The sequence below is a fragment of the Helianthus annuus genome, chromosome 3 (assembly GCF_002127325.2).
Source record: "Helianthus annuus cultivar XRQ/B chromosome 3, HanXRQr2.0-SUNRISE, whole genome shotgun sequence".
NCBI lineage: Eukaryota > Viridiplantae > Streptophyta > Magnoliopsida > Asterales > Asteraceae > Helianthus > Helianthus annuus.
The window spans coordinates 17126070-17198158 of NC_035435.2; the positions used below are offsets into that span (position 1 = coordinate 17126070).

Genomic DNA, 72089 nt, shown 5'->3' on the forward strand with positions numbered 1-72089 from the left:
AAAAAATAATGGTGTTGAAAGAAAAATGGGTTAGTCCTAATGCCTCCATCATTTACTTACTTGGATTTAAGTTGATAAGGACCGGGAATGCATCGTTATGGCAAGTTCTAGAGTCGTAAGAAACCAAGCGACTATTCACACAAGAAACGAAAGATGAGCATTTAGTTTAAAGATGTGTATTTATATGCTCAATAAAGGCTCAAAACTCACTTTTTTTGTGGGAATGGGTTTTTAATGTGATCAAGTATATATAATCAAATTTTAACTAGATTTGTAATGTCGTTTCATAATTTTCTTATGTTGGTCCTTTTTATCACGATGCTATCGGTTGTAAATTCATAAAAATATAACCGTTTTAGAACTTGTTATTCCCAACTTAAACCAAGACAAGTAAAAAAAATGAAAAGTTTTTGAAAAAAATTGGGGTGTTTAGCGGTTCCAATAGAGTTTTGTGTAAGGCTTGTAATTAGGACTTTCAAAATTCAAGGTTTTAGCATCCCCCAACACTTAAATTACATATTGTCCTCAATGTGTCCCAAAATTAAGTTTTTAGGTTGATTGAATGTGTAAAGAGGTGTGTTAAAAACAAAATTTATGTTACTGGACATCTGGACACGACCTCGTGTCGGATGAGCACGGCCCCGTGGTCAGATTGCCAGTAACGAGAACTTACAGAAGGTGGACACGGGGGCGTGTCTGGTGAACACGACCCGTGTTGGGCAAAAGTCTGCATAAATTAGATAAACAGCTGGTCTGGGCGGTGGGCACGGGGGCGTGTCGGCGGGGCACGACCCCGTGTGGACAATCTGCAAACAATTAAAATTGGTTTCTGCTTTCGGTTCTGCTGTCCCGGCTTTAGTAGCACTAATGTTTAGTGCTTTAAGCCTCGTAGGTACCAAAGTTAACTCTAATAAATACCACACCAAACAATAACAAACATCCTAATTTACCAAAGTTTCATCATCCACGTCACAAAAATAAAAAGAAAAGAAATGCAGAAAATTAATAAGTGTTAAGAGAAGTAAAGTGTTCAACAAGTAGCACGCATGCCACGCAATTGTTCATGAGAGACAAGGGTTAACCTGTTAGACCTTCAACCGTGTGATGCTACCTCCAACTCCTCCGCTCAATCCATGTCCTCGTCTTCATCATCATCATCCCCTCCGTGGCCCGCCATATACTCCCGGATGTTTCCAATATCATCCTGCATGTCGGAGATATTTCTTTCTATCACTCGGACCCGGGCGTATGTGTTGTTGGCCATGTTGTAGGTGCTCCTGATGCACATAAGATATTCCTGCAATAAATCATGTAAGCTCTGAAAGTGAGGAAAACCACCTCCTTGAGAGGAGGATTGACCCGTATCACTGTGGGGCTGATAGTGGTACTGGGGAGGAGGACGGATGTGTGGAGCATGTAGGACGAGAGCTTCTTGAGGGTTCCATGCATGCCCTTGAACTGTTTGAAATCTGATTGTCCCGTCATCCGCTTCATTGATTAAGTTCATGGAGCGGCAAATGACATGTCCACTTTTCCCGACCACGGTCCTTTTTTAAAGGACCTCGGCATCCTCGGCACAAAGTGTTTGAAAAGGCGGTAAATCCACCCTCCAAACAGGATAGGAGTCGGGGGAGTAGCAAGTTCGTTCAGGTGCATGTTACGGAGTAGCAGGTATGGAATATCGAGATTGACACGGTTGTGAATGCAATGGAGGACTAGAAGATCATGCAACCCTACAACACCACCACTGTCGTGTTTCTGGCAGAGAGAATAGCTGAGGACCCTGTAGATGTAGCAGTAGAGAGGGTCTCTCAACATTGTGCTCTTAGTTCAGCTCGGGTTATAGTTGCCCTCCCCGATCTGAGCCCAAGTAGCTTGGCGTTGATTTTCTGGAATCTCGCGGAGACCGCCGGTGTTCTCTTCATCTCCAGCATCCTCTTCCGAGTACAACCCGACAATTGCCCCAAATTGTGCAATTGAGATCGAGTACATGGTCCCTACACAACGGAACTCTACCCCCTCATTGTCAAACGGATCCGCTCTTGTCTTGAAGACAAACTTGTTGTAAAATTCCATGTTGTATTCATGCACGGAGTGAAGCCGAGTGCAAAGAGCAGCTCGTAGTGGGCCGGTGACAATGTTGTTGAAGCGGTCTATTTGGTTCACTGCTTCAAGAGTGTCCATGCACACCTGTCGGGGATTTTCCTCGGGCCTAGTTCTTAGCACCTCATACCACGCCTGAGCAGCCAACTCACTTGCGTTGAATCTGGTAAATTTCTTGGCCATCTAAAAGAAAACACCAAATAATTAGCACGAAACAGTGAAATTTTCAAAGAAAACTGAGAACCAGTGGCGGATTTACAATGTTAGTAGGGGTAGCACGGGATACCCCTCAACCCCATCTCCGTAGTGTAAAAATACCCCTTAACTCCGTTTCCGTAGTGTAAAAATACCTCGTAACTTCGTCTCCGTTATACAAAGGATACCCCTGGTCTAAAAAATAAAAAATTGGGATACCCCTAAATTTTTGGGCTAGTTCTGCCGCTGCTAAAAACAGTCGGCTGAACACGACCCCGTGTTCAGCGGACACACCTCATGTTCACCTAAAATCGGCTGGACACGCCCCCGTGCTCGCTGAGCACAACCCCGTGTCCAGACGTCTGTTTCCCAAAAATTCCATTTTTCGACCCGGTCCCGAAAACTTGAAAATTTTTGGTCCCGTAGGGGCGGTTTTCCCCAAAAATGAAACCCAAGTGCCGTTTTTCCCAAAACAAACCGTTTACCCCTTCAATTTCATCTTTTTCGGTTCAAAAACAAGGGTTTGGGGTTTTTGTGAGAAATCGGACAAATCTACAAACAATACAAGTTGATTTACTTCCTATAACATTTATCTATACTAATACTAACTTATCTAAGCAAAAATTTAGGGTTTGATCCGGTTCAAGCTGAAGAACCTAGATTTTCCCCAAATTTTGATGTTAAACTACATGCAAGAACTTAAACTAACTAATTATAAGGATGGAATCATACCTTGACGTTGTTAGAAGAAGGGGAAACGTTGAAATCTGCAGAAAATTTTGCCGGAACCAGAGAGTTCTTGGGGAAACGGGGCGTGTGGAATGAAGAACTGACTTAGAAAAGGGGTTTTATACCCGTCAATTGCGCGTACACGGCCCCGTATCCACTGGACACAGCCCCGTGGGCGGGAAAAAATTAAATATATTTTTTTTAGTGCTCGTGTGAGTGCCCTGTTTCCCGAAACTTGGTTTTAGAAATCTTACCGATTTAGATGTTTTCCCGATGTTCGTAACTTACAAGGTATGATGATGATGCTTGAACCTTTGTTTCATTCTTCGACCGTTTGAAGCGAGATTTCTTCCTCTTCATCCTCAATAAATCCTTGATAAAGCATTAGCCGTTGGCTATTGACTTTGAATGGAATTCCATTCCGAGATTTAATTTCGACTGCACCGTGTGGGAAAATATGGGTGATGGAAAAAGGTCCTAACCACCTAGACTTTAATTTACCAGGAAATAATCGAAGTCGTGAATTAAACAATAGAACTTGATCTCCTACCCAAAATTCATTAGGTTTAATGTGTTTATCATGCAAATTTTTCATTCTTTCCTTATAAATTTCAGAGTTAGAGTATGCATAATTCTTTAATTCGTCTAATTCATTTAATTGGCAAAATCGATTTTTACCGGCAATTTCTAAGTCTAAGTTTACGTTTTTAATTGCCCAGTAGGCCTTGTGTGCTATTTCTACCGGCAAGTGACAACTTTTTCCATAGACAAGCTTATATGGGGTTGTACCTATTGTTGTTTTGTACGCTGTTCGAAAAGCCCATAAAGCATCGTCTAATTTATCGGCCCATTCCTTTTTATTTAACCCTACGGTTTTTTCAAGTATTCTTTTTAAACCTCTATTATTCACTTCGGCTTGTCCGTTTGTCCGAGGGTGATATGCCGTTGAGACCCGGTGATAGACCCCATACCTTGTTAAAAAAATTTCAAGTTGATGGTTACAAAAATGGGTACCTCTATCACTAATTAGTGCTTTTGGTGTTCCAAAATGAGAGAATAATCTTTTCAAAAATCTTACCACGACTCTTCCATCGTTTGTTGGAAGTGTCTCGGCCTTGGCCCATTTAGACAAGTAATCTACCGCCACAAGTATATATTTGTTTCCTTTTGACGGTGGGAAAGGTCCCATAAAGTCGAGTCCCCACACATCAAAAATTTCACAAACAAGAATGCCATTTTGTAGCATTTCGTTTTTGGAAGAAATATTACCTGATCTTTGGCAAGCGTCACATGTCTTTATAAGACTCTGGGCGTCTTTGTAAATGGTTGGCCAATAAAATCCTGAATCAAATACCTTTCGTGCGGTACTAGCGGCACCATGATGTCCTCCGTATGGACCTTTATGACAATGGCGTAGAATTCTTCTTGCTTCACTACCATGTACGCATCGACGGATGAGTTGATCGGCACACATTTTGAAAAGATAAGGATCTTCCCAAAAATAATGCTTTACATCGGCAAAGAATTTCTTTCTTTGATGATGTGGCCACCCTTTTGCGACTATACCGCTAGTTAGGTAGTTAGCATAGTCGGCGTACCATGGCTCTTCTCGGTATTCCACCATTTCCAGGAACTCCGTTGGGAATTTTTCATTGATTTGCTCGTCCCTGGTTGCCTCCAAAGTTGGGTCTTCCAAGCGGGAAAGATGATCTGCTGCGGTGTTTTCTGCTCCTCTTTTGTCTTTTATTTCAATGTCAAATTCTTGGAGGAGTAGAATCCACCGAATCAAACGTGGTTTAGCATCCTGTTTCTTAAAGAGATATCGAATGGCTGCATGGTGTGTATAAACTATCGTTTTAGAAAGAACAAGATAAGAACGAAATTTATCAAAAGCAAATACCACGGCTAGTAATTCCTTTTCTGTTGTTGTGTAATTTTCTTGTGCGTCATTAAGTGTTTTACTAGCATAATAAATTGGGTGAAAATACTTATCTTTTCTTTTTCCCAATACGGCTCCAACTGCAAAGTCACCTGCATCACACATGATTCCGAAAGGTAGTTTCCAATCAGGCGCTATCATGATAGGTGCATTGACTAGCATTTCCTTTAGTGTTAGGAATGCTTGGTTGTAATCCTTGTCAAAGATGAAAGAAGCATCTTTTTCAAGTAATTTTGTTAGAGGCCTTGAGATTTTAGAAAAGTCTTTGATAAATCATCTATAAAATTTGACATGCCCTAGGAAACTTCTTCTAGCTCTAACAGAGGATGGGGGTGGTAATCGAGAAATAGTGTCTATTTTTGCTCGATCGACCTCCATTCCTTCGCTTGAGATTTTGTGACCGAGTACTATTCCCTCTGTTACCATGAAATGGCATTTTTCCCAGTTAAGGGCGAGGTTAGTTTCCTCACATCGGGATAGCATTCGTTCAAGGTTATCGAGGCATTGGGCGTATGAATCTCCAAAGATAGAAAAGTCGTCCATGAAGACTTCCATTGTCTTTTTCTATCATATCATATCATGGAAGATGGCCACCATGCAACGTTGAAAGGTTGCGGGGGCATTACATAGACCAAAAGTCATGCGTCGATAAGTAAAAGTTCCATAGGGACATGTGAATGTTGTCTTTTCTTGGTCTTCGGGTGCTATCGGTATTTGAAAGTAACCTGAAAAACCATCTAAGAAACAATAAAATTTGTGACCGGATAATCTTTCTAACATTTGATCAATAAAAGGCAAAGGAAAGTGATATTTCCTTGTTGCCTCATTTAATCGACGATAATCTATACATATTCTCCATCCTGTGATGGTTCTTGTTGGTATTAATTCATTTTTCTCATTACGGGACTTACCCAAGGACTATCAGAAATTGGGTAGATGAGTCCGGCGTCAAGTAATTGGATGACTTCGTTTTTAACCACTTCTTTGACATTTGGATTTACTCTACGTTGCGGTTGTATTACCGATTTATAGTCATCATTCATTAAAATTTTGTGCGTGCACATGGAAGGACTTATTCCTTTAATATCTACAAGCTTCCAAGCGATCGCGTTTTTGTGTTTTTTCAAAAGCGTAATTAATTTTTCCTTTTCTAAACTAGTTAATTTTGACGAAATAATTACAGGTGATTTACCATCTTTGTCTAGAAGAGCATATTCCAAACCTTTTGGAAGTTCTTTGAGCTCAAGAGGTGGGTCTTTATGAGACTCCTTATTTGGTTGCTCATTTTGATCAAGAACCACCAAGGTTTGTTCTATGGCGACATCTTCTTCAACAAAGTGGTCAATTTCTTCTCTTGTATCGGGTGGTTCATCTTCATCTTCAATTAGGGGGTCATTGTTGCCGAATGGATATTTCATCGAACGCTCAAGATCGACACTCTTTTTAAATGCCCCTAATTGAATAGATAGATTGTTGTACTTTCGATTTTTCAAAGCTTCGTGGGTCTTTACAAAAGGTCGTCCCAACACTAGAGGAGCGTCATCAAGGATGACAAAGTCGGTTGGGATTACCATTTGATTGGTTTGGACCAAGACATCCTCAACTACCTCTATTGATTTTATTATTTTCTGATTAGATAGAAAAATGGGTATTTGAAGTGGAGAAAAATCACCAATACTTAATTTTTCGAAAATGTAGTTTGGCATTATATTAACACAAAGATCTTTATCAATTGTAATATTACTAATAAAGGAATTTTGAAAAAAAAAAACATGGAACCGGTGTAATGTTAATTTCAATTGAATCTTCTTTTATTAGCGAAGTTTGATCATTTGTTAACTTAATGCTTACCGTTTCGTCAATTTTAGTGTTAGTGTTTAACTCTTTTAAAAACTTAGGTGCTGTTTGTTTTTTCATCGGGAAAAGGTCTGCAGTCTGCGGACCACATCTGCAGGCATCTGCAAGAGAAGAGGTGGACCAAATGTCTACAGTCTGCAAGGAGAAGGGGGTTTGTTTTTTTATATATAAAACCTCTTCTAAGGTTTAAAACACACACACACAACACACAGTCACACACTGATCTCTCTCTACTCTCTCTCTACAATCTGTAGACCACCACCGCCGCACCACCACCACCGCACCACCTCCGCCTTCACACCACCGCCATCATCTCTGATCTGGGTTCAACCACCACCACCACCGATCTCCGCCATCTCACCAGCTTGTTTGGTTCGATTTGGGGGTTTTCTGGGTTCAACCACCACCAGCGATCTCCGATCTGGGTTCGATTTGGGGGTTTTCCTCGTTCAACCACCACCACCGGTCTCTAATCTCTCTCTCTCTCTCTCTACGGTATCTCTCTCACTCTCTCTCTCTCTCTGGGTTCGATTTGGGGGTTTTGGCAGGGAAGAAGGTGGAGGTGGTGGCGGAGACGTGGTGGAGGTGGTGACGGAGACGTGGTGGTTTCGATTTGGGGGTTTTGGGTGGTGTTTATTTTGTGGGGGTGCATGTGGTGGTGGAGGTGATGGCGGAGACGTGGTGGTGGAGGTGGTGGCGGTGATGGTGGCGGAGATGTGTGGTGGTGGAGGTGATGCAGGTCTGTGGGCAGGAGAAGAGGTGAGAAGTGGTCCGCAGACTTAAGGCCATGTCTGCGTGGGGAAGAGGTGAGGCAGACGTTTTTGGTCTGCAGATCTTCCGGAAAACAAACAAGCTGCAGCGTTCAAACATCTGCGCGCGTCTGCACGGTGCAGACATAAGTGGCCGGAAGTACTTCTGGCCAAAAAACAAACACCACCTTAGCATGAGTGGGTACTAAACAATGATTTTTGAAAGAAGGAGACAAGAGATTAATTTCTTTAAAATTAGACTCTTTTTGAATTTTAACGTTGTCGGTCCCACCTTTTTCGTTGTTTAACTCATGTGTCGGCTTTTCACTTACTTGTTCTTCCATTTTTACTTTTTCAACTATCTCTTCTTTATTACAAGTTAATTCTTCCCTTGCGCGGGACTCCTCTTCCCTTGCACGGGATTCTTTTATGCAGCGCTCGATAGTTTTAATGTGTTCTATTATCTTATCGGCTATGTGGGTGATAGAGTAAGGATCTGGATCCTCAAAGCTTGAATCCGGAAGTTCGATCCTTGGTTCCTCATAATACTCATATGAAGTAGATGGTTCACACCATTGTTCCTCATTGTAAGTATATGATGGATAAGGTCAGTAACTTTGTTCTTCATAATACTCATATGAGGTGGGTTGTTCACGCCATGGCTCCTCATAGTAAGTATATGAAGGTGAAGGCTCATATCTTGTTTCCTCAAAGTATGAGTATGAAGGCTCATACCTTGGTTCATCAAAATATGAGTATGAGGGAGAAGGTTCATACCTTGGGTCTTCATAGGATGTATATGAAGTGGACGACTCGTACCTGGGCTCCTCATAATAGGTGTATGAAATGGATGGTTCAAAGAGATCACAATATTGTACCGAGTGAGGGTCACCACAAATGGTGCAATAGTCTTCCCTATAATCATCCTCCTCATAGTGGTAGTTGTATTCTCCTGAGTATTGATCCATAAGGATCACTCAGCAGACCACAACAGAGTCTCAGGACCAGAAAATAAAAATAAAAACGGAAACAGAGGCTGGACACGGCCCCGTGTTCAGTGAGCACGGCCCGTGTTAAGGTTCTGTATCTGGGCGTTTTAATAAAAGTGACTGGTTTTGTGCAGCACGGGGGCATGTTTAGTGAGCACGGCCCTGTGTTCAAACTCTGTATCTGGGAGTTTTGAAAAACATGTGCAGCACGGCCCCGTGTTCAGTGAACACGGCCCCGTGTTCAATCTACTGTAAATCCAAAAACTAACTAAAATGCAGAAAATGTGCACACGTTTCTAAAATGGTTTTGAAAAACTGATTAGGCTGTCGATTTTAAGCTTTCTTAAAATCCTTGTGTCCCCGGCAACGACGCCAAAAACTTGATGTGCGTAGTGCGTGATAGGTTTTTATGTATAGCCCTTTTTAACACTTTAGTCAAGTTTTAAATTTATAAAACATGATATTCTACTAACACTAAACACATATGGGCAAGTGCACCCATCGTGAGCGTAGTATAGCGTTGATAAGATACCGAGGTCATCTAAGGACACAAGAGCTTTTAATACCGGTTTATCCTCAACGTCTAATCAAATCAAAATTTTGGAAAAAGGTTTAAAGATGAAAATAAAAACCAAAAATGCTGAAAATAAAAATAAAATAAAACAGATAGACAACATGAATCACTTGGATCCGACTCGCCTTTAGTGTAACCTTTGATGTTTTCCGCACTTTAGCACTTTTTAAGAGATTATCTTAGTTATAGTAGCAGGCCCCTCTTTTGAAGGTGACGTTACCCTCAACCCAGTAGTTTGAGTCAGCAAGGATACAATCCTAAAGGGTTGGATTATTGAAAGATAATTAATTACGTTATTAATGCGTAATGTGGTAGGCCCCTCTTTTGAAGGTGACGTTACCCTAGGCTAAGTGGTTTAAGTCAGCAGGGATACAATCCCAAGTAGCCGGGTTAATGTATTAATAGTAGTTTACATATCAGGGGATCAAGCCATTCGCACCCCCGCCATCCAATACCAGTGGGTATTGAAGGAGGTCCTAGTAAGTTTGACCCAGGTCCTTGCAGGATCTATACACTGAACATGGCAAGAACCTTACCAAACCATTCCCTTAACCCCCGACCAGGTAGCAAACATATCTCTATAGAGACTGTAGAGTTATGAATGGTGTAAATCATTTATTTTATATAGATAGTAAAATAACGCCAAGACACCACAGACAAATGATAAGGAAGTTTCGCCTTCAACATAAGAAACTAGTTATTAAAGTCATTAATACAAAACCAAATAAAAAGTGCGAAAAGATTAAAAAAAAACAAAAGTATTACACTAATTGCTTGTCTTCACCAAGTGATGTAAGAGACTTAGGCAAACATGGCCTTTGATTGTCAAGAACTCTTACTATCAATCTTGGATCCCGAGACTACTACACACACTCTATGATGAATGATGGTGGTGGATGAGGGTGTTGTGATGGTGGTGGAGTGTGGGTGAAGTGGGAGAGAGGTGGTTTGCCAAGGGATGCTTTTGAAGTGAACCAAGCACCTCTATTTATAGCCTGGACAGAAGCCCGGACACGGCCCCGTATCCATCAACTTTCTCTTTCTTCATTAATTGCAGTTTGTCTACATTAGTTGACCACGCCCTCGTGTTCGCTGGGCACGACCCCGTGTGTAGAAGCGTATCTGTACTATCAAGATTTGCTTGGATTCTGCGAATCTTAGCGTTGACCACGACCGTGTTGAGCTGGGCACGCCCCCGTGTTGGGAAATAGAAGCTTCTACAACTTTGTCTTTTCTGCAGACACTTGTGCACGCCCCCGTGTCCGCTGGGCACGGGGCGTGTTCAGCCTTCTGATCTCTTGTTTTTTTCTTGGGAAGATGCTGTCGGGGGGTCGGACATGCCACGTTTATTCCTCTTCTTGTATTTATGTTAGATTTAGCTGTATTTTTGCTTCTTTTGTTCATTTGCGCTCATTTAATCCTGAAAATACAAAAGGAAGACAAAAGCACACTTTTTCCAACATTAGTACTAAAAAGGTTAGTTTTATGCCTCATTTGATGTAATTTATATGTTGCATTTTACACACATCAGGATGACTATCCAATTATGTACAGGATGGCAGCAAACAAATGGGCTTGGGTGGTGGACAACTACAAAAAAAATAGGGGAGGTGACTATGTGGGATTGACAATGGAATAACAATCCGACAACCGGGGATGCATGGGTGGAGTTTATGTAGCTTTTGGCGCTGCTGAGAGACACCAGAATGAAGACGGGTCAATATGGGTGGGGTTGGCACTCGGAAAAATAAGTCGACTTTCAATGTTAAAACCGTTAGAGAGGATTTGAGTGTCCATAAGTGACATACTCAGTTGATACAGTTATTGCATCTTCTTCCATTTTTTGTTTCTGCAACTGTCATATGGCTTCTGTTTGAGAGGATAGGCTACCATCTTCTTCCATTTTTTGTGCCACTTTCTAATACTTACTCTGGCCATATTGTTCTTGTAATCCAATTTGTCTTCTTTTGTTAACAAGTGAGTTGATCACCTTAGTATCTATAGCTCCATATCCAGGCTGACCAATTATTTAATGACAAATTAAAATTTCAATATTCTTGCTTGATTTACCTTTAATTTTGGTAGGTCTCCTCCAAAGTTTCGTGATATTACATTGTCCCAATAAATTTGTGATGTTATTGCTCTCCTTGTGATGGACCAGATCAATTAGGCCTGCTTATAGTTAATGGAAATGACTACTGGGAGAGACTTGAAAAGATTTATGAGTTTGGTGTTTGAGCACGTCGGGAGACTTTTCTGTTCGGAGTTTGAAGTCTAGGCTACAAACATATAATAAGGAGGTTCCCGAGCAGGTATTTGTTTGGAATAATTGGACACCTAAAAAAGTAGGTTTTGTCGAGTGGATAGCCTTAGTCAACAAACTCCCAGCAAAGGTGGCACTTAACGCAATAGTCATCCAAACACAGTTAAACTGCTACGTTTTCTGCAGCGATTCCCCAGAACATGTGAACATATTTTCGTTTCATGTCAGTTCGCTCAAACAGTTTGGTCCGTAATTACTCAATGGTGCAAAGGCCCGGCTGCATTTATTTTCAGTCTCAAAGATTTGCTGGAATATCATAATATTGTCCAAGGGTCTGCAAAAAAGAAAAAGGTGATTTATGCGGTGTCCCTTATCTACCTCTGGAGCGTTTGGCGAATGAGGAAAAATATGGTTTTTAATCAAAGTCAATTATCGGTGCAGAAGGTAGTCGAGGAGATCAAGAACATGAGTTAGTTATGGGTAAAAACTAGATCGAAGGAGGTGAGTTTAACTTGGGCGGCCTGGAACAATTTTGATGTATTTCCAGTATAGTATTCTGTTTGTTTTTTGTTGTATGAGTTTTCCTTCTGTTGGTGGATGTAATTGTGGTGTAGCACCTTGCTAAATGTTATGAATAATTTTATATAAGTAACATCTACAAATTTAGATCAACAAGAGTTGCAATTCATACATTTTGAGATTAAAGGCATTATACATTTATATGTGTTTCGAAGTTTACACTCACATGATTCATTTTTATATCCTTAAAGTGTTTTTTCATAGTTTACTCTTACATGCTTCATTATTCTCTCATCAAGTAAATCACATTTATTTACAATCATACCATAATAATGCACATGTGCATTATTTTGCCAATACACCATAATCCATGTTTAATTATTAACCATTTTCTTTTTTATCATTAAACATTAAACAAACAATTGGTTTATTATTACATAAGTTACTTATATTTTCATACATCATGTAATCCTGCACATGTGCATCATGTTGCCAACCATCTTCCTGCACATGTGCATTATGTTGCCAACCATCACAAATAAACTGTTAACCATCAGTACATAATGTTATGCACATGTGCATCACATTACCAATGCCCCGTAATCATCACCAAATAAATGTTGAACAAGTGCGTAAGCATGCCATGTACCTTATTAATTAGAATGTTATATGTTTTACTTTTTTATGAATACATGAACAATTACAAGTGTTGTACATTCTACACTACAGGAACAATTACAACTATTGTACATTCTACACCTGATGGCACACTATATTGGATACCCTGTGTTGAATCTGAATCCAACCATATGGTCATCAGTATCAACCGTCGCCATTACCGTTGATCTTGCCAACTTCTTGTTCTTTACCGCACGCACTTCATCACCTCCTTTTTTATGTTTCATCACGTAACCTCCTTTTTTGAGGTTTCATCACGAGTTCGCTTAATTGCCCGCCTTTTTTGTGTTAATTTCTTCTTGCGCACCTGTGTGCATTATGTTGCCAACCATCTGTAATCATAAAAAAAAAATAAACTGTTAACCAACAGTACATAATTATGCACATGTGCATCACATTATTAACACCCAATAATCATCAATAATAAACATTAAACAAATAACTGTTATTTTTTACATTCATTACTTTTATTTTCATATATTACATAATCATGCACATGTGCATTATGTTGATACCAATCCATGATCATCACAAATAAACTGTTAACCATCAGCACATAATGTTACGCACATGTGCATCACATTACCAACGCCCCGTAATCATCACCAGATAAATGTTGAACACGTGCGTAAACACGCCATATACCTTATTAATTAGAATGTTATATGTTTTACTTTTTATATATACATGAACAATTACAAGTGTTGTAGATTCTACACTACAGGAACAATTACAACTATTGTACATTCTACACCTAATGGCACGCTATATTTGGATACCTTATGTTGAATCTAAATACAACTATATGGTCATCAGTATCAACCGTCGTCGTTACCGTTGATCTTGCCAACTTCTTGTTCTTTACCGCACGCACTCCGTCACCTCCATTTTTTGTGTTTCATCACGTAACCTCCTTTTTTTGAGGTTTCATCACGAGTTTGCTTAATTGCCTGCCTTTTTTTTGTGTTTATTTCTTCTTGCACACCTGCACAATATATTTAATGTGTTTACATAAATGATATCATTTAACATGAATTTAATAAAGGGATACACATGTGCATAAACTCCCATCTGGATCATCAAACATTAATCAACCTTTTTTACCTTTTTGTTTAACCGTCGCGTAATCATATTCCATTCCATCCGACATTTTAATTGGCCTTTCATCCCTTGGTTTAAAAAAAAAGAAATAAACATAACTTATCAATGAATATGTGCATTAACATTAACTTTATCATCGCCATATACAATATGCACATGTGCATTAACATAAACGACCTTATTAATATATTCTAGCAAATTATGCACATGTGCATAGTGCATAATTATGCACATGTACATCAGCATGAATGACCTTAATAACCCATTCTGTCAAAGTACGCAGATGTACATAACTATGCACATTTGCATCCATATGCCTACCCTTATTAACTTAATCTAGCAAACCATACATATGTGCATAACTATGCACATGTGCATTAACATGACTCACCTTATCAGCAAGCTTGCTTCAATAATAAACCTTAACCTGTACCAAATCAAAATTCGTAAGCTTGCTTCAATATTAAACCTTAACATGTACCAAATCAAAATTCGTATTATCACTAACCATATATAACATTAATCATTAACAAATCTATTATGGTAAGATATGCACATGTGCATAACTATACATACGTACACCTAATTCCAACGGTGATTGATTCTCGGCGATACCATCGTAGTGACACACTCATTGAACCATCTATTCTTATAATCACGTTGGCACGTTGCCCTAATTACGAACAAATTAAAAATCCACAATGTTGCCCTAATTATTATGTTCCTAATATAGATTATACGACTAATTTTGTATGAATTTGGGGAACTAACCTCGATTATATGACGAAACATGAAATATCTGCTGGTAAAATCTCAAATCTGAGATAAAATCTCAATCCAGATGCTTCGATATGGTGAACTGATGATGGCGAACTGATGATGTATTCGAGACGATTATGTAATCGATTGTAATCGACGAATTGTTGAGATAATCAGGTTGAGAAATGTGGAAAGATTTGGATGTAATCGAGTTCTGAGTGTGGATGTGAAAGTGTTTATTAAGTGTAATTTAATTTATGTTTGAAGTCTGATAGTGGAGGCAAATATTTTAAAAGTTTTTTGGTATTTACAAAATTACCCCCTGTTCACATTGGTTCTCGCGGTTGTCGCAATAAGGGTGGTTCTCGCATGAACCCTACCCTATATATAGGGTAGGGTCCTAGAGTGAACACTAGGTTGAGAGTGAACTTTGTGAACTAATCTTGGCCATTGGATTACATCATCTAAAGATTTTTAAATAATGGCAAGATTGTAATTATAATGTTGTAACCTCCCTTTAAATTAATTGACGTAAGGGTATTTGCGTCTTTTGTAAATTGCATTTATCAAACAATATAATCAAAATCCCTAAAATCCCGCTAGTTTCCGTATAGACAAGATACACAGTTGTTAGTGTATACACATGTGTACAGTCTCGCTAGTATTAGTTTATACAAGATATACATATTTTAGTTTATACACATGTGTACAGTCTCGCTAACTATCAGTTGATACAAGATACACAACTGTTAGTTTATACACATGTGTACGTCTCGCTAACTATCTGGTTATATAAGATACACAGCTGTTAATTTATACATGTGTACAGTCTTTTATACATCTGTGTATTATATTCAAGAATGGTTACATATGTGTATATTAAAAATATATAGTATATATTATGCATGCGCACGAGTAGATTCATATAAAAACTATGAAATTTGTGACATCTGTGCTTGTGTAATCATTGTACAAACTCTGAACAATCCAATATTAATAAAACAACGTGTTTTGATCCCAATGTTTGTTATTTATGTTTGACATTTTGCACGTTTTGATTTTTGATCGATTTTAAACTCTATATCGCTTTCTAGAGAGTTATACGCAAACTGATGCGTAAACGTAATCAGTTTAATGCGACAAACACTCCAGACCAGCAATATAAGCATAACATACCTTAAATAACCTTTCAATAACTTAGAAATAAGTTTTAAAGGGTTTGGTATGGCAAAAACAAGTTTGTTCGCTTACAGGGACTATTTGCGTCAAACTGCAAAAGTCTGCCATTTCGTATGGCAACGTACCTTCCGGAATATTATCATAAGCTAAACATACCATAAATAACCTAAACATAGCTTAGAAATAAGTTTTGAGTGGTTCGGTGTGCGAAAATATGCTTATTCGATCATACAGGGACTAAAAGTGTAAAAAACGGCGTACGTTTGCATTTACGCGCATATCTTACGTTCTGACCACATTCGGACATCCAAATTTTTTGTAGACACTAAAATATTTTTATTTTAGTGATCGGAATGCAAAAATACCATTCGTCGCTTAATTTGGATCGTTTTCGCGTCCGTTCGAGTTTCGTCGTAATTAACCGAACAACGTGACCGTACGACCAAACGAACCGACATCCGAGATTTTTCTGATCATATTTTGAGTCCCCTATACTTTGATTACCTTGTAGAGCCTTGAAAATGGCTTAAGGGGGTTAAAAGTGCCAAAAATAAGCTTAAACATGTGCAGGGAGCAAACCTGTCAAAAATGAAACTGTTGCTGATTCGACCTGAGGTCGCGGGCCGCGTAAGCCCAGTCCCATTTCTTACGCAGGGTGCGAGAGCATGCCCAGTAACTGAAAGTTCATTTTCAGCAGCTGTTTGCAAATCCAGGGGCTGTTCTTGCAATTTCTTTGTGCAATGGCCAAGTTAAGCCTTCTCCAAGAAAAGGATAGCTGTCATTTACACATGTATGGCTGAGATTTATTACTTGGAGGCTACACAAACTCATGGAATGATCCTACAAGTCCTTAACAAGTATAAATAGCATGGCCATCTTCTTGTTTCTTTGCTCATTCTAATTTTGGAACTCTAAGTGGAGGAATCCCTGCAAAGGAGCCACCTACCTGAGTTCTAAGATCATCCTTCTAGCCTTTGAACACCAAGTGAGTGTTCTTTCATGGCTTAGTAGTGATTTTCAGCTTTTTAGAGCTGAAAGTCAAACTGTTTGACCAACAGTTTGACTTTCAGTTTTGACCGTCAATTGGTTAAGTCAAAGTTCAATTGAACTTTGCAACGTGATTGTAATCATGATGGTTATAATCCTTAGCGATTATACCTACTGATTACCACGTTGACTAGGTGTAGTGACGAGTCAAAGTTTCGGTCAAAATGCGTTTTAGCGCGCATTTTGCAACGGAACTACTTTTAGGTATCAAAACACTTTGTTTTGATCCCAAATCAGTTTTCTAAGTTAGTTAAACATGTTTAACTCGTCACTACTAGTTTAGTGCTTGTTTAGGGTCGTAAGTTAAGCGGTCTAAACAACTGCTTAGACTTTCGAACCCGACCCGTTTGGTCGATCATTAGGATCCAACCAAGCTTATTTAGTGATCATAGTTGCGTAGGGAATAACCTCCGAGGTTATACCTTATGATCACTTAGGTTGGCTAGTTATTTGTTAAGTAGCTTATCTGCCTATAGAAAATGACCAAAATGACCTTTTGAAGCATAAATCTGTATTTCGCATATGTGAACATGTTTTTGAAGTATAATCTGATTTAGTAACATATTTAGGTACAATTGGGCAGGTAAGACTTGACATAGCTAATAGATAACCATCCGACCTTAGTTTTACGCAAACGACGCATTATAGTAGCTTATACTACTATAATGGGTTGAAACTGGTCAAAAGCACTTAGGTAGACTTCCAAATCAGAATGTTAGCTCTATTAAATCATACCAAATGAGTTCAAATACTCATTTGATTTATACAACAGGATCTCCCGATTTAGGATCCGAATACTAACATAGTTACCTATATTAGGTGTCGTTTAAATTCGTGATCCTTGAAGCTTTAGTTGGTCTTATTCTCAAGACTAATAAGCAATCCCAAGTGAGTACATAGTTCCCCTCTTTTACCGCTTTCAAATACTTAGGGGTGATACACATGTGCATACATTGTTACTTTCGTGCTTTTTCATGCTTTTATGACATAAACATGCTAGTTTCACCTAGTACACATATAGTACATGATTTCAACTATGTTTTGCTATGTATGTTAAGAATGCTAGCACATTGATTTCTTAGACATTTTGTTGCATATGTTTACTCAGAATATGGACACATTGTTTTACATTACATTTCTGCTATGTATGTTTACTGAGCATGCTAGCACAATTGATTTCATTAACATTTCTACTAGGTGTGTTTACTTAGCATACTTAGTACATGGTTTTCATTTAGCATGCTTACATTGGTATGACATTTGGTATGTTTAACGGGACAATAATACATTCATTAACACTGATCATGCCGCTCGGTAGTATGTAATGGTACCATAGGACTTGACAAATCTCATTTCCGACTTCCTAGGTTTGTTTGGAAGTTGGAATGACAGAATCCGATATACATAATTTAGATAAACCTTTAATTTGTTTAAGGGTTTGTCGCCACAGTCGCAAGGCTTGAATGTATGCGTTTTAACAATACTGCATAAATGTTCGTATCCATAAAGCATGGTTTTCTGCAAAACATATCATTTGATTTAAACTTAGGTTTATTCAAAACGTTGTTTTGTACATTTTCCTATGGGGTTGAGTAAATGCTATTTATTCACCATACATGACATTGTTTTCACATTGACATTATCATATAGTTTGAGTAGATACTTTCTACTTGCTATACATTACATTTGGGTTTACATGATACAGTTTACACATGACATTGAACATGGTTTACACATAAACATTTTGACATTGAACAAGACATTTTGGTTGATTATTAATAAGTGACTTATATAATGAGGCTATGTGTTATATGATAAAAGCATGGTGGATATGCCGCGGGTACTTCCTATATATAAGTGTTTTTACTGTATTACACATTGTAGCGTTATCTAAACCACTTTGACAAAGAAATGAAACATTTTATACAAGGACACGACATTGTTTTCAAATTACATATTTTATACAAATTCATTTATACTTGGTTATTCATTTAACCACGTATATCCTTTTATATCATCTGATTTTCACATCGATTTTCAAATGATTTTATAAAGGAAAACATTTTACAAGGTTCATGACTACATTTTTGTTAAACACTTCTTTTAATTACAAGTCATGAATCCTGCATAAACAAAACCTATGTATCTCACAGGCATTTTTATGCTGACGTACCTATTTTCACATGTGTTTCAGGTGCTAATGCATGATGATGTTTGTGCTTCACTTAGGCGGACTTGGGCAATAGTGACTTAAAAGACAGTTATTTATGTTATATTTTGTTTGAATTCCAAGACAATGTAAACTCTTAAATTAATAATACAAAACTTTAATTACCATGGTTGTTGAAATAATAATTCCGTCGCTCCACTCCCCGACGTTTCCGCCGCGGTTTGTTGTTTTACGCGGTCGGGGTGTGACAGAAGAGTTGGTATCAGAGCTAATGGTTATAGGGAATTAGGTTATTAGTAATGCTTTGACCTAGACTATAACTTTCTAGGACCCTAACACAAGTTATCTTGTGTTTAGATCTTAAAACAATACATGTCACCTATCCTTAGGTGATTACCAAAACATGAACACAAATTCCCAATATGATTTTAAGAACAATCATCCAAGGATTGGATGATTTCTTTTGGTCTTTTACCTTCCAAATTTTCAAAATCTCGTCAAAGTTTGGGTCTAAATAATGTGAACACATGCAAACTGGAAGGGTGGATGCCTGTACCCTGAGTTTTCTGTCTAAGGCTAGAGTGTTCATACAAATCCGCTATATCGGACCAGTCACTCTTACATGGGAACTCTTGGGGTGAGTGTCCACTTATAGGCAAGCATGTCTTCGCGATACATTGTTATGACCCATTTACTTTGATTTGTCACTGTGTGTCGACTGTTTGTTACGAGGTAATGAACAAATGACCACCATCCTTTCATTTTGTTGATATTTATGACATCTCATTTTTTTTCATCACATTATCTCACTCGTTTTCTCTCATGTTTCCTCTTTCAGAATGCCTCCTCGACGTAACGTCCAATAACCTGATGCCGAACTGGCAGCTATTATAGCACAGCGGATGGCTGCTATGCTACCTAATCTCATCACTCAAATAAACCAAGCCAACAATAACAATAATGCACCTGCTCCGTGCAACTTCAAAAGTTTTAACTCGGCTAAACCGCTCAATTTTAGTGGTTCTAAAGGAGCAACTGGGCTCCTACAGTGGTTTGAGAGTCTTGAGAGCACCTTTCGCCATGTTCAGTGTCCTAACAATCGTAAGCTCGAGTTTGCTTCGAGTGTATTCCAAAAGAGGGCTCTCACCTGGTGGAATGGGGTAATGAGAGATAGAGGTGCTGATGTTGCTTTAGGTCAAACATGGGAGGAACTCAGAGCTCTTATGATGAGAGAGTTCTGACCTCGTCACGAGCAGAGGGCACTTGAAAATGAGTTCCATTACCTGAAACAAGACAGTGGTGAACTCCGGGCTTATACTGACAGATACGAGGAGTTAAGCTTGCTATGTCCTACAATGGTTACGCCTTTAGATAAGGCTATTGAGAAGTACATAGACGGATTTCCAGATCCTGTTCAGGATATTGTCACTGGCAGCAACCCTACTACCGTCCGACAGGCCATTGAGCTAGCTGCAACCCTAACAGACTCTCAAGTCAAGAAGGGTAAACTCCACAGAAAGGGAGACAAGAAACAGAAACAGTCTAATAGCACCAAGGAGAACAAGGGCAAGAAGTCTGAGTCTTCTAAGAAATCAAGGAAGCGTAAGGCTTCCAAGAATTTCACTGTTACTGCTCAGGCAAATCAGGCTGCTCCTAATCAGCCTGCACAACCTGCTGCCAAGAGGCATTATGCTGGGAATGCACCTCTGTGCAACAAGTGTAATATCCACCACCAGCCACGGGTGCAATGCTGCATCTGCACAAACTGTGGCAAGTCTGGTCATCTTGCAAATACCTGCCGATTTGCTCCGAACCAAAATCAGGCAGCTCAAAACCAAACAGCACAAAACCCTGCCCAAAATCCTGCACAGCCTCACTACCCGCCTGGTTCGTGTTTCAATTGTGGGGACCTAACCCACTACAGGAAAAACTGCCCGAGGTTGGCAAATACGAATCAAGAACAGGCTCGTGGACGAGCTTTTAATCTGAATGCAAATGAGGAGCGCGCAGATAACGAAGTGGTGAACGGTATGTTCTTTGTTAACAACCAACCTGCTTCTGTTCTATTTGATTCGGGTGCCGATAAGAGTTTTGTGTCCTTAGCATTTGAGCCTTTGCTTTCGATGACTAGAACAAAACTAGGAAAGCCCTTGACAGTAGAAGTAGCTAGTGGTGAACCCGTTGTACTCAATTCCATTCTTTGAAATTGCCAGTTAAACCTTAATAACCATCTTTTTCCTATTGACCTTACACCGATGCAACTTGGGAGCTTCGATGTTATAGTAGGAATGGATTGGATAGCCAAGTACCATGCTGAGGTGGTTTGTTTTGATAAGATTGTCCGTATACCGCTTTCGACTGGTGAGATCTTAGAATTTCGTGGGGAGAAACCCGTTAGTAGCCTTAAACTCATGTCTTATACCCAAGCCCAAAAATACCTACGAAAGAATTATGTCGCCTTCTTGGCACGAGTCGTAGAGGAGAAAGGAAAAGGTAAGACTATTCAAGATATCCATGTTGTTCGGGATTATTCTGAGGTATTTCCTAAAGAATTACCTGGTTTACCCCCTGTACGTCAAGTTGAGTTTCGCATTGATCTTGTGCCTGGCGTAAATCCTATTGCTAAATCACCTTACCGTCTTGCACCGTCTGAGATGCAAGAGTTGTCTAAGCAGCTTCAGGAGCTATCTGACAAAGGATTCATTTGTCCGAGCTTTTCACCTTGGGGCGCTCCTGTCCTATTTGTGAAAAAGAAAGATGGATCTTTCAGGATGTGTATCGATTATCGTGAGCTTAACAAGCTTACCATCAAGAATCGATATCCCCTACCTCGCATTGATGATCTCTTTGATCAGCTACAGGGTGCTACTTGCTTTTCAAAGATTGATCTACGTTCTGGGTATCATCAACTTCGAGTGATCGAAGAAGATATTCCCAAGACAACTTTTCGTACACGATATGGGCATTATAAGTTCACTGTTATGCCCTTTGGTCTAACAAATGCTCCTGCTGTTTTCATGGACTTGATGAATAGGGTTTGTAAGCCTTATTTGGACAAGTTCATCATTATATTCATTGATGACATTCTGATCTATTCTAAGACACCAGCTGATCATGAGCAACATCTCCGTCTTACAATGGAGCTCCTAAAGAAAAAACAGCTTTTCGCCAAATTCTCCAAGTGCGAATTCTGGCTTAAGGAAGTTCAATTTTTGGGGCACATCGTTAACGAACAAGGCATACATGTAGATCCCACCAAAATCAGTGCGATTAAGGATTGGGATACACCTATTACTCCTACCGAGGTTCGTTCATTTCTTGGTCTAGCGGGTTATTACCGCCGTTTCATTGAAAACTTCTCCAAGATTGCGGTTCCTCTCACTGCTTTAACTCAGAAGAACAAACCATTTGAGTGGGGATCCAAGCAGGAAGAAGCTTTTCAGACCTTGAAACAGAAACTTTGTGATGCACCTATTCTATCCTTACCTGAGGGTAACGACGACTTTGTCATATACTGTGATGCATCCAATCTAGGCCTTGGCTGCGTTCTTATGCAAAGAAACAAAGTCATAGCTTACGCATCAAGACAGCTGAAGGTGCATGAGACGAACTACACCACTCATGATCTTGAGCTAGGTGCAATAGTTTTTGCTCTCAAAATCTGGAGACATTACCTGTATGGTACATTGTGTGTAGTGTTTACTGACCACAAAAGTCTCTAGCATATTTTCAATCAGAAAGAACAAAACATGAGGCAACGACGTTGGGTTGAACTTCTAAACGACTACGATTGCGAAATTCGCTACCATCCTGGTAAGGCGAATGTCGTGGCTGATGCATTGAGTCGTAAGGAACGTGTCAAGCTTCACTGTGTTCAAGTTCGATCTGATATTCAAACCCGCATTTCTCAGGCTCAACATACTTGTGTTACACAAGGCTTGATGGGTAAGGAATTACCATATCATCTTAAACCTGAGCTTAAACTGAAAGACTTTGGGTTATTTTATTTCATGGGACGTTTGTGGGTCCCAAGTCTAAACAATCTTCGCACCTTGTTAATGGATGAAGCTCACAAGTCTCGTTATTCTATTCATCCTGGTGCAGATAAAATGTATAAGGATCTTCGAACCAGTATTGGTGGTCGGGTATGAAGAAAGACATTGCCTTATATGTTTCCAAATGCCTTACCTGTCTTAAGGTTAAGGTTGAACATCAACATCCCTCTGGATTATTGGAGCAACCAGAGATAGCGGTTTGGAAATGGGAAAACATTGCTATGGATCTCATTACCAAGCTGCCACGCACTAAAAGAGGTCATGATGCCATTTGGGTAGTTGTTGATCGTCTTACAAAGTCAGCACATTTCTTGCCGATCCGTGAGGATCTATCTGCTGACAAACTTGCCAAGATCTATGTGGATGAGATTGTATCCCGACATGGTGTTCCTTTGAACATTATATCTGACAGAGATGCTCGATTGTCGTCTCACTTTTGGAGAACCATGCAATCAGCCATGGGGACCCAACTTAATTTGAGCACAACATATCATCCGTAAACGGATGGTCAATCTGAGAGAACAATCCAAACACTGGAGGATATGCTTAGAGCTTGTGTGATCGATTTTGGTGGTAGTTGGGATTCGCATCTACCACTGATCGAATTCTCCTACAACAATAGTTATCACTCTAGCATCAACATGGCTCCTTTCGAAGCTTTATATGGTCGAAAATGTCGTTCACTGGTCTGCTGGAATGAGATAGGTGAAGCTCAGCTTACTGGACCTGAACTCATTCTAGAGACTATAGATAAGGTCAAGAAGATTCGTGATAACCTTCAGACAGCTAGAAGCCGTCAAAAGAGTTACGCGGATCGACGACGCAAGCCCTTATAATTTCAAGTCGGTGATCACGTCCTACTCAAGGTATCCCCTTGGAAAGGTGTGATTAGATTTGGAAAGAAAGGAAAACTTGCACCACGCTATGTTGGACCATTCAAGATCGTTGAAAGAATCGGAAAAGCAGCCTACCGACTAGAGCTACCTCCTGAACTTGGAAATGTTCATCCAACTTTCCACGTGTCCAATCTCAAAAAGTGTTTAGCTGATAAGAACCTCCACATACCACTTGATGAAATTCGTGTTGATGACACGATGCACTTCGTTGAGAAACCTGTGGAAATCATGGACCGTGAAGTCAAAAAGCTCAAACACAAGCACATACCTATTGTCAAAGTTCGCTGGGAATCTAAACGTGGCCCAAAATTTACTTGGGAATGTGAAGATCAGATGAAAGCGAAATATCCTCATCTATTCTCACAAGTTTCCTCTAAATAAATTTTGGGACGAAATTTCCTAAAGTAGGGGAGACTGTGACAGCTGTGCTTGTGTAATCATTGTATAAACTCTGAACAATCCAATATTAATAAAACAATGTTTTTGGTCCCAATGTTTGTTATTTATGTTTGACATTTTGCACGTTTTGATTTTTGATCGATTTTAAACTCTATATCGCTTTCTAGAGAGTTATACAGAAACTGATGCGTAAACGTAATCAGTTTAACGCGACAAACACTCCGGAACAACAACATAAGCTTAACATACCTTAAATAACCTTTACATAACTTAGAAATAAGTTTTAAAGGGTTTGGTATGGCAAAAACAAGTTTGTTCGCTTACAGAGACTATTTGCGTCAAACTGCAAAAGTCTGCCGTTTCGTATGGCAAGGTACCTTCCAGAATATGACCATAAGCTAAACATACCATAAATAACCTAAACATAGCTTAGAAATAAGTTTTGAGTGGTTCGGTGTGCGAAAATATGCTTATTCGATCATACAGGGACTAAAAGTGTCAAAAACGGCGTAAGTTTGCATTTACGCGCATATCTTACGTTCTGACCACATTCGGACATCCAAAATTTTTGTAGACACTAAAATATTTTTATTTTAGTGATCGGAATGCAAAAATACCATTCGTCGCTTAATTTGAATCGTTTTCGCGTCCGTTCGAGTTTCGTCGTAATTAACCGAACAACGTGACCGTACGACCAAACGAACCGAAACTTTTAAATTATTTTAAAATTATAAAACTTTATGTTAAAATTTATGTTAAAACTTTATGTTAAAATTATAAATTATTAATAAACGGGAGTTTACTAACTAGAAACTTTTAACCTAGTTAGTTAGTAGACTAGAAATAACTCATGAAAGGTTAAAGTCTACTAAATAATGTGTAGAACAAAGTTGAGGGGCTGGAATTGTCAAAAGTTAAAACTACATCACAACTAGTAACCAAACACTCCAAAATTTGGAGTGTTGGTCAATCAGAAAGCAGAAGGGGGCGACACCCCCATTCCAAAACCCTAAACTCACAAAAACATCAAATTGAAGGCTCAAATCTGATCAAAAACAAAATCTAAACATAGATTAGTGATCCTCATCACGAGAGGATTCCAAGGTATGTAAAAACTTGTGTTAATTCTTTGCTTGAATTTCTCATGATGTTGTGAAATCTGGAAAATTGATGTTGCATGAGTGTTATTTGGTTAGTTTAGAATCTATTTGGTGTTTAGAGGTTAGACTCAACCAATTACATGTGAAATCATGACCAAATTCAGAAAACTCCATGAACACCTTGAAGGTGGGTTGTGGGTTTTACAAGATGATAATGAATTCTAGGGTTCTTAGTGGTTATTCTAGTAAAATTTGACCTTAGAAGATAGTTCCAGAAAAGATGTGATGTTTACATGATATATGATGGCTTAATTGAAGTTAAGTCAACTACTAAGCCATCCATAAACATGAATATGAATAATATAGAAATTCTGCCCTCTTGATGTTTGTGGAAATGCCTCAAAGAAGGGTGACAAATAGAAATTTGAAGCTTTAACGCTTAATTAAGATGTTTCGGTATATTATGCGAAATGATGTCTAAGTGGGTTCTAAACATGTCTTGTAAATGAACTCTATAGGACAAGATACCGGGACGTCGAGCGGACAAGCCGGTGGTGATTCTCGTTTGAAGGGTGTGCGCCAAGGTACGTAACATGACTCGTTACATTATGTGAATTTAGATCATTGTAATTGTTTATCAAAGTTTCTAGTTAAGTTGGATTGAAGCGAAGGCGTTGTTGTATTGAATACTTGGGTGAATAATAAACTAAACTCGTTGGTAGTTGTCATAAAGGAAGGGATTTCCATAGACAAGCCAAACGGGTCAAATAATCACGTAAAATATGGTCTACATCCCGAAACATGATAGATTGTTATATGTAAATGGTTATATTATGACGTGCTAGAAATATTAGACTTTTATTTCAATCGATAATGCAGAATACTGAAATCCGGGAGTTGAAATTTTGGTTGAAATGCTTGAACCAAACAAAAACATAAATTCCCAGGTGCTACCGTAAATTACGGTGCCACCGTAATTTACGGTAGAGGGTTTTGATTTACGGTGGTTTTCTACTGTGTTACGGTGTAACCAAGAATTTCCAGCACTCACCGTAATTTACGGTGGTACCGTAAATTACGGTGGAGCCTGGAAAATTTTTATATTTTTGTTATTTCAATGTGGTGTTAAATCTTGAAATTTTATCATTCATAAACATCAAGAACTAACGATTTAATTGCTGATTCATAGGTAATTAGGTGGTCATGGATGGCGATCAAGCGTTAAGATGATGAACCGAACACTCCACTTCGAAGCTTCCGCTATGTTTGAACTTGATAATCAGTGTTTCTTTTGTTGTAAACAATTTCTTAAACAACTATACTACATTCTACCTTTGTCTTAGTAGGCTAAGGGTGTAATAGTTTTTGAAACTTATGTTATTCTAACGTCCTTTGGTATAAAATGGTTATTAAATTCTAGTATAAATATAAGGGTGTAATAAGTTGGTAATCAGAGCCTCAGGTTGTCAATAAGTGTTCGGTTCAAGCTTGATCGACCATCCGGTAAGAACTAATTTCAGTTAATAAATCTTATATTACATAAAGAATGAGAAATGAACAAATATGCATAAAAAGAGCAAGTAAGCTTAATCAACAGCAAGAACGATCAAATCAAGTTGTGAACTTGATTGAATCAACAGCAAGAACGATCAAATCAAGTTGTGAACTTGATTGAATCAACAGCAAGAACGATCAAATCAAGTTGTGAACTTGATTGAACCAACTGCAAGAACGAACAAATCAAGTTGTGAACTTGATTGAATCAACAGCAAGAACGACTAAATCAAGTTATGAACTTGATAAAATCAAACAAGAACAGCATGTGTTATAAATGGAATGTTTTAACAACTTGTGTAAACATTTCAGAAACGAAGATGGCTGATAAAGGTAATGATGATGCGGTGCCAAGAGTCACCGAACAAGTCAGGGAGGCGATTGCCGAAGAGGTTGGAAAGGCAATCGAAAACAGTCTGACAGGCTTCATTGATAGAATTCAAAACACAGTTCTATCAATGGTAGAAGATAGAATCAAGAAATTAGAAGACGACTTAAAACTTGAAAAGGAAAAACATGGAGGACGGAAACCTTGTTCATACAAGGAATTCATGGCTTGTAAACCACCGATATACAATGGGGAGGTTGACCCAATAGTGTGCCAAAGATGTCTAAGTGATATCGAAGGGGTATTCGAGAGAACCCATTGTGATGTAAACGACTATGTAGCCTATGGTACGGGTCAACTAAGAAATCAAGCAAAAGATTGGTGGGATAACAAGAAGAGAGAGATCGGTATTGAAGCTGTTAAGGTCATGACTTGGGATGAATTCAAGACGCCATTTCTGAAGCATCATAGCCCCAAAGCGGTTATGAATAAAATCAAGCAAGAATTCATGCAGCTCAGGCACAAAAACGAGACCATAGACAAGATCACGGCAACGTTTATGGATAAAATGAAGTTTTGTGATGATCTTGTGACAAACGAAGAACAAAGGATATACTACTATCATAACATGTTGAGTGCTGAGTATAGGGAGTTTATCACCCCTTCCAAATACGAGACCCTTACCGAGATTATAAATGCTGCTCAGGAGAGGGAAATAGAGCTGAAAAAGAGTATCGAAAGGGGTGAACGGAGAGCACCTGATGTAAATCCCAGCCCTACTAAAAAGGCACGAACAAGTGAGAGCTCAAGGAAATCTGACACAAAAGGCGGGTCACCGAGTTGCAAAATTTGCGGGAAGGGCCATAGAGGCGAATGTCATTACAAGGATAAGCCTTGTCCTATATGCAAGAAAACGGGACATATAGCCTTATCATGCCCGGAGAAGGTAACGGTTTGTTACAATTGTTACCGAACGGGACATAAGAAATCTGAATGCCCGGAATTGGTTGAAAAGAAAGGTGGGCAGGAACAAAAGGGTGAAGCCCCTAAAGCAAAGGCAAGATCTTTTCAACTAACCGCCGCAGAAGCAAAGATTGAACCTGACGTGGTCTCAGGTATATTTACTGTAAACTCGATTCCTGCACGTGTGTTGTTTGATACGGGTGCGAATAAATCCTTTGTTTCATATGGATTTATTCGACATCCTTCATTTATTCTAACTAAATTACCTGTGCCCTTAGAAGTAGAGATAGGTAATAATAAAAGTTTTATTGTTTGCGATGTATGTGAAAATTGCAAACTGAGCATTGACGATGAAGAATATTTGATAAATCTAATCCCGATGTCGATGGGAGAATTTCAAGTCGTCGTTGGGATGGATTGGCTATCTCGACACCATGCAAAGGTCGTGTGTTTCCGTAAAGAGATAAAACTGACATCTCCGAGCGGGAAACACGTCACCATTTATGGCGAGAAAGGAGGCAATCCCATTGTATGCTCAATGTTGAAAGCACACAAGCTAATGAAGCAAGGATGCAAAGCATTTATGATATACGCAAATGAACCCGAAAAAGAATCACGAAAGATTGGAGAAGTACCGGTAGTACGAGATTATGAGGATGTTTTTCCGGAAGATTTGCCGGGGATACCGCCCGAACGGGAAGTAGAGTTCGGGATCGAATTGATTCCGGGCGCGAAACCCGTAGCAAAAGCCCCGTACCGACTTGCGCCGTCAGAATTGCAAGAATTGATGTCCCAAATCCAAGACCTGCTCGACAAGGGATTTATAAGGCCGAGTGTGTCTCCTTGGGGCGCACCGGTATTATTCGTAAGAAAAAAAGACGGGAGTATGCGCATGTGTATCGATTACCGGGAGTTGAACAAACTCACGGTAAAGAATCGATACCCGCTCCCGAGGATAGACGATTTATTCGACCAGCTACAAGGTGCGAACTGGTTTTCCAAAATTGACCTTAGATCGGGGTATCACCAATTAAGGGTCAAAGAAGAAGATGTGCTGAAGACGGCTTTCCGCACGAGATACGGACATTACGAATTCCTTGTGATGTCATTCGGGCTAACAAACGCACCCGCGGCTTTCATGGACCTCATGAACCGGGTTTGCAAACCAATGCTGGATAAGTCGGTCATCGTGTTTATCGATGATAAGTGAAGCTGAACACGCACATCACCTACAAAAAGTGTTAGAAGCCCTTAGACGAGAGAAGCTATACGCAAAATTCTCTAAATGTGCCTTTTGGTTACGAGAGGTACAATTTCTTGGCCACACTATAAGTGCCGACGGAGTACTGGTGGATCCGTCAAAGATTGAGGCGGTGGCAAAGTGGAATTCCCCAAAGAACCCTTCTGAAATTAGAAGCTTTTTGGGACTTGCGGGATATTATAGGAGATTTATTCAAGATTTCTCCAAGATTGCGTCACCACTAACCAAGCTGACCCGAAAGACAGAAAGATTCATCTGGGGCGTTGAACAAGAGAAAGCGTTTCAAACGCTAAAAGAAAAATTAACTCAAGCTCCGGTACTAACACTACCGGACGGAGTTGAAGACATGGAGGTTTATTCGGATGCTTCACTATCGGGACTCGGATGTGTATTGATGCAACGGGGCAAGGTGATAGCCTATGCCTCGAGGCAATTAAAGATACACGAACGGAAATATCCTACGCACGATCTCGAGTTGGCGGCGGTAGTGTTTGCATTAAAAATATGGAGGCACTACTTGTACGGAGTAAAGTGCACCATATTCACCGACCACAAGAGTTTGAAATACTTCTTCGATCAGAAGGAGTTAAATATGGGACAAAGGCGGTGGCTGGAAACGGTGAAGGATTACGATTGTGAAATACATTATCACCCAGGGAAGGCTAATGTAGTGGCCGATGCGCTGAGCCGCAAATCGGATTATACCCCAATACGGGTACGATCAATGCAACTGGTTGTGACTTCAAGCTTGCTAGAACGAATTCGAGAAGCACAAGATGAAGCTGTAAAGGCAGAAAACTGGAAAAAGGAAAGAATTATCGGCCAAGTTAAGGACCTAGAGGTAGGCAGTCACGGCTTGAAGACTCGCTTTAATAGAATCTGGGTCCCTAACACATGTGGGGTTAAAAAGCTTCTACTTGATGAAGCTCATAAATCCCGTTATTCCATTCATCCGGGGGCGACCAAGATGTATCATGACTTGAAGCAAAACTATTGGTGGCCCGGAATGAAGCGGGACACAGTGAAATACGTGGAAAAGTGTTTGACGTGCTTACAAGTCAAGGCGGAACATCAAAAACCATATGGTAAACTTCAACCGTTAGAAATTCCGGTTTGGAAATGGGAGCAAATTACGATGGACCTATTGACCAAACTGCCTAAAACAAGTCGTGGTTTTGATGCTATTTGGGTAGTAGTGGATAGGTTAACCAAAAGCGCTCACTTTATTCCCATTCGTGAGACTTATACTTCGGAGAAAATGTCGGAGGTTTACACCAACGAAATCATAGCAAGACATGGGGTACCGATATCCATTGTGTCAGACAGAGATACCCGGTTTACTTCAAAATTCTGGCGTGAATTCCAAGAACAGATGGGAACTAAATTGTTTCTTAGCACTGCTTACCATCCACAAACGGATGGGCAGAGCGAAAGAACAATACAGACATTGGGCGATATGCTACGGGCTTGCATTATCGACTTTGGGGGTAGTTGGGATGTTCATTTACCCTTGGTCGAATTTGCATATAACAATAGCTATCACGCGAGCATTAAAATGGCCCCGTATGAGCTATTATATGGTAGAAAGTGTCGGACTCCAGTATGTTGGGGAGAAGTGGGTCCGTGAGGGCTAGCACCAACTGATATAATCCGAGCTACAAACGCGAAAATCGACATAGTTCGGACACACTTGAAAGCGGCTCAAGACCGGCAAAAGGCATACGCAGATAAAAGAAATAGGCCGATTGAATTTCAGGTTGGCGATATAGTTATGTTAAAGGTTTCCCCATGGAAGGGTATTATTAGATTCAGAAAAAGGGGAAAGTTAAGCCCGAGATTTATTGGGCCATTTAGAATCACTGAACGGGTTGGTAAAGTGGCTTATCGACTTGAATTACCCGAAGAATTGAGTGGAATTCATAGCACATTCCACGTATCACATCTTCGAAAATGTTTGGCCGATGAAACTGCTCATATCCACTACGATGACATCGAGGTGGATAACAGCCTCAACTATGCGGTAAAACCAATTGCGATTTTAGATCGTAAAGAGAAAAGTTTGAGGAACAAGATAATAAGTCAAGTCAAAGTCAAATGGGAGCACAGAAAAGGGTCAGACACTACATGGGAGTCCGAGGAAGAAATGCGGCGACTCCACCCTACATTATTTGGTATGTAATTCGGTTTCGGGGACGAAACCCTTTTTAAGGGGGGTGGACTTGTAACACCCCGAAAATATAAAACTTTATGTTAAAATTATAAATTATTAATAAACGGGAGTTTACTAACTAGAAACTTTTAACCTAGTTAGTTAGTAGACTAGAAATAACTCATGAAAGGTTAAAGCCTACTAAATAATGTGTAGAACAAAGTTGAGGGGCTGGAATTGTTAAAAGTTAAAACTACATCACAACTAGTAACCAAACACTCCAAAATTTGGAGTGTTGGTCGATCAGAAAGCAGAAGGGGGCGACACCCCCATTCCAAAACCCTAAACTCACAAAAACATCAAATTGAAGGCTCAAATCTGATCAAAAACAAAATCTAAACATAGATTAGTGATCCTCATCACGAGAGGATTCCAAGGTATGTAAAAACTTGTGTTAATTCTTTGCTTGAATTTCTCATGATGTTGTGAAATCTGGAAAATTGATGTTGCATGAGTGTTATTTGGTTAGTTTAGAATCTATTTGGTGTTTAGAGGTTAGACTCAACCAATTACATGTGAAATCATGACCAAATTCAGAAAACTCCATGAACACCTTGAAGGTGGGTTGTGGGTTTTACAAGATGATAATGAATTCTAGGGTTCTTAGTGGTTATTCTAGTAAAATTTGACCTTAGAAGATAGTTCCAGAAAAGATGTGATGTTTACATGATATATGATGGCTTAATTGAAGTTAAGTCAACTACTAAGCCATCCATAAACATGAATATGAATAATATAGAAATTCTGCCCTCTTGATGTTTGTGGAAATGCCTCAAAGAAGGGTGACAAATAGAAATTTGAAGCTTTAACGCTTAATTAAGATGTTTCGGTATATTATGCGAAATGATGTCTAAGTGGGTTCTAAACATGTCTTGTAAATGAACTCTATAGGACAAGATACCGGGACGTCGAGCGGACAAGCCGGTGGTGATTCTCGTTTGAAGGGTGTGCGCCAAGGTACGTAACATGACTCGTTACATTATGTGAATTTAGATCATTGTAATTGTTTATCAAAGTTTCTAGTTAAGTTGGATTGAAGCGAAGGCGTTGTTGTATTGAATACTTGGGTGAATAATAAACTAAACTCGTTGGTAGTTGTCATAAAGGAAGGGATTTCCATAGACAAGCCAAACGGGTCAAATAATCACGTAAAATATGGTCTACATTCCGAAACATGATAGATTGTTATATGTAAATGGTTATATTATGACGTGCTAGAAATATTAGACTTTTATTTCAATCGATAATGCAGAATACTGAAATCCGGGAGTTGAAATTTTGGTTGAAATGCTTGAACCAAACAAAAACATAAATTCCCAGGTGCTACCGTAAATTACGGTGCCACCGTAATTTACGGTAGAGGGTTTTGATTTACGGTGGTTTTCTACTGTGTTACGGTGTAACCAAGAATTTCCAGCACTCACCGTAATTTACGGTGGTACCGTAAATTACGGTGGAGCCTGGAAAATTTTTATATTTTTGTTATTTCAATGTGGTGTTAAATCTTGAAATTTTATCATTCATAAACATCAAGAACTAACGATTTAATTGCTGATTCATAGGTAATTAGGTGGTCATGGATGGCGATCAAGCGTTAAGATGATGAACCGAACACTCCACTTCGAAGCTTCCGCTATGTTTGAACTTGATAATCAGTGTTTCTTTTGTTGTAAACAATTTCTTAAACAACTATACTACGTTCTACCTTTGTCTTAGTAGGCTAAGGGTGTAATAGTTTTTGAAACTTATGTTATTCTAACGTCTTTTGGTATAAAATGGTTATTAAATTCTAGTATAAATATAAGGGTGTAATATCTTGCAATTTCTTTGGGTAATGACCAAGTTAAGCCTTCTCTAAACAATGGATAGCTGTCATTTACACATGTATGGCTGAGATTTATTACTTGGAGGCTACACAAACACATGGAATGATCCTATAAGTCCTCAACAAGTATAAATAGCATGGCCATCTTCGTGTTTCTTTGCTCATTCAAATTTTGGAACTCTAAGTGGAGGAATCCCTGCAAAGGAGCCACCTACATGAGTTCTAAGATCATCCTTCTAGCCTTTGAACACCAAGTGATTGTTCTTTCATGGCTTAGTAGTGATTTTCATCTTTTTAGAGCTGAAAGTCAAACTGTTTGACCAATAGTTTGACTTTCGGTTTTGACCATCAATTGGTCAAGTCAAAGTTCAATTGAACTTTGCAACGTGATTGTAATCACGATGGTTATAATCCTTAGCGATTATACCTACTGATTACCACGTTGACTAGGTGTAGAACGAGTCAAAGTTTCGGTCAAAATGCGTTTTAGCGCGCATTTTGCAACGGAACTACTTTTAGGTATCAAAACACTTTGTTTTGATACAAAACCAGTTTTCTAAGTTAGTTAAACATGTTTAACTCGTCACTACTAGTTTAGTGCTTGTTTAGGGTCGTAAGTTAAGCGGTCTAAACAACCGCTTAGACTTTCGAACCCGACCCGTTTAGTCGATCATTAGGATCCAACCAAGCTTATTTAATGATCATAGTTGCATAGGGAATAACCTCTGAGGTTATACCTTATGATCACTTAGGTTGGCTAGTTATTTGTTAAGTAGCTTATGTGCCCATAGAAAATGACCAAAATGCCCTTTTGAAGCATAAATCCGTATTTTGCATATGTGAACATGTTTTTGACATATAATCTGATTTAGTAACATATTTAGGTACAATTGGGCAGGTAAGACTTGACATAGCTCATAGATAACCATCCGACCTTAGTTTTATGCAAACGACGCATTATAGTAGCTTATACTACCATAATGGATCGAAACGGGTCAAAAGCACTTAGGTAGACTTCCAAATCAGAATGTTAGCTCTATTAAATCATACCATATGAGTTCAAATACTCATTTGATTTATAGAACATCATTCTATCCTATCTCCCGATTTAGGATCCGAATATTAACATAGTTACCTATATTAGGTGCCGTTTAAATTCGTGATCCTTGAAGCTTTAGTTGGTCTTATTCTCAAGACTAATAAGCAATCCCAAGTGAGTACATAGATCCCCTCTTTTACCGCTTTCAAATACTTTGGGGTGATACACATGTGCATACATTGTTACTTTCGTGCTTTTCATGCTTTTATGACATAAACATGCTAGTTTCACCTAGTACACATATAGTACATGATTTCAACTATGTTTTTCTATGTATGTTAAGCATGCTAGCACATTGATTTCTTAGACATTTTGTTGCATATGTTTACTCAGAATATGGACACATTGTTTTACATTACATTTCTGCTATGTATGTTTACTGAGCATGCTAGCACAATTGATTTCATGAACATTTCTACTAGGTGTGTTACTTAGCATACTTAGTACATGGTTTTCATTTAGCATGCTTACATTGGTATGACATTTGGTATGTTTAACGGGACAATAATACATTCATTAACACTGTTTATGCCGCTCGGTAGTATGTAATGGTACCATAGGACTTGACAAATCTCGTTTCCGACTTCCTAGGTTTGTTTGGAAGTTGGGAATGACAGAATCCGATATACATAATTTAGATAAACCTTTAATTTGTTTAAGGGTTTGTCGCCACAGTCGCAAGGCTTGAATGTATGCGTTCTAACAATACTGCATAAATGTTCGTATCCATAAAGCATGGTTTTCTGCAAAACATATCATTTGATTTAAACTTAGGTTTATTCAAAAACGTTGTTTTGTACATTTTCCTATGGGGTTGAGTAAATGCTATTTATTCACCATACATGACATTGTTTTCACATTGACATTATCATATAGTTTGAGTAGATACTTTCTACTTGCTATACATTACATTTGGGTTTACATGATACAGTTTACACATGACATTGAACATGGTTTACACATAAACATTTTGACATTGAACAAGACATTTTGGTTGATTATTGATAAGTGACTTATATAACGAGGCTATGTGTTATATGATAAAAGCATAGTGGATACGCCGCTGGTACTTCCTATATATAAGTGCTTTTACTGTATTACATATTGTAGCGTTATCTAAACCACTTTGACAAAGACATGAAACATTTTATACAAGGACACGACATTGTTTTACAAATTACATATTTTATACAAATTCATTTATACTTGGTTATTCATTTAACCACGTATATCCTTTTATATCATATGATTTTCACATCGATTTTCAAATGATTTTATAAAGGAAAACATTTTACAAGGTTCATGACTACATTTTTGTTAAACACTTCTTTTAATTACAAGTCATGAATCCTGCATAAACAAAACCTATGTATCTCACAGGCATTTTTATGCTGATGTACCTATTTTCACATGTGTTTCAGGTGCTAATGCATGATGATGTTTGTGCTTCACTTATGTGGACTTGGGCCTTAGTGACTTAAAAGACAGTTATTTGTGTTATGTTTTGTTTGAATTCCAAGACAATGTAAACTCTTTAATTAATAATATAAAACTTTAATTACCATGGTTGTTGAAACAATAATTATGTCGCTTCACTCCCCGACGTTTCCGCCGTGGCTTGTTGTTTTACGCGGTCGGGGTGTGACAAAATTAATGAATACGATACATATCACATGTATGCAAAAATAAATAACTTCATCACATATTCAAAAAAAGAGTTAATGCCCAAAAATAATTAAAATTTCAATCTCAGAGAAAATTTTCAATATTTATTGAAAATTATAAAAATTTAAAAAACAATATATTATGATATATATATATATATATATATATATATAGATAGATAGATAGATAAATAGATAGATAGATAGATAGATAGATAATAAAAGAAAAACAATGTTAAAGCTAAAATTAAAACAAAATATATGGATAAAGAAATGATAGAGAAATAATTAGAAATGAGAGATAGGGAGAGAGAGAGAGTTAAGAGAGAAGAAAATTAAGGGATTTTAATTAAACATACTTGGTTAATGTCAGTTTTACCCTTTTAATCTAAAAAATGATCAAGGGTCAAGATTAGTTCACACAGTTCACTCTTAATAAGTTGTTCACTCTTGAACCTAATCCTTTATATATATAGGATTATCGTACAATAGGGCTTATCGTACGATACGTACGCGATCATCCCAGTCGTACGATCTGGTGCGAATTCAATCTTCCACATGCGATTTTGTCCATCTACACACCCCATGCTATTTTTCACATTACCCCATGCTAGCCATTTTTTCACGTGCGATATTCAATCTCCCACATGCGATTTTGTCCATCTACAGACCTCATGCCATTTTTCACATTACCCCATGCTAGCCATTTTTTCACATGCGATTTCATTTGCATGAGATTTCAAAACATGCGATTTCATTACATTTTCAAGCCATGCGATTTCATTTGCATTTTTCTAACATGCGAAGATTGAATTCGCATCAGATCGTACGGCTGGGATGATCGGGTACGTATCGTACGATAAGCCCTATTGTACGTTACACTTTTTCTATATATATAATTGATAAAATTACACCCGATATTAAATACATAAAATTTTTATAATATTACATTTTTGCTCCCTTAATATAGTACTAGTTTATAAACCCGTGTATTACACGGATTAAATATAAAAAAAAACTTAGATTGAATAATATTTTAATTTATAAGTGTTACAAACCCGTGTATTAAAATAAAAAAAAAATTGTAAATCATACTTCTATTTAATCCTAATCACATAGTTAAAAAATGTAATAATATTATAATCTAATTATTACGTGTTTCCGATTAGTATTAATATAAGGATAGTTTAGTAAAAAAGATCTAATTATTGTATTTTTTATTTTACGATAATATTTAACAAAATAAATTGTATTTATCTATAAAATCAATTAAATAGTGCATCCTAATATGGTTATTAACATATTTAATTAAATTTATTACATTAGTAAGCATAAGGATTAAAAAGTTATTTTTAAATAAAATGTAAGTCCAAATTGTAAAGTTGAAGGAGAGAGTGACCCGTGATAATAATTGGAATCTTATATTAAAAGTTAAGTAAGATTTGATGTTTATTAAAAGCTAAATTAGAGTGACGTGTGGCATTAAGAAGACTTTTTTATTAGTAGATTTGTTACTTTATCATATTTATCAATACTTAGTATTTTAAATCATTTGGTTTTAGAAATATACGTGGATAATCTATATATGTGGTTAATCTTAATGAGGTGTTATATTATCAAATTGGGGATATTAATAATAATAGTTTTGTTATATATAATAACTAGGTTAGAACCCCGTGTATTACACGGGTTGAATAAATATAACTTTATATGCTAAGTAATAAAATAGTTACATCGTTTAAAAACTCGTGTATTGCACAATTTGAATAAACACATGTCTTACACAAATAATGTAATCCGTTAACACATTTAGTCATCAACATGTGTCTTCTAACAAAATGAACTTTGAGGTACTATTTACTTATTGTAACATCTCACTTTATTTTTTATTAGGTTAGAGAATTGTGTATTACATGGTTTATAACATTTTACTTTGTTTTTTTATTTATTATTAGGTTAGAAACTTACGTATTACTTGATGTTGGATAATCAGCAAAAAAAAAGAAAAGAAATATTTTAGTAAAAAATATTAAATATATAAGAGATAAGTTGGATATTATGATGTAATATTATTATTTCATTGGAGTGTAAAACGGTATAATGGGATCCTTTATTAAAAGTAGGATTCTAATTATACCACATGTATAAAAAATATATATGTCCTACATGTATTGAATAAATCCTTTTTAACGAAACAATTGATTAAAATAAATATTTTTTTAATATGTGATTATCAGTTATCCTTGTCCTTATCATCAAATATAAAAACAATTAAAACTGCAAATTAAATAAAATCTTTATCTTTATAAATATTTTAGTTAATTACATAGTTAGTCCCTGTGGTTTGCACAAATTAACATACTTATGTACTAATAGATTAAAATCACATTCTAGGGTATTAACTTTTCATCTTGTAACGTTTGGAGGTATTAACGTTATTTGTAGGTTTAAAATCACATTCTATTAGTACCTAAGTATGTTATTTTGTGCAAACCATAGGGGCTAACTATGTTAATACCCTAGAAGTTAATACATTCAAACGTTACAAAATGAAAAGTTAATACCCTATAAGGTGATTTTAAATTATTAGTACCTAAAGATGTTATTTTATGCAAACCACATGGACTAACTATGTAATTAACTTTAAATATTTAAAATGCTAATATATTTTTTAGATTTTAATAGTTAATATATGATTATAATAATTAATATATTATTATCAGTTATCTTTGTCTTTATCATTAAATCTCTTCTATAAATTTTAAATTTTAAATTTAATATTATCAATAATTAACTTTCCATAATAAATATTTAAAAAATAATTAAAAATGTCTCATAGAGCGCCATGTGTCCCTAACATGGTTTCTTTTATTATATAGTATAGATAAACCTACAATTAAAAGGCTTTTGATTTTAAAGGATATTCATATTAAACATAGACATATTAAAAAAAATATAATGACCCTTTTATCGTATGTCATAAGGGTGAAGATAATCTTGATCTTTAATATGTAAAATCGGTATATTCAAGAGATAAAGTAATTCTTATATTTTTATATAGATATCATATAGTATAATTTTGTAACTCAAGTATCATGGTATATCAATTTCTTTTGAGTGAGATAATGCATAAAAAATTATTTATTAAGGTGGAGAATGGTCTTTATAAAAATTAGTTATTATTATTATTATTATTATTATTATTATTATTATTATTATTATTATTATTATTTATTATGGTTGATTTAGTATAATAAATTACCACATAGTATTTTGATAAAATCCCTTATTATGAGAGAATGTCATCTGACATCAAGAGGACTTTTTTATTAGTATTAGATTAGATTTATTTAGGTTTTACTCTTATCATACAAACAAAAGTATTTGGTACTTTTTTTTTTTTTTGAATTATTGGGCTTTGAGTGGAGCAAGAACATGATTGAGATAATAATAATAATATATTATTGAATCTCCTACATTATTATAAAAATAATTTTAACGCAGTTCTTACAGTTCTTAATTGTAAACTTCTATTATAATTCTATAAATATAATATATATTATCTGTCTTTATACAAATATGTTTTTTTTGAACAACAACTATATATATATATATATATATATATATATATATATATATATGGGAAGGTTCAAATGAAAACCACTAGTTATTGTGAAAACTCGAAAACTAATTAAAAAAAGCCAAAAAAAAACATACAAAAAATTTTTTTTTTTTAATTTTTTTTTTTGCAATCAAAATTTCGCAGGTTTTTTAATATAAAAAAAAAATTTCAAAAAAAAAAAAAAAAAATTTGTGTAGTGTACATGTGTAATACTGCACATATGTATGTGTACTACACATGTGTATTATTACACGTGTGCACTACACAAAAATTTTTTTTTTTTGTTTTTTTGAAAAAAAAAATTTTATATATAAAAACTAGCGATTTTTATAAAAAAAAAATTGAAAAAAAAAAATTTTTTGTGTGTTTTTTAGGCTTTTTTTAGTTAGTTTTCGAGTTTTCACAATAAAAGTGGTTTTCATTTGAACCTTCCCCTATATATGTATATATATATAGAGGAAGGTTCAAATGAAAACCACTTTTATTGTGAAAACTCGAAAACTAACTAAAAAAAGCCTAAAAAACACACAAATTTTTTTTTTCAATTTTTTTTATAAAAATCGCTAGTTTTTATATATAAAAAAAACTTTTTTTCAAAAAAAAAAAATATTTTTGTGTAGTGCACATGTGTATAATAATACACATGTGTAGTATACATACATATATGCAGTATTATTACACATGTGCACTACACAAAAAAATTTTTTTTTTTGAATTTTTTTTTTATATTAAAAAACCTGCGAAATTTTGATTGCAAAAAAAAATTTTTAAAAAAAATTTTTTGTATGTTTTTTTGGCTTTTTTTAATTAGTTTTCGAGTTTTCACAATAACTAGTGGTTTTCATTTGAAACTTCCCCTTTATATATATATATATATAGGGGAAGGTTCAAAAAACTTTCTCCTTTATCTGCTCCAGCATCTTTTTGACCGGAAGGAAGGTGCTTTCAAAAAACTTTAATATTCCTCGCTTGCCAAATCCTCCACGTTGTAGCCGTAGCAACCGTGTACACGATCCTCTTCCAAATATGTGTATGTGTATGTGAAGAGGTAAACTTCTATTATAATTGTTACCTGAATTCAAGCAATAATAAGCATTGATATAGACTGTATTGAGAGCAAAGGTGTTTGAGAAATTTGATAACCTTTTCAACGTAATAGCATAAAAAATAGTCACATCTGATGCAACCAAACAATGTGTAACAACATAAAAAATAGTCACATCTGATGCAACCAAACAATAACAATAATTATTTTTTATTTAATTTATCTTAAAAAAAAACAAGTAAAGATTCATATGATTAAAGCCAATGGAAATGGAATCATATTAAATGCATCATTATATGTACGAATAAAGTTACAACACAAATTAAAGTAATAATAACATCTGGTGTTAGTTATAGTATAGAATAATTGTGTATCTGTCTTATTGTATTGTATTATTCCCACTTATGTTTACGTGTCCTAAAAGAATCATATGTTATTAGTTGATGTAATATATTTATTCTCCCTTACCAAAAGGATATATTTTGTATAATAATAAATAAATGGGTCAACAGTTAAAAGTGAAATAAAGCTGTATCAAAGTATAAAAGAACTATGAATAAAAGTGTTTTATACAATTATTAAAACTAGGGGTGTGCAAAAAACTAAATTAACTGAACCATAACCGATTTAACTGATAAAACCGAACAAAAAAGAACCGAATCAAATCAAAAACCAGTGGATCGGTCAATAGTTTTTTTTGAAAACCGAATGTAGTATGTTGGTTATGGTTATCAATGTTTCATACCCACCATAACCGAACCAACATGTAATAATTTTTTTAGAATTTAGGACTTTTCACCAGTTTTCTTTAATATTTGATGTTTTTGATTAAAGATTCTTAGTATTTATGGGTTATTTTATATTGTTTTGCGGTTTTAGTTAAATGTTTATTTAAATTTATGAAATATATCACATCACTTTATTTGAGTATTCAGTGTTAATATTATAGATTATATGTATTTTTAATACTATGTAATATACTAACATGTACAAATATGCAATAACAATTTATTCCATGTTAAAAAATTAACATATTTTAAGCTAGGCTAAATAATGGTTAACCACCCACAACCGACCTGCTATAATCATCAAAACCGATTAACCATAACCGCTATAACCGATCGGTTATGGTTATCCATTAACAGACATAGCGGCTATGGTTATGGTTTTAGATCAAAACCGACCCAAACCGACTCATACACACCCCTAATCAAAACTATTGTGAATAGGAATTTTATTTATTTACTTATTTATTTTTATCATTTTATCTTTTTGTATGTTTGTATATATTTACCTCTTAAATTTCAGCACCGGCACATACAAACTCTTAACTTTTTAAAGACTTTGTAATCAAGTTTTACGTATTTATTTTTATGTACGTGTGGGTATAAATTCAAGTTTGTTTACGTTTTGACGTATATTTTTCTGGAAATGAGTCGAATCATATATAATACGTTTTCATGCTTATTTTTATGTACGTTTTCGGTTGATCTGCGTTTTAATATAAAAATTTTGCGAAACGCCGCGACAACACGCGAAGCAATTTAGTAGTTAAACTATAAAAATGAAAACGTCACTTTCCGTAAACTCATCTAAAAAATACGTCACGTTATTTTAAAAAAATAAACAAATTTCAAACTTACAAATAAACACTCATGCATTATCTTCATTTTCACAATTGAGCCACAAAAATATTTCTGAAATACTCTCAAAAGTTATCGATCAATCAACAAAAATATGTCGTCAGAAAATGACTAGTCTCCGACAACAAATTGGTGATTCCCATTTTACCTCTTATACATAAACTAGGAAAATCATTAAAAAATAAAATAAAAAGTTTAGTTCTAGTTTATAAGTTGTATGGTACTCATTGTATTATGTAATACTTGGCATATAATAAGTAAATGTAGGCAATGGGTTTTATCATACTGGGTCTTTGGACAGTGAATTTCTCCTAGAATGATGGCAGGTCTAGTCATCGGCGCTGTCTGTGACATAGAGCGTGAGTGGTCTTTTATCAATGAATTTGCCCATATGACCGTACTTATATAGTATTTGTTAGCTGTTAAAAAAATAGAGTTAAATGTCATTTTAGTCTCTCTGGTTTTGGCTATTTTGCTAGTTTAGTCCAAATGTTTCATTTTTCGCCCGTGGATCCAAAAAAGTTTCACTGTTGCCATTTTAGTCCACAGAGTTAACTTCATCCATTATTTCTGTTAACGGGAAGGGTGATTCGGTCATTTTATATGGCCGAATTGCCTTTATAGTTAACATAATTACATATAAAATGACCGAATTTCCCTTCTGGTTCACAAAAAAAAATAGATGAAGTTAATCCAGTTGACTAAAATGGTAACGGTAAAACCTTTTTAAACTCATATGAGAAAAATAAAACATTTTTACTAAACTCTTAAAATAATCCAAACCACACATTCACTAAAATAAATTTAACTCAAAAAAAATAAGTAGTTGCAATAAGTCGCCATAAATATCTTGACTTAACTATGATATGAAACATTCGCAGTAGAAGCAATAAGTCGCCATAAATATCTTGACTTTTTCCCATAAATATCTCAACTATGACTTTTTTTTTTTTGAACGGCTAATTTTCACTATGATATTGAATCAACATTCGGAAAACAAAAAGAGAAATTATCTTTCTTTATCATTTTTAACAAATATATTAAACAATAAAAGAATTGTTAAAATCCGCATAGATAAGCATTGTTAAAATCCGCATAGATCCCTTAAATAACACGTATAAAACCCTCTAAATGTAGGCCAGGGTAAAAAAAACTAAAGTTTCTATTGGTTGTTAGTGTATTCCTAGATAGAGGATCATGTACATTAATTCAGAAGTGTGAGAAGTGTATTATAACATTATGTATAACACTATATAACACCATAGAAACACCGGGTAACACCATATAACACTATGTAACACTATATAACAAATATAACACTATATTTTGTCTGATAGCATGTTTATGATAGATGTATAGTGTTATATATTGTTATATAGTGTTATATAGTATTACATAGTTTTATATGATGTTACATAATATTATACAGTGTTTATATGGTGTTATAATACACTTCTCACATTTCTCACACTTTTGGATTAATGTACAGGATCCCTACCATGTATTTCTATATATTTAAAAAAAGTTTGGGAATTTTCTAAAAAGTGATGTTTTTACACAAGGGTTTTTTTTTTTAAACATGTAACATTTTATACATAGCGTTTTTTATCTAGTTGTCAACGTTGTGTCTTAAGTTTGAACGCCATTTTACATTGGGTTATTAGATTTTATCACCCTTAACTATTGGCTATTGGCTATTGGCCGCTGTCACCCCTAACTATCACTTTGACGCCTGTCAACCCCAACTTAACACTTAGTGTGTTCTGTCACCACGTCGTTAACTGATCACTAACTTTTGATCATGTTACTACACTTTTTGAGGTGTCATAGGGATCTGGGAAGGTTTTAGGGATCTTAAGACACCCCCAAAAGTATAGTAACAGGATCAAAAGTTAGTGATCTGGTGACAGAACACACTAAGTGTTAAGTTGAGGGTGGTGGGCGTCAAAGTGATAATTAGGGATGGCAGCTGCCAATGGCCAATAGTTAAAGGTGATAAAATCCAATAACCCTTTTACATTTGATGTTTTATATAGATTTCAATTTGCACAGGGTATTTTACACCTAATGTCAAATCACACATAGTGTTATACACACATAAGTGTTCATTTTTTTATATAACAATACTTAGGGGCTGTTTGGCAACATCTTAATGGTTAAGTGCTGAATTAGTAAGAGGTTTGAACCATTAAGCGCTGAACCAATAAGTGGTTTGAACCATTAAGAGCATGTATAATGCTTAACCGTTCAGAGGCAAATGTCTGACCAATTCAGATTAGAGGTCTTAACCATTCAGACTATGTATCAATCTTAACCATTCAGAGGCAAATGTTTGAACCATTCAGACATCTGCTCATGAAACAAACAATATAAATCATTAAGTGCTGAACCAGTAAAAGGTCTGAACCATTAAGAGCATCATTAAGAGGTAAACAAACAACCCTTTAATATCTATTAAAATTTAAAGATCAAAGAATACTCAATTTTATCTTCACATCAAAGTCATCAAACTTCTTGTGATGCATTTATTCTAGAAATATAGGAATCATTCTTAAGAAAACATTAGTAATGGTTATATTTTTAGCCTTTTAGGATTTGACTATGGTATTTACTTATAATACTTTTTTATTGTAGGAATTACATATATTTGATATTATAAATATTTAAATGTCCATTTAAACATCTATATGTGGTTGGGTCATGAGTATATGAGAGTGACCTCACCTTACAAACAAAAGGTCTTATCGGGCTACGTTTGGAATTTCAATTATGCTCAAAGGAATATTCCCCTTCTATTATTTCATATATAAATAAACAACTTATTTGTGCAATAATCACTTGTAACTTGTGTTTTAGGAATATAAAAAAAAATCTTGATTTTTTACTTTTAACCCAAAAGCTTTTACCTTTTGCAATTTTAACCCTACATAATTTGTTTTTTAACTTTAACCCAAAACTTTTCATTATTTGCAATTTAACTTCACAACTTTTGTCACTTATACTTTTCATTTTTGTCAAATTTTCGTTTTACGTATAATTCTAAATTTTTCGAGTTAATACAACGCAACATTTTACGTATAGTTCTAAATTTTCGTTTTACGTATAGTTCTTTGTGCATAACCACTTGTAACTTGTGCTTTAGGATTTTTTCAAAAAGAAATTGATTTTTTTACTTTTAACCCAAAGGTTTTTACCTTTTGCAATTTTAACCCTACATAATTTGTTTTTTTAACTTTAACCCAATACTTTTCATTATTTGCAATTTAACTTCACAACTTTTGTCACTTATACTTTTCATCTTTGTCAAATTTTCGTTTTACGTATAGTTCTAAATTTTTCGAGTTAATACAATGCAACGTACGAGTGTGGTTCAACTTTATGTTTTGTTTCAAAATTTTCAAGTTAACACTATAGTTCAACGTTTTTACCTCAATTTTTTCATGTTTGACAGATTCGTCGCAACACGCAGATCCTAGGTCGAGTCAGTGTTGGTGGTCGATGACGGTTATGTGACATTAGTACTATTTGACACTGTTTTACGCCCCGGCGCAACGCGGGTGTGCTTTGGGGGTTTTCCAAAAAAAATGGTTATGCATATGGTTGTCGTAACCTTGGCTTTGGGGGTTTTCCAAAACAAAAATTGATTTTTTTACTTTTCACCAAAATGTATTTCATAAATTACTTTTAACCCAAAACTATTTGTTTTTTTACTTTTAACACAAAACTTTTTTATCTTTTGCAATCTATCCTCACAACTTTTTTAACTTTCAACTTTGGTCCTTTATAATTTTGATTTTCCGCAAATTTTTCGTTTTATGCTTGGTTCTAAATTTTGTGACTTAACACGTCGCAACTTGCGTCTTTGGTTTAACGTTTTTACGTTTCATTTTAAATTTTACGAGTTAACACGACGCAACGTGCGTGTGTGGGTGAACGTTTTTACATCGTCTATTTTTTCCCGTTTGACAGGTTTAACATAACGTGTGTGTCCTAGATCGACTTAGTTATAACTAAAGAATACTCGCCGCATTACGGCGGGTCTCAATTCTAATTTCTATTATAAAGTAATGTTATATTATTAATTAAAAAATAATATTTTTTGAACGACAAATGTTGTTTTACACAAAAATCCTAATTTACATTCTTTGCCCAGGTTTAAACTAACGACTAACCTTCTAATAGCATGTGCCTCTACCAAATGAGCTATCCTCACATCGACAATCACTCTAACAACGGAAGGCAATATATATATATATATATATAATGGAAGGAAAATAGAGTTTAGTGATTGGGTTAATAAACTAACCGTCGTAACCATTTACTCACATAGCCACGTGAGAAATTGTTCGTAATCACTAAAAGTGGTATCTCGTTCTTCTAGTGGGTGCTAAACACTCCTCTAAAAGAACACGAAAAATGGAATCGCAATATTACAACATGTCGCAATTGGGTGCCCAATTTCACTACATGGACGAAAAAAACAAGTGACCATCTTTAAAGATCCACGCCAACATGTAGAGAGAAAGTAAGGATGCAACAACATTGTCATCCTACAAGTGTTTACTAGAAAGGGTTACCCAATTTACCACTTTCTCAGAGAATCCGTGGCCAATGACCGAAACGCAACTGGAGCTGAAAAGTTACCCCTCCAAAGGAGGAAGAAGAAGTTCTGTGACTTTGATGCCATGAAAACATCAATTGTTGGATGAAGAATCAAAGAAGGTAGATTTAAAGCTTCTTTCTGAAGTCATAAGATGGTTATACTAGTGCAAAGTTGAACGTGGTCCTAGCAAGAAAAAATGAAATAACAAAACGTTACAATTGGAATGATTGATCATTCGTTGTTTTTTAATGGAGTGTTAGTATCCTATTTTTGCTTTTTATTCTTAATTAAAATGTTTGCTTGAATTAATGAATTGTCAATTTATTTTTTATTTTCAATTTTTAAATTAATTTAATAGTTATAAGTTACAATAAAAATTGTGTTAAATAAACTATGTTTTTAATAAATTTATATGATGTGGCATTTTGATACCCTTCAAAGTTTGGTAGTTTTGAGAAGTTAGAGGAAAGTTGATATGACAGTGAGAAAACTATTGGGAAGAACCATCAAATTTTGGTAGATACCTTATGCCCTTACTAAGACCATGTGTAGTGGGGCGTGATTTTTAAAAAAAATTGAAAAATAACGCCCTAAAACGCCCCCACTACCACTACATGGGGCGTTTTATTGCAAAAATTTTGAAAAAAAATGGTTTCGGCGTTTTCTTCAAAACGCCCACACTACAAATTGGATGCATATGAGAACAAAGGGTGGACCAATGGAAAGGGAACAAGTGGGCTGACACACTCTAACTTTTGCATGTGATTGTGTAGCCACTTTTGATTACTTTTTTTTTTTTATGATTGAATGGGCATTATGGGGCATTATACCCACTACACCACTTTTGCTATAATGCCCCCTTGCTGACTAGGACGCCACGTGTCGTATAATGCCCCATGGTGGGGGCATTATAAGGTTCTACCACTACACATGGTCTAATAGTCAATAACACTTGAACAATAGGTAAATCATTCGTTTGATGCCACTTCTAGCTAAACCAGCTCATATGCGCATATGGCCAGATGAGAGGTGCATAATTTGAATCGCGTGTATGCCTAGCATCTTCGAGTGCTTGTAAGGTTATTTCCAAGCTAGAAGGGGGGGTGGGGGGATGTTGTTTAAGCTTGGTGTCGATTGAAACGATTCAAAGTAAAGTTTAAACTTAACGCTTGTGATTTCGTGAACCTTTATGCATGACACTGTATCAGAAATGTATTTTGAAGCATATGAATTCATAACATTGTAATCTTGATGAGTTTCAATTCTACGTCGTGAAGTCGACATCAACAACAAATTCAAATTATAGGGTTTATGCGAGAAGAAAGTAAGTTTTCACAACCCAAATATTGTGAATAGTTATAGTTTTGACATAGCTTGACTATATTCATATGGATAGTATTCTCATAGCTTGATAGTAATCGTATAAATAATTGTTGGACCTACAAAAGAACAGATGATATTCAAAATCCAAAACATTACTTGTTGATCAAGAAATAAACACTTAATGAAGCATTCTCCTTCCAAAGATAGTGAATCTTGAACACTAATCGAAACATCTATTGAAGACATTCAAAGATTTGTTTGAAGCCTTGGAACCACTGTTGAAGAAGAAGAAACCACTGATCAAGGGCAAAGCTCTGTTTAAGCAAAATACTAATCATGAAGACCAAACATTTGTTATGGCCAAACAAGTTTGATACAAGGCAACAACAGTTTGAAGAACAAAGGTTTATCCAATGTAACAGTATTTAGCTTAGAACATATGTTTAATGTAATAGATCCGATGTTAGATGCCCACAAATATTTGCCAACATTTGAGGAATCTTTTCTGTTAGGATTGTTAGATGTCACTATCAAGGTGACGTCAGGTGATTGCAAACAGAGCTTTCGTACTTGTATAAATAGATCTCATGTGTTAGAGATCTATTTGATCACATTCATTCCTTTTGTACAAACAATAAAGTGTATGATCAGGCTGAGTGGGAGTTTGTATAATCATTGTACTGTAATTGAAATAATTGAATTCAATATAAAAAAATCTTGATATAACTTCCAGCTTGTGTGTTTATCTTGTTTACTTTACAATTTATAAATTGTTTGTTCTCCATTGTTTAAACTCACAAGTATAACAAACTTAGATCCTACAATAATATTCATATAGTTTAATAATTTTGCATGGCTTGATAGTATTTGCATGGCTTAGTAGTATTCGTAAGGCTCATAAAGTATTTGTAGATAGTTTTGTCACACCCCAACCGATGGTAGAAACATCGGAGTGAGACGAACGAGATTGCTCGAGACTTCATAACATTAAATGTGACAAGTATTTAATAAATGATTTCATTTCATAGCTAAGATCAAGTACATTGTTTGAAATAGAATACAACAAGTTGAAACAAATTGAATTACAATACAACAAGTATTAATGTTTAAAGTGCGTTTCTAGCCATCCTACTAAGTTCCGTGCATCATCATCATCATCATCATCATCATCATCATCATCATCATCATCGTCAAAATCCTGCAACATGTTCTAAAGTATAGTTCAATACGAAAGTATTGGCGAGTATACAAGTTTTGAGTACTAGCATATAGGTATAAAAGTTGAACAATCCACATGACAAACTTAGTTATCAAGATTAACGTATAAACTGGCATGTGAATAAACAAGTCAACCCTAAGATTACCGAAAGTATGAATGAATGACTTAACATGACCTCACGAACACGAGCGGCGCGTTACTATTATAGTGCTATACATGTTAAGGGTAGTGATCGGAGTGTCGCGCTCCGGTCAAAGATAATATTTATAAGCCCAAATTACCCTTAACTATGTGTTAGTGGTAGTAAGGGGTCGAACCACAAAGAGTGTGTGGTTTGCGAATGGATTCGATTGAATTAAAATGAAAGTCACAAATTATGAAGCTTGCTATAATGTTTTTGTATTTTTATTTAGTTGAAAAAGATGTGAATTGGTTTAATTGATTAAAAACTAATGATTAACGGTTGCAAGAAAACTTGACTACTAAACAATAATGATAAAAAGGATTCACGCCCAGTTTCGGTAATTGCCAACCTAGGGTTTCTACAAGTTTTAGATTCAACTCAATTGTATACGATTAGCGGATTTAGTGTACCGTTACTTAGGTGCCAATAACTATCAACGTTTCGAAAAACGGATAAGAATGCACTTTGTAATCAACACAAGTAAAACCTAACCAAGACAATGCATAACTACACATAACTATTTCGCAAAGTCGTAACTTTATAATCGTTCGACAATTTAAGAATACGAAACAAATGTAAACTATTGTCAATGGTTTCAAAAATCAATACAAGTTGTCACAAAGTTGAATCAAGAACAATTCAAAACCCTAAATTAAACAACTACCTACACCGGAGTGAAACCAAGGTGATTAGCCGCTCATGGTTGAAGAAACTTGATCACCGGATGATTGGAACTTGACTTGGACCATCTTGAAGCTTGAACAATAGAGAAATGGTGGATGTTGAGGGTTTTGGTGAAGGATGATGGTAAAAGGAATGATGTATCGGTGATTAGGGTTTATAGATGGATTGATGATTGTGAATGATGATTATGTTCTTGATGATTCAGATGATGATTGGTGATTAGAGATGAATTGGTAGTGAATGGTAGTTGAATTAGGCTCCCAAGAACTTGATTTCAAACTCCCAAGATGTGTAACTCCCGTATTCATGGCCTCCCTTCCAATAGAAATCGTTTTTTTACATAAGAAACATCAATTTCGCGTTTTCAAGATTTAAAGCCCGTCGCTGATGGCCTTGACCCCGTCGGCGACGCCCTCTCAAAAGGTGAAAATCAGCCGACGCCTTGTTTGACTGGATACGACCAATGTTACCAGACGGGTGTTTCTAGAGCCCGTCCCGGACGGCCTATAGCCCGTCGGCGACGGCCTCTCCAACTCCAATTCTTCATTTTCTTCACTTTGCATTCCCGGTTGATCCGTAACGCGTCCCGGTTGTCCGGTTTTCTTCCCGGTGACTCGTAAAGCTCCCAAAAAGCTCCTTAAACTCCATCAAACCTGCAAAACACATTTTTAATTAAGAGTAGGCTATTCAGAATTAAAACTTATGTAAAAACATCAAGTTACACGATTATGAACACCGGTTTTCAACCACGTATCACATCCCCACACTTGTCTTTTGCTTGCCCTCAAGCAAATCTGTTTTTCACTTTCACGTGGGTCGAACAGAGAATACACTCCCCATTCCCGAGACGAAGGTTAAGGTCAATTGTCATACTAAATTTCAAACTCTTTACAATTTTCAACATATTTAACGGTAAAGTGCATTCACATAATGTATATCCAAGATTAACCCGCCCGTGAAACCAACAATTCATGCACATCCCTCACAATGTTCTCTCCACTCGGTTTATAAATTGGCTAATTTTCATAATGTATTAGCACTTCAAAGAATAATCGCTCAAAACCGATTAGAACACGTACTCGCATAAGCTTGCAACTCAATCGTTCTCCACCGCCGATCACGAATACTAAGCACAAGTCATAAGGTCTTTATAAGGGTTGTAACAGGGCTAGACTAAGGGTAGGAAATAAGGTATTTTAAAGTGGCTAAGGTGATGAAAATTCGATTTTTTATTACAAAACAACTATTCTAAATACGACGAACTACCAAAATCAAACTAGAAGGCAACAATTTTTCGCCTTTTATTTCTCAAGCTAAAAACACATATTTTTATTCTTTTCTCGACAATTTTCTATTCTTTTTCGTAACATTTTTCTGATTTTTCTCTTTTTTTATATATATGCACACAAACAATTCACGACTATACAAACTTGATTCCTATAATCAAATTTCCATCACATGGGTTTAAAAGAAAAAAGGTTTAATGTTATGGGCTATAGGGTGGTCAAACGAAAGGATTAGGCTCAAAATTGGCTACCAAAGGATGAATTTTTGGGTAAGGATATAAAAATGGTGTAAAATGGAAAAGGTTTACCTAATGCCTTAATCATTCTCGTGCTTGTATTCGGTCTATGGTCTCAAACGTATCAAAAGTTTCAAGTTCTACAATACATGACTAATGGTCTACTCAAACAAAGAAACATACATATGTAATTCTATGATATAAAATGGCTCAAAACCTCACATATATAAAGGGTATGGTATGTGACATGCATAATATGCTAGTTTCTTAGGCGGATTATTCCCAAATAACCACCCGCTAAATACCTGTCATGCTACTAATTCGAACTTGACCATGACAAAAGACCAAAATGGGTTGTGACATCCCTCGTTGACTTAGTTACTTGTGCTTTAAGATCGCTTTCGAAACAAGACATTTTTGAAAATTTTTTTAAAATTTCCCCCATCCCCACACTTGAGATAAACATTGTCCTCAATGTGTAGTGTTTAAATGAACGGGTCAAAATCGAAAACTTTTACTACTCCCCCTTCCCCACACTTGAGGTAAACATTTTCCTCAATGTGTAAGAACTAGAGTTTTAAGACACACAAGGGATGTGACACGGCTAACTTCCCAAAAATTCCACCCCGAAAAATAATATACAATTACAATCCACTTATTACTAATCTAAGAATCAAGGTAAAAAGCAAACGCATGCACCTGATTTTTGTCGCTAGATGCTCCTGTTTTCTTCTTCTCTTCACAAAAACGGTCGTCCCTCGAACATGATGTACCTACAAATTTTAACCCTTGTGTAGAAGCATGCTTCTCACAACCATTGAAATTTGTTAGCTACTTAGTTCTACCATTTTTATGAAAGTGTTACCAAATCATGCGTTAAATTACCTTGATTTTTTTTGTGGAAAAATAATGTACAACAGTAACAAATCCTAACTCACTTTCGTAGGAATCACGGTTGCATTTAGCGTATGCAACAAGCCCTTTTAAACCACCCGATAGCTCGGGAGGACGAGTAGGTCTCGTGAGGGGTATATAGGGAACACACCCACAACGTTCATTTAACTATTAAAACGAAATAACAACATCATACAGCAACAACAAAACTACAAAAAAAAAAACTAAAACTAATTGTGAAAGAAAAAAAATACAACAATTGACTTACCACCTCATGGTGGTCGAATGGCGTGCTTGCCGCCTACGAACTCCTCGAAATCACCCATCGGTGATTCATACCATTTGTTGCCAAACGGTCCAAACTTCCTCACCTCCTCTTCCTTCTTCTTTTCTAGAGGTGACTTCTTCGCCTTCTTTTTCTTGATCGTCTTCTTCTTTGTTTCTCCAAACCTACCAACCATAGCACATACCTTTTTGTTTGGATTCATGTCCTTTTTAGGACACTTATCCTCACCGAGCGAGTTAGTGAAATTTGGAAAAACATTTAAATTTAATTCCCGGTCCCCAAATTTCATGCTTACCGTTCCCGTTGCACAATTTATTATGGCATTAGCAGTTGCCAGGAACGGTCTACCCAGTATAACTATCGGTTGGGTGTTCTCAACACACCCAACATAGTCTACTACCAAAAAGTCAACTGGGTAGTAGCAATCATCCACTTTAACAATCACATCTTCCACCATCCCCCTTGGATGCGTGGGAGTTTGATCAGCCAATACCACGGGAGTATCAAATTTTTTTAATGGACCAAAATCGTATTGGTCATACAAACTCCCGGGTAAAATGCTCACACAAGCTCCAAGATCGAGGAGCGCCCTCTCAATTTCGAATGTTCCAATTTGAATTGGAATAAGAGGATCTCCTGGATCTTGAGCTTTCTGGGGAAGCGCACTTGATAAAACGACACTAACATGTGATACCAAATCAATCGGTTCGGGTAATTTATTGTGCCGTTTTTCGATGCTCAACTCTTTCAAGCATTCCACATGAGCCGGAACCTTTTTAATGTCATCAAGTAATAGCAAATTAATTTTAGCTTGTTTAAAATTTTCCCACCCCTCGTCCTTTGGTGGGCACCGTTCTTCACTTTTCGATGCATTAATCGGGTTAAGTTGATTTAAACAATTTTCACAAAAAGCATTTTTAGTTACATTTTCAATTGTACTTTGTAAAATCGTTTCTTGTTTATTTTCATTTTCTGGCTCGTCACTTATATCTTCCACTACACCATCAACGAATTGTGGTGGTAGAATGCTTTCAACACTTCAAACTTCATCATTTGAAAGAATACTTACCGCATGTAGGTCCCTCGCGGAGGATGAGGTTAAACCTTAACCTTGTTATATTAACACACTAGCGAGTGCGGAATCCAAGCTAGAGTGCAACCGAGTTGAGACAAGCATAAACACAAAACACACAAGGTTCACCGATTAACACCACTGTATTAATACGTATGAAAGGTTCCGGTTACAAGCACAATGTTTACAAATCAGTTTTGTAAACTCTCTCTAAGTGTGTGTGTGTGTTCCTGGACAGAATGCTCTCAATCTCTTTCTATCTGTGTGTGTATCTGTCTAACTAAAATGAACACACTGCATGGCTATTTATACCCATACACAGCAGGTCTGTTCCGAAGGATCCGATAGATGTCTCGAAGGATCATCTATCGATGTTGAACCTGTCGAAGGATCAGGAATGCTAGACTTCCATCGAAGGGTTCACAGTGACCTTGAAGGGTGATCTATCGAGGTCTATCCATCGAAGGTTCAACTTTCGAGCTCATCGAAGGATCTAAACTATCCTTCGATGAGACATCCTTCGAACCAGACATGTTACATTCATAAACTAACTGTTTGGCCAAGTCAAACTAGGAGGATAGTTGACTTGGTCAAACTTACAAGACTAACATAGACATCGTTTTACATTGAGACCGAATACAGACAAAGTACAGACACAAGTGCACCAACAAACTCCCCCTTGGCTGTAGCTTTGTCTCGATCTTGATCATCGTTGATCTTCGTGTCTTCAAGTCTCGGATGTCCTTTCGAGTCATCAAAGTCGGAGGATCTTCAAAGTCTTCACGTCTTGAAAGCAGAAAGTGTATCAACAAACTACCCGTATCATGTAGGAAGTGTGTTGACAAACTCCCCCTTAACATAAGCTCCCCCTTGAGTTATGCTCGTGAATGACTTGATCTTCAAAGCTTAAGATCCTTGAGGTGTTGATGATGGTCCGCGGCAACTCGATCATCTTCATCTTTTGAGTGCCTTCACGTCGTGTCTTCATTCCAAAGCTTGTCATCGACCATGTTCTCCTAGCCTTTAGAATCTGCACATACAAGAAATCTAAACGCGTAATGAGAACAACTGCTTGGAATAGTTAGCATAAACAAATGACACACGAATGACCATGTCGCTATCAAACACCGTCCGACAGTTTGAAAGTTTAATAAATTTCTCAATTTTAGATTTAACTTTCAAAACTTGCAAATTTCGACCGTTTATGAAGATTTAGTCAATTCGGTTTTCGTTCAGGTTTCAGGTAACGAAGACTCGAGCTCCAACATCGTACGATCGAAAATAAAGCAGAAATAAAATCTTTTTGGCTTTTACAAAGTTTATATTAAAACTCACCTAAAATCTTTTTGGTATTTTTGAATAAATTAAAAGACAACAATTTTAATATCCTTTGAGTGTTATCAAACGACATCACCGCTAATGTCGTGCTGATATGCACCAAACGACGAAACTGTTTAAAATAAGACAATAAAAGTTAAGCAGTAAATAAATATATACAGACATTCTTTTTGCGAGTTTCGAGGGTAAGAGAATCATATCAGTGTACGGTCATGTCAAAACACTCTTGTTGTTTAGTTAGTTAATATTAAAGTAAGCATCCTATAACAATTATCGGTATTGTTGTCCACTTAAGCTCAACTTATCAGATGTAATCATGGCGAGGGGATACGTTAAGGTATGATTTATACTTACCGACCGGTGTTCATCCACATCACGACACATTCCCGTATCAAGGTATGCACGAGAGTTCATCTTACCGGTGAGTATACCGATTATCATCTGTTTGAACGTATAGGATGTGAGATACTCACTTATTTGATTTGAAAACAAGCCCTATGTGATAGAATCACTTATTGATGAGGAACTTGATTTTCATATGCATGAGGGCACAGGAGCAAGTCCGTGAACAGGTCAGTACTTCCGTACAGCAGAGAGACGAACTTGACTCCCGGATAAATGTGATATTTTATCACTTATTTGTTTGGACATGTGATTGTTTATCACTTATTGAGGTCGAATGCAGTATGTAATATGTACACGTATGTATAGTATCATGGAAGATCTAGACTTGCGTCCCAGTTATTTTTCGGTAAAAGATACAACCATGATACCCAGATGATAAGCAGCATAAAGACCGAATATCTCAGAACCTCGGCAATCTATCAAACGAAATTTCGGTACTAAGACCATATGCCAATGAATGGTTCCCACCTGGTCTTCAGTCGATTTAAGTTTATATCACCCTGCACACTTTAAAATGATTGTGAGCCTACCGATACATCTTATATAGAGCTGCTTATCGTTTTTCATTTTAAGGTTTAAAGAGGTTTGAATAGACCACTGATGTACTATCATTTTCTCTTTTGCTCGCCAGGAAACTCATTTTTGTTTTTCTATTGTTTTTGTGTTTTTGAAATTTTTCGATGTTTTTAGATTTTCCAATTTTTGGATTTACTCCCCCTAAAATCAACAAACTAAGACAAATTTAAAACACAAAGGTATTTACAAAAATGATTTTCCAATGTTGGTTTACTCTTGCTTGACCTTAATGCCGTTTACCAATAATAAAAAGTCAAATCTTGATTTGTCAAATGCTTTGGTAAAAAGGTCGGCACGTTGGTCATCGGTGTGGACCATGACGACATTGACGAGTTTCACAAAGAAACAATCACGTGTGAGGTGATATTCGAGATCAACGTGTCAGGCCAAAGAGTGCTGTATGAGATGATAATAATTCATAAAGCAGCTTAAAAATCAACAAGTATAGGAGAGATTAGAAATTAAAAAAAAAACCGTATCCTGCAACTGCTTCGTGCATTGCAAGGAATCTGAGCACTCTCCCAAACTGGATGTCCACCTGGTGTGAACTTCAAAGTCAATTTTGTAGCTACTGAAAAATCTCTTCACAGCGACCAGATCAAAAACCTTTGGTTCCGGCTGGTCTTCCACATTGCACCAGCGAAGGTCTTTGTCTTCCTCTTGAGAAGTAGTGTGTGGTTGTTCAATCCACGCCAAGACATTTGCACATCCGGTGTAATTCGTTCAACAAACACATTTTCTTCAATCATACCGCGAGGAAATGTACACTACACGTCCATTTTGTCGATTTTGAACTTTAGACGTTCTGCAGGTGCGTACATTTCATTGGAATATTTCCTGAGGACCCGATCAAAAACCATAACGACCAAATTTTGGCACATTCTTCATTTGGTCGAATTTTCCAATTTCCAATTTCTTTTATCAGATATTTCTTCTTTTTCTTTTTCTCTCCATCAAAGGCAACAATTTCTTTTGTCGCCTATCTTGTGCAAGGACGCTCCACTATCAACAATCCTATGGCTATCGATAGTTCCTCCTGGAACTTCCTGCACACTCACTCAGAGATTAGTTGGAGAGGGGGACCCAAGCCTTCATAGACTTGGGTTGCCCCTGAGAATCAAGAAATGTAATTTCAATCTCTTGATGATTTGGAAATTTAACGCCTCCCCCTGAACCTTCACCTGTTTTCGGTTTCCAAGCTTGTTTCTGTTTACCAGATTGTGTATTATGTACAATTCCTGGTTTTAAAGGTTGTGACAAACTAGGTTTCCTTTTAACAGTTTCCGGTTTTAAAGCCTTTTCGATCACCTTTACATTTTTACGTCGTTGTTTTGTTTCTTGTTCTTTAATAGTGCGTTTATCATGTTTTGGAGAAACAGGACGACGTTGTGAGTGACCTTGTTCAGAGGGGGTTCTTTCAACAAAATTTGGTTTGGGCGAGTTTGTGCAGTCTTTAATGATGTGCCCAAACTTCCCACATTTGAAACAAGTTCTCCTTTCAACAAACTTAGGAGAATTTGATCGACTAGCAGATGTCGAACCTGTAGAACCTGAGGTACTTGCTCTTTCATCACACCCGTTTGTGTGTTGGGTGTAATTGTTATCGCTATTACGTTTCAAAATCTTGACTTGTTGTACAAAATCGGTGTTTGATTTGTTTTCAAAAGTCTCAATTTTGTCCGTACCCCTTGATGCTACAAATTTAACATCCTTGCTTTTCTTCTGATAACGAGCTCCTTTTGTTTCAACCTTAGCCTTTGGCTTTGTAGCTCGTTGTTGTTGTTTACCCTTAAAAACAATTGGTTGTTGCTTTGTCGGTGATTTCTGATTTCCAAATTGTTTTCTGATTTCAGCCTTTGGAATTGGATCACATTGAGTTACAGTAACTCCAGGGATCGTCTTTTCCAAAAACTTGCTTGTGTTATCTTCAAAAACTTTATCAATCAAGGATGGATTGACATTTTTAATTGGAAAATCATTGTTTGAATAAATTTTAACATCTCCGACCAAAGTGTACAACAAATTATTGCTTTTAACAGCAAACACACTTTCTTTGTCATTCTTGACATCTTTGACAGGATTTATCACTTTCTTGGCAACAGGTTGCAAGGCAGGAGTAGGAGGATCACAAAGAATATGATTCTCTATTGGAATTTCTACTCCTTTCGTCACATCAAGTGATTCATCCTGGTCACTTACATTTGATTCATCATCTGTAGAATCATAGTCCTCAATGGTTGGAGGACTTTGATTTGAAGCACATGATGACTTTTCTTTGTTATCAGATGAGCCCTCCGATGAATTGTCCGGTTTGAACCCTAGGCCAGTAACAAATTCCTCAACATCAAGAGGCACACTGGGTTCATACCGAGGCATTTCCTCTTCATCGGGCATTTTGGTATAGTTGTGTCTCAAAGGGGGTGGACATGCCTTATACCCAACGCCTTTCACATTACCTTTCAGTTTTTGAACGTCTATGATGTGATCGAGCACAAATCGGGAGTTAGAATAACTCTCCAACTTTTGCTTGATAGCATCATGCTCGCATTTGGCAATGACTAACTCCTTTTTGGTTTCCTCAACAAGGTTAATATAATCGTTAATACTAACTTGTTTATGATAAACAACTTTGTTCAATTCGGAAACACTTTTCTTTAGGGTTTCAATTACAGATTTAAAATCCATTTCGTTTCGAGTTAACACCATGTTTGCCTCTTTGCACTTGGACAGTTCAATAACCAAACTTTGATTGTGACTATGAACCGTTTCAGATTCACGTTTCAATTCATCACATTTAAGTTTCATATCGGCACAATCACTACATATGCTAGGAGTTTTAGCTTGAACCTGACTTGTAGAATCTGTGACATTAGCCACAAAGGCAATCTGAGAAGAGAAAGGTCCATCTTCAGTGAGAGTCTTCTCCATTTCGTTCGATGTAGCATCAGCTTTCTTGATCAAGTCAGATTTTTGACCTTTTGTCTCCTTGGCATCATCCGACAAATTATCAGCTTCAGAATCAGTTCTTTCATTTAAATCTGATTCTTCATCCGAACTGCCACTATATCCTGAACTGTCATCATTTCCCAAAGATTCACCATCATTGACATTCTTGACAATTTCAGCATAGAACGCAGTTCTTGTTTGATCACCGTTTCCCAACTGTATGGCCGGACCACAATCGACACTTGGATCAAATTGAGGCTGTGTTGTGGAAACTTGGGCTTGTAGTTGGGTTTGATTGAACTGTGGACACGGAGAAGAGCTTGTATTGGATACAAATGCCGTTTGAAGCTTCGGTTGCTGAATAGAACTAGAACTAGCTGAAGGACCAAAACCACGCAAATACATTTCTGTGTTTTGAGTAGGTGTAATCCTTTTAGCTTTCCGAATTTCCTCTTCGTTCTTGTGCTCCAACTTCTGAATGAATTCATAGATATTAACATTGACAGCATCTAAAACGCCCGTATGCTTTAAAAGCTCAATGAATGGGCTCCACTTTGGAGGTAGAGCATCAGCAAACCGTGCTACCATTTCCTGTTGAGATGTATGAACACCAAAATAACACATTTCACACATCAAATGATAATAACGAGTAGTTGTATCATTTAGGGTTTCATTCTCTAAGAAATGAAATGATTCGAATTTCTTCTTCAACAGATCCTGGCGTGTCTTTCTAGTAGCTGCATATCCTTCTCCTCTCACTACCAAAGGATTCTGTATGTTTTGACTTTGGTTGGATACCAATACCCATTGACTTGGACTGATTGATGGCTGTGGAAACATACTTTTCGCCCAAGCTGCAGCAGAGGTTAGTTCTTGACTAGATTGTGAGTCAATACTCCAGTCCCAAGGACTTGTACAACTCATTTTGATGAAATACTAATAGAAAACCTACACAAACACAAACTGTTAAAGTTCAAACAGACACGAATTGAAGGATACTGACTTGTTCGAAAGATCAATACTTGTTCGAAGGATCAACAGTGTTCGAAAGATCACTGTTGAGTTTCGAACAAAGACTTCGAAAGATTCACAATTTGAAAGATCCTTATCTTTCGAATAAAGATTTCGAAAGATTCACTATTGAAAGATCCTTATCTTTCGAACACTGATCTCGAAAGATTCACAATGAAAGATCCTTATCTTTCGAATACTGATCTCGAAAGATTCACAATGAAAGATCCTTATCTTTCGAATACTGATCTCGAAAGATTCACAATGAAAGATCCTTATCTTTCGAAATGTATCCTCCGAATAGATTCCCTTGATCTCGAAAGATAGATCACAAGCTTCGAAGGATGGGTCGAAAGATGATTATCTATCGAGCCTTCCTTGATCGAAAGATGATCGTTCGATATCGAGAGATATCCTTCGTTTGCTTCTGACACAACTGACAAAAAGGTGACAGGTTAGTGAGAAAGGTGATTGGTTGGTGAACCAACTTTCGGCAGAAACTATGTTCTGACCTCAACTTTTCACCAACTTAGATTTTCAAACAAAATATGCCCAAAATGGCAAACCTTATCCAAAAAGTCCAGTCACCGGAACACACCGGAATTTGGCCGGAAATCACCAAATTTTGTAAAAACAAGTTGTAAGTTACCCAACCCGCTTTTAAACACTCCCGGTTGGTTTAGAACACGTTTTTAAGCCAAGAAAACCAAGAAAATCACTAAAAACGGGAGCTAAACCAAGTGTCCAAACACACCAAGACTTGAACAAACCCGATTTTTAACAAGGTAAAGAGCCACGGCTCTGATACCACTTGTAGGTCCCTCGCGGAGGATGAGGTTAAACCTTAACCTTGTTATATTAACACACTAGCGAGTGCGGAATCCAAGCTAGAGTGCAACCGAGTTGAGACAAGCATAAACACAAAACACACAAGGTTCACCGATTAACACCACTGTATTAATACGTATGAAAGGTTCCAGTTACAAGCACAATGTTTACAAATCAGTTTTGTAAACTCTCTCTAAGTGTGTGTGTGTGTTCCTGGACAGAATGCTCTCAATCTCTTTCTATCTGTGTGTGTATCTGTCTAACTAAAATGAACACACTGCATGGGTATTTATACCCATACACAGCAGGTCTGTTCCGAAGGATCCGATAGATGTCTCGAAGGATCATCTATCGATGTTGAACCTGTCGAAGGATCAGGAATGCTGATCGAAAGATCATCTTTCGATCAGACTTCAATCGAAGGGTTCACAGTGACCTTGAAGGGTGATCTATCGAGGTCTATCCATCGAAGGTTCAACTTTCGAGCTCATCGAAGGATCTAAACTATCCTTCGATGAGACATCCTTCGAACCAGACATGTTACATTCATAAACTAACTGTTTGGCCAAGTCAAACTAGGAGGATAGTTGACTTGGTCAAACTTACAAGACTAACATAGACATCATTTTACATTGAGACCGAATACAGACAAAGTACAGACACAAGTGCACCAACACCGCACTAACGCGTGCATTCCTCACGTTGCTTGTGCTAGAACCTTGATGCTTCGGGTTCACTGTAGTGTCACTTGGAAGTCCTCCCCTGCTTCCATGAACCTGAGCCATCTCTTGTGCAAGTTGCCCTACTTGCTTCTCCAACGCCTTATGAGATTTATCTCTTACTTCAAACTCTTTCTTCATTTGGGTTTTAATCTCTTGATGTGAATTAGTAAGGGCTTGATGTGAATTAGTAAGGGTACTCATAGCATTCATAAGTGCATCAAACTTAGAATTTATCGAGTCATCACCGCCTTGATTGTTATTCCGTTGGTAACCCCCTTGGTTACCTCCTTGGCGAGTTTGGTGCGAATACCCACCTTGATTTCCCGATTGGAAATTCGGGTTCATTTGGTTGGAGGCATTACCATACCTAAAGTTAGGATGGTTCCTCAATCCGGGGTGGTAAGTGTTAGAGTTCATATCGTATTGCCTCCGGTCTCCAAACACTTGATTCACATCCACAGTGGCTTGACAATTCTCGGTCCGGTGACCAATGTCGCCGCATTCTTCACATACGATGTATTGCACCACACCCACTTCTTTTTTCTTCATGCGGGCCAACTCCCGCTCCAACGTTTCAATCCGATCCTTAGAACTCGCATCGCGATCGGACCAAGACCTTGAGGTAGAGTGCTTTTTGGCTCGGTCGACCGATTCTTTCGCCTTTGACCTCTTGCTCATCCTCTCGAGGAACTCCCAATCATCGTCCTCGTGATTACTCAACAAAGTTCCATTACTCGTCGATTCAAGGTGGTTCCATGTCTCATCATCCAACCCTCGCACAAAACATTTGACCAACTCCCACTTTTCAATTTGATGATACGGGGACTTCCGAATTAGTTCCTTGTATCGGGTGAATCTTCGTGCAATGGTTCGCTCGAAAGTTGGCGAAAAGACCTAATTTCATCTCTAGCATCATCGGTCTTCGCCATCGAATAATACTAATCAAGAAAAACTTGTTGCATTTCGCCCCATGTACGAATACTATTCGCCGGAAATGTGAGGAACCATTGTTTCTCCTTATCCTTTAGCGGAAATTGAAATAACCGAAGCTTGACCTCTTCCAATGCAAAATCATGCCCTCCAATAGTACTACATATGGACGAAAACTCCGCCAAATGAGTGTATGGTTCATCACTAGACCTCCCATTAAAATGGGGAAGTATGTTGATGTAGTGGGGCTTGCAATTGAACATTCTTCTTTCACAAACTATTGGAGAGTCATTATCGGTGACCACCGGCCTAAAACGGTCATTTACTCCCCATGGGGGTTGTTGACGACGGTATGGACCGTTAACTTCTTGATCAACCGGCCTTCGATTATCCCTTCTATCACCTCTTCTATCACCACCTTGATTTCTACCTTGATTACCTCCTCCCACAAAACGAGGAATCCGATTAGGGTTACCATTGTTGTTATTATTGTAGTACCCATTATTCTGGTTCCGTTGGTTGTTGTTTCATGGGTTTCGGTTGTTTCCGTAACCGTTGTTTCGAGCTTTCCCATAACCATAGTTTTCATTCCCCACAAAGTTGGCGTTTTGATAGCCAAACTCATCATCATCGAACCCCCTTGCATTGTAGATATTGCCCTGGTTCACATACCCCCAACCGTCATCATCTACCCGTTCGTCATAATTACCCCCATCATCCGAGTATTCCGAGTGAATACTCACGTGCTCCGGTGATTGGTATCCGGGAACACTATATGGCTCACCATCGGGGATGGCATTTCTCAAATCGTCAATGTTAAAGAACAGATCTTCATTCGCGGGATTGTCGCGATCTCGGTTGCCTCTACGATCGGAATTAACATTCCGGTCATCAAGGTTAATGGGTAATGAATTGTGTCGGTGAAAGTTTTGTTGTTGGGGTGTTCTTTAGTTATTACTGGGACCTTGGTTTCGAAAAGGTGGTGTGGGTGGTCTTGAGTTGTTACCACCACCCGGTTGATCTTGTGGAAGATTTTGTTGGAAATTTTGGTTCGGGCGAAAGGTTCCTCGGTATTGAAATTGATGTTGGGTGTTTGGGTGATTGGGATTTTGGTGTTCCATTGAATTGGGTTCAATGGATGGTGTGGGTTGTGAGTGTTGGGTGACTTGGTTAGAGACAATTGTTGCCTCTAACCGGCTTGCTAAATTCCTTCTTGCAAGTCTTTCGATTTTCGGTTCGTAGACTAACGGTGAAGTCCTCTCGGAGTTTCGCGTATGCATGCACTACCTGTAACCTGCACAAGTAACACACCCCGCGTAACAAGGAAAAAGACAAAGTACAAGAAAAGAAATTATGCAAATTAAACAGTTAATCACACAAATTCAAACAATATCCAAACACAAAGCGCACGCACTCCCCGGCAACGGCGCCAAAATTTGATCGGAGTGTCGCGCTCCGGTCAAAGATAATATTTATAAGCCCAAATTACCCTTAACTATGTGTTAGTGGTAGTAAGGGGTCGAACCACGAAGAGTATATGGTTTGCGAATGGATTCAATTGAATTACAATGAAAGTCACAAATTATGAAGCTTGCTATAATGTTTTTGTATTTTTATTTAGTTGAAAAAGATGTGAATTGGTTTAATTGATTAAAAACTAATGATTAACGGTTGCAAGAAAACTTGATTACTAAACAATAATGATAAAAAGGATTCACACCCGGTTTCGGTAATTGCCAACCTAACCAAGACAACGCATAACTACACAATTGTATACGATTAGCGGATTTAGTGTACCGTGACTTAGGTGCCAATAACTATCAACGTTTCGAAAAACGGACAAGAATGCACTTTGTAATCAACACAAGTAAAACCTAACCAAGACAACGCATAACTACACATAACCATTTCGCAAAGTCATAACTTTATAATCGTTCGACAATTTACGAATATGAAACAAATGTAAACTATTGTCAATGGTTTCAAAAATCAATACAAGTTGTCACAAAGTTGAATCAAGAACAATTCAAAACCCTAAATTAAACAACTACCTACACCGGAGTGAAACCAAGGTGATTAGCCGCTCATGGTTGAAGAAACTTGATCACCGGATGATTGGAACTTGACTTGGACCATCTTGAAGCTTGAACAATAGAGAAATGGTGGATGTTGAAGGTTTTGGTGAAGGATGATGGTAAAAGGAATGATGTATGGGTGATTAGGGTTTATAGATGGATTGATGATTGTGAATGATGATTGTGTTCTTGATGATTCAGATGATGATTGGTGATTAGAGATGAATTGGTAGTGAATGGTAGTTGAATTAGGCTCCCAAGAACTTGATTTCAAACTCCCAAGATGTGTAACTCCCGTATTCATGGCCTCCCTTCCAATAGAAATCATTTTTTACATAAGAAACATCAATTTCGTGTTTTCAAGATTTAAAGCCTGTCGCCGATGGCCCTGACCCCGTCGGCGACGCCCTCTCAAAAGCTGAAAATCAGTCGACGCCTTGTTTGACTGGATACAACCAATGTTACCCGACGGGTGTTTCTGGAGCCCGTCCCGGACGGCCTAGAGCCCGTCGGCGACGGCCTCTCCAACTCCAATTCTTCATTTTCTTCACTTTGCATTCCCGGTTAATCCGTAACGCGTCCCGGTTGTCTTCCCGGTGACTCGTAAAGCTCCCAAAAAGCTCCTTAAACTCCATCAAACCTGCAAAACACATTTTTAATTAAGAGTAGGCTATTCGGAATTAAAAATTATATAAAAACATCAAGTTACACGATTATGAACACCGGTTTTCAACCACGTATCAGGTAGGCTCTTACGAAGTTAGTGACACGTTTATCACAAAAATAATAACCCCAGAATAACGAATCAAGTATAACATATTAGCATGCATGTATTGGATTGTTGTGTAATTGCATAAAGAATGTGTGTTTGTGTAAGTTTGTATAATGTAAACATGTTGCACCCAAAAGTGTAAACGAAAAAGAGTGTCGAGTATACTCACGATTTTGCAAAAGCTTTCCGATTATCCGTGAGTGACGATGTCACACCCCAACCGGTGGCGGAAACATCGGGGCGCGGCACTGAGCGAAACAGATTGTCCAGGAGTTTCCATAACAACTATATTTACCAAATATTAAAAGCAACACGTCCCATACCATGTCATATAAGATAATACAATTATTACAGAACAGATCTAGGCAAATTGTTCTGTTCCGACAACTCAGATTTTTATTACAGACAATTGTTTATTGTTTCTAGACCTTCCCTGGCCTCGATTTCATCACCATGCACCTAAGCATCCTAGCAACTTAAGTACCTGTCACATACGTTAAAGTAAAAGTCAATACAAATAGTGTAAAGGTGAGCATACAAGTTTGATAATAGCATATAGAGTTCGAAATCGTTACGCATAACCAGCACGTACACAGAGTGAAATGAGGCATGTTAGTTATCGACATGAACCTATCGATACCAATGACTGCGGGTTGACTGCCCAAGGCAGTTCGCGATACATACTCACCACTGTGAGCCATATAGGTAATTGTCCTTAACAACCCCCGAGTGAACGGGTGCTGAGTCCAAACTAAAAGTACTATCGTTGCTAAGGCAGGTAGACAACATTCCCTGTGTAAACATAACAAACAAGCATTCATTTAGTCATGTATACATGCGATAGCGGTTAGCGTGTAAAGTATTGCGTAGTGTGTTCGATGTGATTTTGTATAAGTAACGTATGTAACACCCAAAAGTGCGTAAAGCAAAAAGGGATCGAGTATACTCACAGCGATTGATGGATTGAAGGGAGCGCTAGAGAGTAGGGTTAGCCTGAACAGATTGATAGCATAACGATAAGTGACGCGTAAAACGATGCAAAGTACAAGTGAGTCGGACAGCAGTTCGATCGGATGGTAATCCGATCGGACAGCCAGTTGTGCGAGTGGTAGTCCGTTCGGACGGTCGTCCGGTCGGATGGCCGTTCGAGTGGGTTGTTTCTTCCTTTGGGAAAGATGTGTTTGTATGATGGCTTACTTTTGAAGTTTTTGTTGTAGCATTTAGAAAACATGGGAGTATCTCTACCTTTCAGGTCGGTCGATCGGACGGTCGTTCGATCGGACGACAACCCGATTGGTTGGACACTTTAACGAGAACAAGGTCACAGCAGGTTGTCACTCGATCGGACGGCGGTTCGATCGGGTGGCATCCCTAGTGCATTGAACATGTTGAAAAAAATTTTAAGTGTGGAAGTTCAAATGTCTCATGATTCGAAGGGCAGTTCGATCGGATGGTAGTCCGATCGGACAACAACTCGTTCAACACTCAGACTTCAAATGTTGGCAAAAATGGTTAAGTGTGGGACCCAAGGTGCAAGTCGTTCGGATTGGCTGTTCGTTTGGACAGCAGTCCGATCGGACGACACCCTGTCCTGGTTGTCCTGTTCGTTTTACACTTGGTTGTTTTGATTGTTTGTCGTTTTATCGAGACGTCTTGATAACGTGTTAAGCAACAGAAACTTTGTCAATACTTGGTACCCCTGATCGGACAGGAATCACCCAAATTCGGTCAGTTAACGTTTCGAGACGGTGTTCCATGTTTAACCCGAAATCGGTAGCCTCTAGGATAGAATCCAGATCTTGGACCAACGCAACTACAAGAATGAGTAGTAAGTCGGCACAAGCTCCGATTCTATCGGTTTTGAGTGCATTGAGTGTAAAAGAGTTGAAAGAAAGTTGGGAAACCATCTTTCAATCATTTTCTTTGTGATTATGTTTAGATCTATGAAAGATCCTTGTTTGTTTATGTGAAAATCGGTTAGATCTAAGTTGTTCTTGGTGGATTGAGGCCAAAACATGAAGTTCTTCAAGAACACATGATGACGTCATCCTAGAACACCTTGAATCTTGATGATTTCACGGCTAAAAGTTAAGATTCAAAGGGTAGAAAGGTGTAGGAGTGCGTGTAGATTAAGGAAGTACAAGATTTAGGACGACATCTTACCGGAATTGTGAGAAATCTGAAGAAAAGTAGGGAGAACGAGTTGGTCGGACATCAGTTGCCAAAAGTAGAAAGTATGAAAGTGACATGGGGTATTTATAGGGTTACCCAAAGAGGAAAAAGTTGGTCGTTCGGCTAGGCAGCCCGATCGGACAGCCTGTCCGTTCGGACAGCAGTCCGAGCGAACGGCTGGTCGATCGACTGGTCTCCTGATCGATCAGTCACTGGGTTCGAGTGTTCGGTGCGACGAGTTTTGCTGTTTCGATTTTGATTGCGAGCGTTGCGATGCGAGAGAGTTTCCTAGTCAAATTACTTTTAATCCCAACTACTATATCTTGCACTATCTCTTCTCCACCAATTATCATACCATTTCGATTGCGATTGAGTTCGATTGTGTTTCGATTGATTATCACACATGACATAAATAAACATGCACAATTAACACGTAAGGCACACACACACACGTATAACAATCACCAAAATGCGTAATTCGAGTTGCGAGTGCGATAGCGATAAAGCGATAAATCAAGCGATAAATAGCGATTACCATGCGATTATTAATAGATACTCCACATAATACAACTAAAGCGAAAATAAAATAGACTACCTACGAGTCAAAGGAGTCAAAACAGGAATTGAGCAAGGAGAGACAGATCGCAATTAGCAATCTTTTCTTCCTTTGACTTCAATCTTGACTTTGACTTTGACTTCTGAAACACGGGGTGTTACAGACGAATTGTTTGAGAATGGGGAATCGGAGATAAGGTCATACGACGTTTAAGGAGTAGTTGGTTTCGGGATTTAGAATTCAAATACAAAAGTATGTATGCATAAAAGTATATCTAGTCTAAGTACTCGTTTTGACACTAAGTTGTATGTGATTTCATGGGTCGTAGTTTGCCCGTTAGAATCAACAACGAGAAACTTAGAATCATAGATAAGTTAGCCTAAGTTCATGACGAATAATCATAAACCGATTATCATCATAAAATCGGCCATGTTCATATATATACATACATTTATATAGTTATAATAATAATAATCCTACGCTAAGTCCATCATTAGTTTTATAAATTGTCATATAAGTCAAGCATGGAGGATTAATCCTCATTGTATGATTCACCACTAGACAAATTGTAAGACCCCTAACATGTTTTGATCATAAATACGCAACAGAAATATGTACTTCTTTATAAATATCCTTTCATACTTGAAAGCCATTTAAAAGCAACTTCTTTAAAAGAATTACATCATCCATCCTTCATTTTGTGTATCAAATATAAAATACTAATACAAAATTTACTTGCCCACCCATTCCGTACAATCCATCTCTCTCTAACTCGATCTTCAATCACTTGTTCTTTATGATGATGATCAATAATTCCGTACAACCTGCACTCACCACATACATTCGCATCATTAGTATACATTATATATATAAATAAGCTTCATAATTATTGGGTCTTATCTCGTTCTATTCTCGTATACATTCCATTCGATTTTCTTTTCTGAATTCCAGCATTTCATTTCAGTATCTAATCTTTAGTGAGTCCACAATAATGTACCTGCACTTCATTTCATTCTCAAATGCAACCCGGTTAACATCGTTAATACGCATGTATATTAACACCATAAAGACTTACAAGTCACATCTTCTCACATTCGAATACCCATGGTTCGATAGTGCGCACACATCTTATCTAATCCAGTTCATTCGTGTATAATAATTCTACTTCATACACTTACCCTTCTACCCAAACTCTTACTTACAATTTACATTCTTACATGTTTAAGTGAGCAAATCTTAGTCACATATTACTATACATATAAGTCTTGTAAATAACGACCTACGTGCATTCTCATTTCTATTCATGCTTACTTATAAGTTCCATCTACTGGAATACAATTAAATCTATACATACATGCCCACATACTTATTCCGTTCCCACGCACACTTGCTTTCACGCCCCATTCCTACTCGTACCTCATAAACGCTTTTTAATGACTTTCATTTACATTTCGGGATCTTAAAAATGAGTTCAGCACTCCCCCTTACTTCACAAAACCATTTGGTAAGCTTTTTAATGACTTTCATTTACATTTCGGGATCTTAAAAATGAGTTCAACACTCCCCCTTACTTCACAAAACCATTTGGTAAGGTTGAGGTACAATATGAAAGTATAACGGGGCTTGGAATGGGTTCACCGGGGTCCGAATTCGAAGAAAACGAAGAAAACAACTTTGCGGGTGGGGGGTTAGTTTTTTTAGGTTTTTGGTGGTGTAGTGGGTTTATTTTGTTGTGTTCACATGGCTGTTTAATTTTTTTTCCTTCCACCCTTATTTTATATAAGATTGATGTCCATCTTTTCACCACTTAATTTTAACCATTGTATTTAGATATTAAATGGTTGAAAATCCTTCATAAATATCTTAAAAACCCCATTTACAGTTTCCACACAAAATACATATATATATTCCTTGTACAAATGATTTTTATTGGTGAGAAGTGTGGTATAATAATGTATAAGAGTTATATAATCACATACTACTAACTTATATAATCATGTATTATCAAGTTATATAATTACGTACTGAATGTATTTTGTTACTTTACAAATTTCAGGATGTAATAAAATTTCTAAAGTTTACTTCTTTTTTTTTATATTCAAGTTTTATTTTTAACTATGCCACAAATTATTTATCAAACTTCATAAAATACATTTATTAACTCATATTATTATTATTATTATTATTATTATTATTATTATTATTATTATTATTTTATTTTATTTTTGTTGTGTCACATGTTATGATTAGTGAACTGAAAAGTTTTTTTTTTTATGTTTCTCATATTTAACTCTCTATGCTATTTTTAATTTTAAAAAATCAATAATATCTTACTCAAAAATCTTTTTATAATTTTCAAATTTTCATCACTAATTATTTAATATTTTTTTACTTAACCCGTGTAATTACTACACATGTTTCTAATCTAGTATATATAAAACTCAAAACTTGTTTTATGTCAAACTTTCGCATAACTCAGAGCCAGTCCACAGACCATTTAACTCAAATTTGATCCAAGTCTCTAATTAGAAGCCCAATACGCAGTGTTCAAGCCCATTTCTTCTACAAGAGTTGAAACTTTTGTATTTAAATGTATCTTCGTATACAATTAAAAAAAATCAATTTCATAAACGGACATGTTACCTAATCAGTCATCTTATCGAATTGATTTCAAACCCGAATGCCGTTATAAATAATCTAAAAACTAATACTATATACTATAACTAGTATTAAGCCCTTGCGTTGCACCGGTTGTTGTAAAACTGTGTCAAGTAGTACCAATGCTATACCACTGTCAGCGACCAACAACATCGGAAAAGTTCGTAAAAACAAATTAAATAAAAACGAAAAAATAACGCCGAGCGAAAAGAAGACGTAAAATCTTTGAATCACGAACGCTCATTGCAGAGAAATTAATCCGAAACGTAAAATATAAAAAAAAAAAACTAAGTCAATCCATGACCCGCGCGTTGGTCAAACTTGTTAAACGGAGAAAAATAGATTTGCTGCGACAGGCCAGTCAAACGGGAAAAAAATATACGAAACTATTGTTGAACCCCACACGCACGTTGCGGTGCATTAACTCACAAAATTTAGAACGAAACGAAAAACTTGGGAAAGGTGACAAGTATGAGGGACCAAAATTGAAAATAAAAAAGAGTTGGGGTTAAATTACAAAAGATGAAAAACTTTGGGTTAAAAGTAAAAAAAACAGACGGCCTAAATTGCAAAATTAAAGTTGTTTATTAATTTTAGATAAAGACAAGGATAAAAATAAATGATATATATATATATATATATATATATATATATATATATATATATATATTAGTTATTAATATTAGTATTAAAAGAAATTTATTAAATAATTAGGGGAAGGATCACTAAAAAGTAGATTTTGCCTAAGTACCCTAAGAAGGATTGTGAAGATAACATGTGTCACTCCTAATAAGTAGGT

At 36.8% G+C, this 72089-nt stretch overlaps 1 protein-coding gene across 1 annotated transcript; it reads left to right on the top strand.

Moving 5' to 3' along the window:
• Nucleotides 1–20206: 20206 nt before the first annotated feature.
• On the top strand, nt 20207–50101 carry LOC110931252. Its single transcript, XM_022174653.1, has 3 exons — nt 20207–20263; nt 20309–20879; nt 50073–50101. Exons 1-3 carry the CDS (start codon nt 20207–20209, stop codon nt 50099–50101), a joined length of 657 nt encoding a protein of 218 aa, XP_022030345.1.
• Nucleotides 50102–72089: the final 21988 nt, after the last annotated feature.

Coding starts and splice junctions, on each gene's coding strand:
- LOC110931252 (XM_022174653.1), top strand. CDS start 20,207: ATGGTTACGCCTTTAGATAAGGCTATTGAGAAGTACATAGACGGATTT. Junction 20,264..20,308: donor TAGACGGATTTCCAGATCCT/GTTCAGGATATT, acceptor ACCGTCCGACAG/GCCATTGAGCTAGCTGCAAC. Junction 20,880..50,072: donor AGATAACGAAGTGGTGAACG/GTATGTTCTTTG, acceptor ATTTTTATTTAG/TTGAAAAAGATGTGAATTGG.